General features: G+C 32.9%; 2 protein-coding genes and 2 long non-coding RNA genes across 6 annotated transcripts; 2 read left to right on the top strand and 2 right to left on the bottom strand.

Moving 5' to 3' along the window:
* Positions 1-397: 397 nt before the first annotated feature.
* Positions 398-4,031, bottom strand: LOC146958276 (uncharacterized). Its single transcript, XM_085751891.1, has 4 exons — positions 3,894-4,031; positions 1,503-1,733; positions 701-1,426; positions 398-517 (listed from the first exon to the last, which is right to left on the bottom strand). The coding sequence occupies exons 1-4, from the start codon at positions 4,029-4,031 to the stop codon at positions 398-400; spliced, it is 1,215 nt and encodes a 404-aa protein (XP_085608017.1).
* A 9,113-nt stretch (positions 4,032-13,144) lies between these two features.
* On the bottom strand, positions 13,145-13,727 carry LOC146958275 (uncharacterized). The gene is made up of 2 exons (XR_015024596.1): positions 13,542-13,727; positions 13,145-13,262 (listed from the first exon to the last, which is right to left on the bottom strand). It is a non-coding gene; the product is annotated as an uncharacterized LOC146958275 (long non-coding RNA).
* An 11,170-nt stretch (positions 13,728-24,897) lies between these two features.
* TLP5 (tubby like protein 5) lies at positions 24,898-28,823 on the top strand. Of its 3 annotated transcripts, none has more exons than XM_085741368.1 (6): positions 24,898-25,019; positions 25,440-25,511; positions 25,989-26,441; positions 26,739-26,826; positions 27,257-27,389; positions 27,799-28,823. In XM_085741368.1, the coding sequence occupies exons 3-6, from the start codon at positions 26,094-26,096 to the stop codon at positions 28,523-28,525; spliced, it is 1,296 nt and encodes a 431-aa protein (XP_085597494.1). In that variant the 5' UTR covers positions 24,898-25,019; positions 25,440-25,511; positions 25,989-26,093; the 3' UTR covers positions 28,526-28,823. The 3 variants fall into 3 exon arrangements, with proteins under 3 accessions (XP_085597494.1, XP_085597496.1, XP_085597495.1); XM_085741370.1 differs by having other exon boundaries at positions 25,365-25,511; XM_085741369.1 differs by having other exon boundaries at positions 24,898-25,317.
* A 13,610-nt stretch (positions 28,824-42,433) lies between these two features.
* LOC146958273 (uncharacterized) lies at positions 42,434-52,375 on the top strand. Its single transcript, XR_015025011.1, has 2 exons — positions 42,434-42,624; positions 44,768-52,375. It is a non-coding gene; the product is annotated as an uncharacterized LOC146958273 (long non-coding RNA).
* Positions 52,376-60,948: the final 8,573 nt, after the last annotated feature.

Here is a 60,948-nt window from a genome sequence, read left to right as displayed (position 1 = left end):
ACAGTTATTCTGATGGCCAATGGTTACTTAACTTTGTAATCTGAGGGAAGTTTTAAAAGGTTTTCTTTTAAAAGGATTAATCTGTGTTAAAAGGTTATTTATTTGTTTTATTTCTTTTCAACTTCCTAGACAAGTTTAACTTGTTGGGTTAAACAAAAAAGTTACTTTTTTGTTTCCTCATCATTAAAATGTCTTGGAAATTGTTCCAATCTTATTTGGATTTAAATAAAATTTGAATTCGATATAAGAAAATAAGAAAGGAATTTCGATGATTGAAAAGAAATTGTCATTCGAAACAGAAAATGGTCCATAGAATTGTTATAAAGACATTACAGACCAAGATATTCGATAAGGCTGAAATAAAATAAAAGTCTTAGAGAATAAAATAGAAACAGAACTAAATCTCAAATGATGAGATGAGTTTCTCGATTTGGCTCTTGTATTCAGCCAGTTGAGTATCGAGAGCATGGTTGTCACTTGCAAGTTGAGCAATGGTAGACTCTAGTTCCTTGGAGAGCTTGAATTTGTTAACAGCTTCATTGGCTTCTTGATTTCTGGCTTCATCCTTAGCCAAAATTTCAGCTTTCTGAGCTTCCAGCTCTTTAATCTTGGCATCGATGTCAACCACTTGCTGCTTCGCATTGTTTCTTTCTTGCTGAAGAGTTTTAAATTTTTCTTGGAAGAATGACAGTTCGATCACAATTTGATCATGATACGCTTTCTTCTCTTCCATTTGAGCTTGATCAGTTTTCCTCTTCTGGAAGTTTTGATTAGCACTCTCCAACATTGGTTCAAGATAGTTAAACAGGTTTCGAAATTTCCAACCAGTTGGGAGAGCACCAAGCTTTTCAAATAAACTCCTGATTTCAGCAAGAGCTCCAGCATCCTTTTCAATCAACTCTAGCAAGTTGGCTTCGATGATCTTCTTTTGAAATTCTGCTAGCAGGTTGTTCTTTGAAGTCTCAGAGGGATTTCCCTTGGATGAATCAGAAGTTTGGCCAGTGCTAGTTGAGAAAAGAGTATTACTCTTAGCTATCAAGGCAAAAGCGTTGAAAGGATCATCTTTGGCCAATCGATCGATTTCTTCCAGATCGATCATAGGAGTATCTTGTTGAGCAATCATCTCTGCATCACCAGGAGCATCTTGTCGAGTAGTGATTTTTGTATCTCCAGTAGCAAAGTTTGATACATTATCTCCAAGGGTGGGTGCAGAATAAGATTGATCATTGTTGAGTGATTCATCATTTACCAAGTCATCAGTGGGTGTTTCTGTTTGTTGTTGTTGAGAAAGATTCACTTTAAGACCTTCTGGACTGCTAGCATCATCATGCTCATCTTCTTTGTCTTCAGCAATTGGTGAAGTGGTCTTCGAAGAAGGAAGGTCTTGCCCATGTTGTGATGGATTAGCTTGTTCTTGTTCGATACCCTAAAAAGAATAAGATAAATGCTTAAAACAAGGCACTTAGAAATATTTCGTATAAAATATGGTTTTGATAAAATACCTTCGAACCATTATCACCAACATGTGAATGAGCACTAGAGTGAGAATTCTTTCGAAGACGTTTGAATGGTTTAGATGGTGAGATGGTGGGAGAACCTTCAGAAGCTTCCACTTCGACTTCCTTTTCTTGGACAAGTGATATTTGTTCTTGTTTTCTTTTCCTTCTTCCTTCAGTATTGACTTTGGGAAGTGTTACTTTGGAAGCTTCGATCTGTTCTTTAGTTATCTCCACCTCGTCATCATCATCAGAGAGATCGACAGTTGCTTGTTCTTTTTTGTTCTTCGATCTAGAAGGTCTTTTCGATGAAGTTGTTTTCACTTTGGGTTCCTTTGATTTAGGAGGTTCCTTCGATGCAGCCTAAGATTTCTTCGATTCAACTTCTTTAGTTTGGGAAGCTTTCTTTTTCTTCTTGTCAGACTTGCTTTTTGAGGTGTTTTGGGTGCTGGCATCATCGAGCTTTGTTTCTCCTGGAGTTAAAGGCAAAGCTGAAATATGTGATTATACAGATAAGTACTATTTTTTCTAAAAATAGTATTAATATATTTTAGTAAAGGAAAAAATCATACCCATGATACTGGGAGTTTCGATTCGAACTTGGGATAATTCATAGCCAAGTTCACCACTATATTGATATAAATTGCATTTAGCATAGGTTACTAAATTATTCTGTGGGATTTTGAAATTATAAAGTAACCATTTTGGGTATGGTGGCCTAAAGGCCAAAGCAAGATTACAAGATGGAAATTTTGCTAGTCTCATTTTCTTTTCTAAAACATAAAGATATTTATTGGGTGTTCCAGGGGGAAAAATTGTTTCTGGAATTTTTTCTCGAATTTTGTCTCTCAAGGTCTGAGCAGCATAATATACTGTCCTCCTTGGATGTAAAGGGTTATATGCTGTTTGATAATATCTTTGAAATTGCAGAATTTCTTTAATGTGCGTACCTCTAGTCTTCTTGTCTTTGTTCTGCAAAGTGTGAAAAGTACTGGTCAGTTGAGGCAGCAATTCATCAGGATTCCCTCGATTGGATTGGCGTATGTAATAATTTCGCCACCATCGAAAGAATGTTTCAGAGCATGCAAATGATGTTGAGAAATATGTAGGCTCGAACACAGTTGTTCTCTTGGCTTGAATTATGGATTTCCACACAGGTTCGATCAGAGGAATTTTCCATTCACTTATACTTTTGAACAAAGAGCTAGGTTTCGATTGAACCATACCAAACTGTCTAGCTACATGGTTAGGTTGGTAACCATATACTCCATAAGGGCTACCAGGTGTAAGTCTGCTAGATAGATAGGTAGGGGTCAAATAAGCTTCCCATATAGCATTGATTTCTGTTTTGTTGGCTGTTTTCGAAGTAGTGGGAAAATCCTCTTTGAACCAGTTAGGTCCATATTTCCTAGTGGTAAATGGTGCCATTATAGGGGTGAAAATGGGACAATCAAGCAAGGTTTTGTAAGCATTCTCAAAAAGTTGTTGCGAAGATTTGTTCCCATCAGGGTGAAACATAGCTAAGCCTATACCTTCAGTGGTCCTTTCTGAGTATGCTGATGTGTAAGAGGAAGGTAGGATCGAAGCAAGTTTTGATCCAAAAATGGCTAAAAGCCATAGTTGGAACAACCATATGGGTCCTGATACAACTAAATTCCCACCAGTTCGGGGATAATCTCTAAGATTATTAGTTATATGGTTAAGGGTTTCATACAAAGAACCTAGAATCAGTTTGCTTAAACAGATATATGTTCCTTCATGTAACTGATTAGCTAGACACATGAATTTCTTAGGGACTTGTACTGACCTTGAGCAAAAAACATGCATAGATAACCAGTAGGTCAAGAAAGCTACATGTTCATCTGCAGATACTTCAGCACATTTGGTATCATGGTTGTTAGCTATAAACAAACCATAGGCAGGGCTATCGAAATTTACTGAGTATTGAGAGGTGGTAACATCTGGATTAAAGGTGTATCCAGTTGGTTTTAAGCTAGTAAGGCCGACCACATCTAAAAGGGTAGGAGTGAGCATTCCACATTTCAAGTGAAGGCTGTTGTTCGATGGGTTCCAAAAATGTAAAGCAGCAAATATCAATTCATTATGGTATTTTGGACCATATCGAGATATTTGGATGAGATCAAAAATCCCTTTCTCCTTCCAGAATTGTCCCTTTTGTTTTTGAACTTTGTCTAACCAAGCAATGTATTCTGGAGAAGGTTTTGGTTCAGTCCTAATTTTGGATTTTACAAAACTTAGGTCAAAAGGACCTTTTGTGAAAATTAAAGGAGGTTGAGTTTCAATACATGGAAAAAGAGAGTTAATTTCTGGAGTTTCAGGTTCTAGAGAAATGGGGCCTAAGAATGCATGTGGAGTATCAGTACAAGGGATGATTACCTGGGTTTTCCAGATAGCTTTTTCAGCTTCATTGATCTCTGGTTCGTTCACAAAAGCAGGAGCAGCATTGGCGATTTCTTTAGTGAAATCAATGGGTTCTTCGCGATTCACATGAGAAGTTCCTGCTGCGTTTGTCATTGTTTCAATGTTTTTGTGAGAAGTTGATGAATAGTGAAGATTTCGTGTTTAAAGATAGGAGTTGCAGAAAATTCGAAGTTTTTTCTTTGAGAGAATTTTGGCGGAGAAGAGGAACAGTGAAAGTGAAAATGAAATGGTGAAAAGTGAGAAGAGTAAAGGTGAGTTTGTTTCTATATGGACCTTTGATCATGACACATGTCAAGATCTTATTTTGACAGTTTTACCATTAAAAATGGCGTCTTTTCCAATATTAGAGAACGTGGCCCACTAACTAAGATTGTGGGGTCAGTATTTAAAGGAAATTTGAATTAGTTTTGAATTAAATACTGACATCATTCATTTCGATGGAGAATGTTAGTTATTTTTTCAAAAACGTCTTTTTCTTCTTCGGTGAAATCGAAAATGGCGTTTCTGGGGGGCAATTTGTTAGCCAATATATTTTACTAGCTGTAATAAATGTGGTCAAAGTATAGTTGACCTAGATTTAAAGAAGATTCGAACAGAGTGTTGTATTGAAAGCAAATTTAGGTTCGAAGATGGTAGAAGACTTCGACAGAGCAGTTTTCGAAGGTGGTTATCAACAGTTATTCTTTAAGTCAGTTTGTATTTTAAGTTTGTTTTCAAATAAGCAAAACTGTCGACTTGTGGCAGTTGTAGTTTGAATTTCAAAGAAGTGTAGTTATTTCTAGACTTAGTATAAATAGTAGTTTTTCATAGGAAAAACGGGTCACAATTCCATCATACAAACTTACACTCAAAGTATCCGTATGGAAGCGAGAAACGAGTCACAAGTTGCAATGTATGAATCTGTGTACCAACTTTTGTTTAATCAATACAATTTACCTTTTTTTCTTTAAGTGTTCTTGCACTTTACTTTATTAAGTTCGATTGAGTTCAAGTGGATTGAATTCGATTGTTTTTATCATATTTCTTATATTTTCGACACCAGAGACACAGAATTTCTAACAACAAGAACAAACACAATATGTCCTAAGATTTACTGGTTGATCTTGCAAGTTACCATTTGTAAACCAGCGGTTGTTTACGAAAATCCAACGTAAACAAATTTGTTAGCCAATATATTTTACTAGCTGTAATAAATGTGGTCAAAGTATAGTTGACCTAGATTTAAAGAAGATTCGAACAGAGTGTTGTATTGAAAGCAAATTTAGGTTCGAAGATGGTAGAAGACTTCGACAGAGCAGTTTTCGAAGGTGGTTATCAACAGTTATTCTTTAAGTCAGTTTGTATTTTAAGTTTGTTTTCAAATAAGCAAAACTGTCGACTTGTGGCAGTTGTAGTTTGAATTTCAAAGAAGTGTAGTTATTTCTAGACTTAGTATAAATAGTAGTTTTTCATAGGAAAAACGGGTCACAATTCCATCATACAAACTTACACTCAAAGTATCCGTATGGAAGCGAGAAACGAGTCACAAGTTGCAATGTATGAATCTGTGTACCAACTTTTGTTTAATCAATACAATTTACCTTTTTTTCTTTAAGTGTTCTTGCACTTTACTTTATTAAGTTCGATTGAGTTCAAGTGGATTGAATTCGATTGTTTTTATCATATTTCTTATATTTTCGACACCAGAGACACAGAATTTCTAACAACAAGAACAAACACAATATGTCCTAAGATTTACTGGTTGATCTTGCAAGTTACCATTTGTAAACCAGCGGTTGTTTACGAAAATCCAACGTAAACAATGACGTCAAAGTCATTGGTTGGATCTGCACTGGATCGAAGCTGATCTGACAATCTGAATCGAATAAACACCTGAACAAGAGGAAAAGACAAACAACGTCGCACAAAGACGACAAACAAAACAGCGTCGCACTAAGGCGACGAAATCACAAAAGGAAAACCTAATTCGATGTGAAAATCACTTATTTAAATAGAAGGGGAGGAGAAAAACAATTTATAAGGGTGGTTTGGGGTCAAAAATTGACCCTAAACCACCCCTCTTTGGTGGATAAAGGAGAAGAAATTAGGGTTTCAGTCTCACAGCCGACGGCTCACGATGGGGAGAGGGAGTTAGAACCAGAAATCATATGATGCATGTTTTTGCGAGGTTGTAACGTAGCTACGGAGCTATAGAAAAACTCTATTACTACTGAGGATGGTGATTGAAACATTTTCTTTTGTTTGGCTTATCATAATGTGTGAATTTAATCTGCAAAGGATTGCTCCCGATAATAACCTATGCCTGAACTATAGGGATTGACCCTTGCTTTTTTGTTAAGATGAATTCACTTTATTATTGAAAAAACTCATTAGAATTCAATTCATTACAAAAAATAAATAACTTAATGAATGGAACTTATATGAAGGACAAAATGGATCAAGATATAATGCAAAAAAAGTGGGACCCAAATAATTCATTTCACGACTATTTTGTTATGTTTCTTTACTTTTAATAATGTTTCTTAAGTAATTGATATCAAGCCATGCATAATAAATAATTTTAAAATGGAAAGCTAAAGCAAAGGATAAGCTCGAGAAGAGTATATTTGTTCTTAATGCTGCAGAGTTAGGAGGTGTAGGAGAACAAGTAAGGTAGGTAAACATCTTACGAATGATTCATATCGACACCGTGTTAAAATTATGGAAGAGATTGAATAAGTACACGACTCCTTTAAAATGAACAACTCTCGCGTTAGAGTGTAAATTGAGCAACAACAATTATTAATTAGTGAATTAAAGTTAGATATTGTAGGTACATGACAAACTATAAATTTGCTCTGATAACAAATTTTAATTTTTTTTCACTTTACATTTTAATACTTTAGATAATACTTATTCATTACATAATATAAGAATTTAGCATTGAAAAGCAATTTGGTAGTTTATTCGGCTGATTCTATTTTTTTATAAGTTATAAATTTATTTAGGTAAAAACAAAAAATTGGAGGACAAAAACATAATCAGTAAAAAAAACTCATCATATTACATAAGGTTTATATTACATATATTTTCGAGTATAGTCATTCGTTGTCACTATATTACGCCAAGAGCCAAGAATAACATGTTAAAATATACATTACCATGTTGATCCTCTATTTGTTTTCTGACATGATTTTCCATCAAATTTGTAGCGTGTAGCTATACTGGATTATTGGATGGGGAGGTGTGGTACAATATTGGATGTGTCGATAGTAGCGATAATGGGTTGGACCTGTTTGGTAAAGTAAGATTTAAAGTTGATCATATATGCATACGTATGTATGTATGTGTGTGTGTGTCTATATATATATATAGGGTTTTGCTAGAAGTCATCCATGAAAGTGTCTTTTAGCAATCCACACATCAAGGTGTGATTTCCACCTTTTAGTTATAACTTTGCTAAAAGACACCTTTATAAAAAGAGCAATGATATTCTAACAACCAAAAATCAACAACTTTTGTGACAACCACCAATTTTCAAAGGAAAAGTAGATAGTGACACGGAAACCAAAGCAATAGAGAGAGAAAGTAAAAAGATAATGTGAGTATGAGAGATAAAGTTGTCACATAGGTTGTCACAAAATGGTTGTTAGAATATCATTTCTCTTATAAAAATTAGTTGGTGTCTTTTAACAAATGCTCATAGAATAACTTGCTAAAAAACACCTTCATAAAAGGTGTCTTCTAGTATAAATCAAGGTGTTTAATTTCGTTGTCGCACATCTTTCGCCGAGCGAATGGTTGTTCACTGGATGAACAACAGATTATGCTCCAATGAAAATCTGCCACGTGGGGTAAGTGGGACTTTTTAGATCGCTCTTACTCGTTAAGCGAGAAATTGTCCCATCTGTCGTGGTTAACTACTTCTTGGAGTGTTTGGTTAATATTAAAAAAGTGAAAAGGAGTACAGAGAGAATAATGAAGTATAAGCTTCTTGGTAGCTTATTCCTCAAGTAATTTCTCTTCTTCTTCCATTCTCAACAGTTAATGAGTAATGACAATATTTTTTTCAATGGGAATGTGGGAAATGTGACGGACATTATGTTTGATAAAACAAAACGTTTGTCATAATCTTGATTCATTTGTAGGGAAGGTAAAGACAAATTTTTTGTTTTTATCCAATTGGTGGAATAGTTCAATGTCATATTTCAAAGTGTATGAGATTCTCTTTGTAATGGGTTTTGACTTTATAGTACCCCATATATTCACTTTAATACATTTTCTTATAAAAAAAAAAAGTTAATTCATAATTTGGTGTATTATTCTCTTCTCAATACTTTGAAGATGGTGGAAACACAAGAAAGTGGAGTTTGAATTGTTTTGAGCATTTTATAATTTCTTCCTCTTACTTAGCAAAAACAATAAAGTCTTTTTGCAAAAGATAATGTTAACATGATTTAACAGCTTAAATAGTTATTTGTCAAAATCATTTAACAACATTTAAAAATGATTGAAAACATGAAGTTAAATCATAAAGAACTTGTTACAAATAAATGAAGAGAGAAAACACAATATATTTAACAGCCACATAAACATTTTTGTAACGAAGTTCATTCGAAGAGTAACAATGCAAACATTTAAAGAGTTAAAGTACCCATATGATAAAAAATAACTTAAAAACCAATGTATTACTAACCTAAAACTTTAAGACTCGTGATGTAATTTGGCATATATAATATAGTGCTAATGGTCGGCGTCGGTTATCTTTCCGTGAAAGAAAACCTTTGATTGTGACCCATCATTATCAACGAAGGATTGCATGAACAAATGTACGTATATAAATATATTACAAAGATGAAAGCCTCATACGGTGCACATGTGTGTGTAGATGTTAGCTTCTTTGTAATTTTCACCAACGTACAAGTCCTACATCATTTGTTTGAATACTTTCAATAGCACGCTTATGCGGACGAAAATTAATTACACGTACAAATGGCTAAGGCATTTGATTATGCTACTTGAGATAGCATTACTTTTCTAGCTAGTGTCATTTACATAATTTAAGGACCTATAATGTATATTGCTATTTTCTTCTTCCATCCACATAAATTGTACTAATATATGAAGTCACATTCTATTTACTACTAGCTAATAAATTTGGATGTTTGTGTGGTAGATCAAGGGCAGTGTCAATATGTGGTGGTATAATTGAAAGCTTGAAGGGACCATGTAAGTATGGTTTGTTTACTATTTGAAGCTAAACAATGGGTGGGTAACATGGCCAGCTAGGACCCATTTACATGATGAAACTATGGTATATAATTGTGGTGATGATGTGTGTCTTGAGCAGTTACTAATATATATGTAGTGGAATTTTATGCCAACTTGAGCAAGTAGTTTTAATTCAACTAACTTGGTTAATTAGTAGGGGCTGTACTTCAAACACATCTCATTCATGCATTCCCTCACAGAGATACGGTGTTTAATGTTTCAATTTACGTGTAGCTTTATAATATGGAAGAGAAAAGGACCCTTTCTATCTTCACCCATATGAAGTATAAATGCATGTACCATTAGCCGTTTTGCTCATATAGTGTTTGTATATGTGATTTATTTAATTTATAATTTTTATTTCCAAAAATGCTTGTGGTGAAACTCATAAATTCGAAGTACTAGTGTTTGTATAAATGATTTGAATTTTACTTACTTTATTTATTATTTATAAGGTTTAATTGAAATTTTGGTCACTCAATTATCATCATTTTGCAGATTTTGTTCCCATATTTTAAAATTTGACAACTTTGGCTCCTGTCATATTTTGAACTAAAAATTATTGGTGATCCGATGTTTTAAATAAGAGAAATGATATTTGTACAACCATTTTGTGACAATTTTTGTGACAATTTTATCTATCATACTTACATTCTGTTTATACTTTCTCTATTGTTTTGGTTTACGTGTCAATACCTATTTTTCTCTGTAATGATGGTTGTTCAAATAACATATCTCTATAAATAATGTGGTATATAATATGATGATGGAAAAAAATCAACATCAATGAAATTATAAGAAAAATTTCTTAAAGCCTTCAATGAAAACCTGAAATATTATAGACCAACTATTTAATTGAGTGACCAAACATGTCAAATTTTAAAACAGAGGAATCAATTACGCAAAATAACGAAAATGGGAGGATCAAAACTGCAACTAAACATATTTATAATTTGTTTTTATATCTTATACAAATTTGAATAAATGAACTTAATCTCCTAAAAATGTTATTGATGAATAAAATTTTATTCAAATGTTATTTGAAGTAATATATGATCTTTCTTAACAAAAGTTATTCGTGCTATTTTGATCGATACATGAATAAAATTCTCCCAAAAAAATGGAATGCTATATCTTAAAATCTTTAGTTGTTGAAGTTTTTTTCATCCAATTATGTAGTTTTTTACTAATTTATGTTTTCCATGAAATCAAAGCCCGTCAAAATTGGCAAAGAAGATAATCAAACTAAAATCTTAAGAAAGTAACACATTTCAAAGTCCCAAACCATGAGACCAATCCAAAACTAATTCATTATAACAAAGATTTAGATTATCCGTGTCTATGTTTCCAAAATAATCACAAAATGATTCGCAAGTGTATTTTTTTTTTTTTTGTCAAGTAGTTTAGTGGAGTTGACACATTTTAAATATGGAGAAGTGAGGAGTCTAGAACTTAAACCCCGACCTATACATGTATTATGCATTGTCCCTACCGACTGGATTAAGATTACGAGGACAATGTACTTCCGTTTAACACACAGTATAGTTAAGAACACAGGGAAAATACTGCGTTTTTGTTAGGAGATATAATTTTGGAGGAAAAAAAAAAAACTGTTTTGTTTAGCATACTTCCGAAGTACTGGGAAAAAAATCAATTAAAATTATGCTGAAGAGTAGAATAAGTTTTATTTATATTGACAGCGGATGAGATCAAGGGAAAAGGCATAGTTTTGCATAAATGGGTAGCTCGGAGTGAGAGTTATGTGTTCTGGGCTCTTTCAAAGATGGTTGTTGTTGAGCATCTAGCAGCTTACCTTTACTTAAAACAAACACTTTGACTAATGTTTAAATTATTTTTTAAAACAGTTAAATCACTTTTAAATTGTTTAAACAATTCAAAAAGTACTTAAACGATAATTAACTATCGGTGGAGATGTTTTAGATATATTTGAGTAATGAGAAATGCTAGCAACACTTTCTTTTGAGCACTCTCTCTAGCACTCACTCTTTTATTGGATAAAATCAATGTAGGACCTACACTTTGGAAATGGAACCCACATAAAGTGGTGGGACATACATTAATTTCACCCAATAAAAGAGTGAGTGCTAGAGAGAGTGCTCAAAAGAGAGTGTTGCTAGCATTCCTCTTTGAGTAATTGTTAGGTATCTAAAGAACAATCTCTTTCTAAAACAGTGTAAAGATGGACTTAATCTCCAAAAAGCCCATACAATATCTTAATCTTTTGAAAACTGATGTTCCCATTCAGTTTTTGCTTCAAAACACGTGGGATTTACACTTTAAACCCCAACGGTAGCTACCGTTCGACTTCTTTTCTTTATTTCCGAACGATAGTTAGCTACTGTTGGGGTTAATTGTGTAATTTTTATGTGTTTTTAAGCAATGAAGTGGGGATAGCAATGATCTACTACCTCCGTTCCTTTTTAAGTGTCACTTTTTAACATTTTACACAAACCAAGACACTCAATAAATGTTACTTTTTCTTATACAATAATCTACACTTTTACTATAATAGCCTTAGTCATTTAATATCTTATTTCATATATTTCTCTCTCCACAATAAATAACTAAGGGTAATGTTGGTAAAACAACATTTATTGTTGCATTGGACTTTGAAAGTGACAGTTAAATAGGAACAAAAAATTTCTCCAAAAGTGACACTTAAAAAGGAACGGAGGGAGTAATATTTTAGAGTTGAAGCTAAGTGAACTAGTCCTTGCACCCGTGCTGCCGCACGGGTCATACAAATTGCATATGTGTCAATCCTAAAAGCAAATTTTAATAGTAAGTATCAAACCTTGAAAGTACATCTTAGTGATCACACCTCTTTCTGTTGTTATGGATAAAATATGAAAATAAAACTGTATTAGTCTAAGAAAATAATGTGTTCTCAATGTAAAATCTTATATGCTATATGTGTGGGATATATGAACTTCTTTTTGAGAAAAATTATCCACCAATTTACGGACCTTCCTTTAAAAATAAACCAATTTATGGACCGAAAATGTATACCTAAACACAAAAAATAAGGAAAGGAAAGTAAAAGGAGAACCACATCACCTTAACAAAGCAGAAAAGCATAAATGATCATGGTAGTAGAGTTGGGCAATCATGCATATATAAGATAAGTTGGGGCAAGATTTTATTGAAAAAATTAAAACGTTCATTTTTAGAGTTTCCAATCTAATGAATGGAACTTTTTTTTGGATATCATAATCATTTTAATCTTCTTATCATGTTAAAACTGACTTTTCCTAAATTTTCTGACAATTTGATTAGTGTATACGTTTTTTTATTTATTTTATGTGGACATATGGATTTAATTATTTAATAATTGTAGCATACATATTTTTCTTTGAGGTATATAGTACTAACTGTCAAGTAAGTCTTTGTTTTCTCCTTTCATTTTGTGCGACATGCTCTTTGTTTTCTCCTTTCATTTTGTGTGACGTGCAGAATGGGAAGTTCCTTTTTTTTTTTTCAATAGTGGAGGAAACTATTCAATTTGATAATTAATTAATTCTTTAATTCTTCAAAGATAATTGGAAAGTCAAGTTGTTAATTAATAGTGTAAATTTTTTTTAGATGTACAAATTCAAAGATATATAAATATATAGAAGATAGAGAGATAGATGTGTAACTTGGATCATATCCTTTAACCTTCTCTATATATTGTTTTTAGAGGCACTATTCTTTATTCATCTCAATTTTATCTATCTTTATCTTAATTACACATACACAATGTTTATCTCTATCATTATACTTGGAGTAATATGTTTATTATTATTTTTATACGAAAAAATGGTAGACACTTGTCTTCACCTTTATAAAAAAACAGTATTATTTATAAATATACCCCTTATTAATATTGCCAATTTGTATTAATTAATAGCTACAAAATAAAGAGTAAAAAAGAGAAGAAAAACTATAACACCAAATTGAAGAGGAATCATCCAATAGTTTCATGGAGAAAGTGACGATAAACAACCATTTTTAATAAGCTTCTTCCTCACCATCAATGATGCAACAAAATAAAAAATAGAAGCATCATTTATCCTAATTCACAAAAAAAATCAAAAATCCACATACACATCAAGGAATAAAAAAATATATAAAAGAAAGTTCGAAAAATAGACTAATAAACATTTGAAGCTTAACTATTTGATCAATCTAAGAGTAACTTGACTCCCTATCAATTATCATATCATAGAAACCAGTTAATAATCAAGAGATAAGAGAAAAATTGTACCTACACTAATGAATAAATCGTCATATAATTAATACCAAGAAATATTGAAAAATGGATTCAAATCCAAATCCAACACCAAAACTCACTGGTTTCTAGCTTTCATCTTTTGCAGCGAATCAAGACTACTACAACCACATAGTATTATTAAAATTGTGAATATTGTTATTTCCTTTCATATTTGAAGCTCTATGTCTCCTCATGTAGCCACCTAAAGCTTGTCCTATTGCAAACTCCAATCCACAAATAGAACACTCTTGTTTTAGACTTTGATAATCAAAGAGAAATGATATTTTGACAACCATTCTTTGACAATTTTTGGACAACTTTCTCTCTCATACTCACATGATATTGTTATTTTCTCTCTTCCTTTTTTTCTCTCCATTGTTTTTGACCAATAAGAAGTGAGGAAAACAAGGTTGTCAACAAAGTTGTCATCAAATGGATGTCAAAATATCATTACCCATAATCAAAAGATGAAGAGTAAAAATGAGTGGAAAAACAACAATACAAAATTGAAGATAAACTATCCAATTGTTACTTGAAAGTGATGATGAACAAAACCCAAAATATGATGCACAAAATCACATATGTATACACAATGTTTTCAATGTAGAAACTAAAAATATTGAGATCATATTAGTGGTTGTATATATAATGAGTGAGTGTATGGTCATAATTAAAAAATGAGTTACAGAATTAAAAAAAAAAAAAAATACAGTTCAAAGGTTGTGATAGAAACGAATCCATCCATCCATAATCCATAATAAACATGTAAAGAATGTATGAAGGAGGTATAACGTAAAATGAAACAAAAAGCATAACGTCAATTTAAAAGTTAATTGTGCCTTGTATTACTTGACCTTGTGTATTCTTTTTAATTGTTGATATCAACTGCTGTATTAATTCATTGTTGGTTTGTTCATGATATGCTATTCATTCATTTCAATCATAATGTATTAGTGGAAGCGATATTATAACACTAAAACAACTACTGGTCTAGTGGTTAAAGTGCTTGGATGGAGGCTATGGGTTGCGAGTTCTAAACCTCTCAAAAAAGGCAGGATTAGGTTTAGGTTTAGGGTCTCACAATGAGCATGCATTGTGAACCTTAGTATTATATATTAAGATTAAGATGATTGGACTCCCAAAATAAGAGAAGAATATATTAAGATTAAGATGATTGGACTCCCAAAATAAGAGAAGAAGAAAAATTGCACTAGTAACTAGGATACTGGTTGTCCATACTCATAACCCCATAATTTATTTATATGTAGATCATGTGGTAAGTATTATTTGAAATTCACATATACAATTATGAGGTCTTGATTTTAAGTTCGGATAAAATTATCGAACTTAGTGATACTGGTAAGACTTCATAGTTTCACCCCTAAAACACAGTGGAATTTGAGTCTCCATTTGGGAACTGGAAAATTAAAAATTGTAAACTAGAAATTCAAGTTTTTTTTTTTTAGACTCAGTAAAGTGAGATTTGAATTGCAGAGAACACATGAAAACAAATTATTAGGATGAAGGGTGATTTAGATACTTTAAATCACTTCTGAGATAGAAGTATAATTTAAGGGTATCAAGTAAATTTTTCCAAAATGTGGGACAACATGTAACAGATTGTATTACAAAACTTGAATTTGATTTGACACTGTTCGATTTTAGTGATTAATCTATATGGTTGCATGGATATGGTATCTATTAAAAGAAGAATTCTGCTCTTCTCCCAGCAAGTTTTGCTCGCGTCCAGCTGAAATACCCAAACTACCCCTGCTTTAGTTAACTAACACAAGTCTAAAAATGTGCGCAAGTTAAGTAACGCAGTGTGAGTTAAGTCACGCAGAGTGACTTAACTCACTTTTTTTTAATTTATTTACTATATTCAAATTATTTTATTTACTTTATTCTAATTTATTTTATTCACTTTATTCTAAATTATTTATTTTCTAAATTATTTGTTCACTTTATTCTAATTTATTTATTTACTTTATTCAAATTACGTTATTTACGTTATTCTAAATTATTTATTTTCTTTATTCTAATTTATTTATGTACTTAAAATAAATATTTATTCGAATTTATTCATTAAATAAATACAAATATAAATAAAAAGAAATGAACTAAATTAATATTTATTCGGATTTATTCATTAAATACAAAATCAGAAGAAAAAAAAGGCAAATATAAATAAAATGAAATGAACAAAATTAATACATAAAACAACATCTCATTATATTAATAGAATTCATACAATACAATAATTGATACAATAATTTATTCAAATTCACTAAATCTACTTATTTTCTTTTTACCCTCTTGGGGTAAAAAGTGACCAGCCTTCTTGGGGAAAATACATCATCAATCCTTGGATTAAATTTAAATCTGGTTCTTTTTATGCTCCAAGAGGATTCTTTTTACCCACGGTAAAAAGTTTATGGGGTAAAAAAAAATAGCAAATTTAAACTTATCCCAAGGGTTGATCACTTCCCCAAGTCGGCTACTCACTATTTTGCCCCAAAGAAGTCTGATCCCTTTTGCCCCCAAAGAGACTATTGAAAAAAAAAGAAAGAAAGAAGAGAAATAGAGAGAGAGAGTGAGGAGGGAGGGAAAGTGATATGGTCTGAGGAAATAGGGAAGTATGGAGGGATATTTATAGGTGGGAACCATATAGGTTATAAATACCATTAATGTGGTCAAAAAAACGTGTAAATTTGGTAAAAAAAACGTGTAAATTGAATGTTGAAAAACTGACCAAAGACCAAAAATTTTGTTCTTCAGCTCTGACCACCGGCCAACGTGCGTGAGTTAACTCGCGCACAGACCAGTGGTGCGTGACTTAAGTCACGCAGAGATTATGAGGTGCGTGAGTTAAGTCACGCAGCGTGACTTAACTCACGCAGGGGTATAATTGTCCAAACAGCTGGGCGAGAGCGAAAAGTGCAGGGAGAATAGCAGAATTCTTAAAAGAAAAGTTAAATTTGAAGTGGATTTTAGAATGGTCACCGGATGAGTTATGGGCTCGAATTGAAGTATTGGCCCATCTATATCAACGGAAAAGGTTATTGTGATCTCCCCGTTTCAAGGCTGTATTAATTTTGACACCTCCATTTGCTTAGTTAAAACTACTCCTTTGTATACCCTTTATCTCCCCCACCTCCTTCCTCACCTTTCACTATTACTTTTCACACTATTACTATGTAGTCTATGGGCATTCAAATTCAAATCAAAATCTTAAATTGATTTAAAAAATCAGAATGTTTAATAATCTCATTTTGCGAAAATTGCTCCGATCTAATCATCGATTCTTCTTTTTTTTTTTTAAATTGAATCAAACTGCATATCATTCATTAATCTATTATTTGAAATATTATATTAATTTATTATTTGAGATATCACATTATTATTTCATGTGTTTTAATCGTATGATCATAAAATCAATTCTACAACCTCTAGAATCACTTTTGGTCTTCTAGAATTGAAACCAAACACTTGCTAAGTATGACAAGTGACGATGATGATTCTCTCAAGGAGTTGGATGTTTAGTCATGTGCAACAGGAGAGAATGTTGGCATTTAGTCATGTACGTACATGATACATTTATGAGTAACTGAGGTGATTTTGTTGTGTAATGGTTTTTAGATGATATTTATAAAGTGTGTGGCAAATTAATATAATGTCAACACAATAATTAATAGGAAAGTTTACACTTGTTTGCAACTGGATTTTTTCCAGGGAACTCATTCTTCGTGAATCAACATTTCAGAGGCTTCAATTCATGAACAAGAATGTCCTCTTTGGTTGCAAACTTTAGTGTGGATGCATCTATTCTATAGCCTTAGAAAGAGACGGTGCCCCTTTCAGTTAGTCCAGGATTACTCAACCAGCTTAGAGAGCATGATTTCGGCTCAATTAGGTTCTTCCCAAATCGTTGAAGAAAATTTAGACCAGGATAGTGAAAATTTTCATTGATCCACGGTGAACGTTGAAATTGAATTTGAGAGATTTTTATCCAAGTAAAAAGTTAAGGAAAATAGTCTCAAGACGACGTTACTGTTTTGAATAGAACTCACAATTTATACGAATAGGATAAAGGCACTCGCAATACGACATGCGCCCGCAGAAAGTGCTACGAGGATAAAACATGCCACTTTGTGATAGCACCTGTGTTGGTAAGTAGAAACCAGAAAGAACGAAACCAAGTTTGATACGTTCTTCTTCTCCTAAGTGGAAAATTGAAGTATAATCGTGAAACACCCCATGCCTTCATTCAACCCAATTTAATGGTTTGATGGGTTTATCCAAACATTTTAACTATAATAATAATATTATAAAAATAAAATAATGTTTGAATGACGACGGTGTATATAAATAAAAATCTTGTCATCTTTTAATTAACAAAAACATTTATAAAGTCACGGCTGCATTGCTTAACATTTTCCTCTTTTCGTTTGAATCACGACAAGTTGTCTTATTCCATTCCGTTATTGAGTCCCCTTTCAAGGTTTTATAATTTCAAATTGTGCAATATGCAATATGAAATAAAAAGATCACTTTCATCTACAATGAGTTGGAAGATTAATCAATAATAATATGCATTATAAATTGTAGGAATTTGACGCGTATACCTTTGACTTTCATCTACAAAAATGGATTGAAACAAACAATTAACGGGTATGTGATCATATTATTAATCATCATGTGATCTCATTATATATACAAGTTGCTGTGATTTCTTGTCTATTTTTTTTCCTCCCAGTTCCCTCTTACTAGATCTCCTCACCAACTCAAATTTCCTCATAATTTTCTCACTCTTCAAAGTTCCTCACTTCTTCTTCTTCTAACTCACATATTTGATGGTGTAGATGGTAGGCCGAGTTTAACTAAAACCCATCATTTAGTAAGATTAATATTTCTAAATGTATTCAATTAAATTATGCTATAATGTCACTTATTATTAGTATTATTTTATGAAGAAAAAAAAATTAGCAAATTGTTTTCGGGGGTAACCACACACTTATTTCTTTAAAAAAAGTGAAATGCTAACTTGAGACACAAGTTAATGAGTCAAAAATAAAAAAAAAATTGTAATTAATACATTTGAATTTAATTTTCTTACCTTTAATTAATTAAATGCACAAAATTTTAAAAAAATATATATATTTTTGGATTGCTTAACATGTGCCCTAAGAACATAAATTAGCATCACCCAAAAAAAAAAAAAATACGTACCACTCACTTGTAGATTACCTACTAACCAGACTTTTACATTAAAATCGAGAGTTAAAATTATGATCTTTCGAGAAATGAGTCAAGATCCTAAAAACTAGACCACTCTTGTTTGGGAATCCAAAAAACAATAACTATTTGACAACCAATATAAAAATACACAATCTATAACTAATAATTTGATTATAAGAGAGAAAAATAACTGATTAAAAAAACGAATTCATATTTATACAACATAAATGTACGGTGTTGTGTGTTGGAACAAAATGTGTTTAACAATGAACCTTAAAGAGTTTTGATGATAACAAGGTATTAAAAAATTGTAAATTGGACTAGCTAATTTTTGTTCAAGTGTACAGAACCATAGTTAAAAATTTACATCATATAGAGGTTATGAAGAACAAAAAGAGAGCTAAGGAATCAAGAAAAGGAAGCTTGAAAGCATCTGAAGAAAAGTGCATCTGAACCGAAAAGTGCATCTGAAGACAAAAGTGCTCCTGAAGAATGATGACGTCATCAGAAGCTGAAAGTTATCAGAAGCTGAAAGTCATCAGAAGCGGATAGTTCAGAAGCAACTTCATCAGAAGCTGATTATCACCACAAGCTGAAGATTCAAGGATCAACACTTCAAAAGCTATCTATTGGATTCGAAAACACTGCAGAAGACTAGTGGATGGTTGCAACGGTCATTTTGGTGAAGATTTAAAGGGATTGGAACCTTATCTTCAATAAGCGTTGACATTGTACTTTGTACAAACTGTACAACCACCTTCTCCACTACTCTGTTTTGTGTCCACGCTACAATACAAGAAAACAGCTCCAGAATAACAGCTAAGCTTGCAAAGATGTTCCTTCACAATGGGAATGGATTTCAAATTGGTTCTTCATAGGACAACAACCAAATCAGGCAAAAGATCATTGGTGAAAGATCAAGCTTCAACAACGACTCTTTGATGTGCTGGCAATTTCACAACGTCTCTTTCACACCTCTATATAAAGGAGTGAAGACTTAGAGATTTGGTAATGCTGAACGAAAGACTCTCAATATTTTTACAAGTGTCAAACCTCTGCTGAAATTGTTCTGCATTCACTTAGAATTTCTGTTTCTCAAGTTCTTATCTTAGAAATTCTTAAGTCTTAGAGTCTATATCAGTTTTGTATTGTGAGCACCTCTGATTGTATATCAAGTGTTCAACCTTAAACAATTTTCTGTGTAATTTTGTTTAGAAGTCTCTTGCAGTTGTGCTTGAGCATAGAAGTCTCTTGATTGTGTTCTTGAGCATAGGAAGACTCTTGCAAAGTGTGCTTGAGCAAATGAAGTCTCTTGCTGTGTGCTTGAGCAATTGTAATCTGATATTACATTTAGTGAAATCTCCTTGGAAGTGCAAGGGGGACTGGACTACTTTCGGATTGTGGAAGGAACCAGTATAATTGCTTTGTGTCTTTCTTCTTCTCTCTCTCTGTTTTATTCTGCTGCGTTCAGATTCTGATTATCACTTCAGAAGCTGTTTCACTTAGCTTCTGATCAGTGTGTTCAGTTTTTAGGAGAAACGAAGAATTTTCCAAAACACAATTCAACCCCCTTCTTGTGTTTTTCTCACCTTCATTGTGTTGGACAACTAAAAGATTGTCAAGATAACACTTATCTTATTATGTTAGTTTTGAAAAAAATTCTAATTATATACGTACTTAATTATCATTTATTACATACCTAGGAAAAAAAATACTTTACACTATTTAATATATACAAAATACAGAAACAACATCAACCAAAACATGCAACAAAAATTATGTATTTATTTATTTATTTTATCTTTTATTACGTACTTAGGAGTTATAAAAATATACAACCGTGATAATTGGTCACAAAAAAAAAAAACAACTCAATGCAGACACCGTATGTTTATACAGTATTTTTCCATTTTTCTTTTTCTTTTTCTTTCTTTCTTCTCTTCCATTGCTACCGTATCTTCTCTCTGACCGCCTCCATTTTCGTTCCTTTCTCATAGCTCACACCACCACTCTTAGACACTCTCCCCCTATATAAGTCTCTGGCCATCAGTGACCACCGTCGTTCTTTTCTCCGATCTATTTTCTCTGCAAAGACGAACCCAAAAAACACATATCTGAAACCAAATAAGCACAACAACACAACGGCCAGAGAGAGAGAGAGAGAGAGGCGACCACCGGTGAGAGAGAGACAACGTAGGTTGTGCTCGGTGAGGGAGAAGAAGAGGTCGCGATGGATCGAGGTCGAATCTGGAAGGATGTCGGTGCTGAGGATGATGGTTGTGAGTAATGACGGGATGGTGGTTGTGGTGTTGATTGCACCTTTTCGTCGAAGTTCTTTATGGCTTAATCTCTCTCATCGGCAGTGGTGATGGATGAGCTGGAGAAGATGGGTTGAGATGAGGACAACCAACTGTTAGGACAACGGGGTGGTAACCGATGAGGACGACCAAACGGTGGTGGTGGTGGTTTGGTCTGAACTGCGTTTAGAGAGAGTGAGGGAGAAAGAAAGAAGGGGACAATGAGAGAAAGAGAGAAAGAAGTTGCAGCCAAAAACCCAAGTATACCCCTGTATTTTAGTGGGAATTACGAGATTGTCCCGATGTTGTATTTGTGTAAAAAAATACATGGTTAGATATCATTTCTCAAAAACATATGTTAGTATTTTTGAAAAATGATATTTATACAACTTTTTTTAAGAGAGATATTTATACAACTATTTTGTGACAATTTTTTCTTCTGTATTTACATTATATTCATACTCTCTCTTCCTCTTTATATATTGTTTTTGATACATAAAAAAAGGAAAAAATATTGTCACAAACTAATTGTACAAATATTATTCTCATTAAAATATCAATCAATTATGATCGTTCAAGCATTAAAAAATAATTTTCCTATTAATAACAAATTTAAAAACCATATAAACATTACCGTGTGATTTTTTTTTTGTTGTGGTGGCCGTGATTTGAACCTCAGACCTTACATATATTATGCATTGTCCATACCAACTGAGTTAAGCTCGCAAGGACACTGCGTGATTGATATATGGTGTAAAATTTTGACATCAACAATGAATCAAAATATTTTTCTAAAATAATGTTAACAACATACGTTTTACCATTTTTTTTTGCTCAAAAAAATACACAGGGACGGAGCCAGGAAAATTTATCGAGGGGGGCGGAAATATAAGACACAATAAATAAGATAAACTATCAAACATCTACCATTAAATAATTGTATAAATTTAGTCTAATGACAAATAAAAAACATATATCTTGCCAAAAAAAAATACATACCAAAATGTAGCCATCAAGATCAAGTTTTTCTTTCCTCTAAAAAAAAAAGATCATGTTTTTCTTCAACCTTTTAGTAGACAAAACTCTTACATGATTTATTCAGTAGTGAATGTGGCGGTGCTGGAAATTTTGAGAAATTGAAGTTTTAGAGTGTAATTGTTCTTGAATGAATAATTTAGGGTATCTCTATCGCTCCTAATTTCCCAAACATTGCTGGCTTATACCTGAGAATAGGAATAGAACTTAATAAATTGATTAAATTAGCATGCTATATTTATTTATTATTATAAAAAGATATAAGTGGCCGGTCAAAAAAAGAGAATATGGATGGACCTTTAATTAAAAAAATAAAAACTAGTCTAAGTGAACCAAATGGATAATGAAAGAATCACTGGGGGGCGAACTGTTTATCTATGTGGGGTGGTGAGCAGTTATAACACATGGATGCTATAGGGGTAATGTATATTACATGGGTGGTGGCTGCCCCATTTCTATAGTGAAAATCAGGGGCGGAGCTACGTTGCCAGCTCTGTAGGCACGTGCCCCCACTATTTTCTCTGTACTACATATATATGGTATATGTAAGCATGACATGCTATGCTAATATTTTTTTGGTAGAGACATGCTATGCTAATATACACATATATAATATTACAACTTATATTATAATATAACAACATATATTACCCATTAGTTACTTTCACTGAAAAATTAATCCATTCATTTCTTCCCTTGATTTTTGTTTTATTTTACTTTTAGTGAAAACATGTCATAAATAATATGTTTTTATACCAAGACCATAAATAATATATGTTTTCCTCCCTTAAAAAAAATATATGTTTTCCTAGTTAATAAAAATTATAGGCAACGTTCTTTAAAAAAAAAAAATCCAGGTAATGTATGTTTTGAAACACTTACTATATTTTCTTAATTTAGGGGCATCTAATAATAAAAAATACCCAAAAATAATTATAACATTTACATATTACATTTTAAACATTATAAATATATATGTAAATATTGCCCCCACTTCTCAAACTTTCTGGCTCCGCCACTGGTGAAAATACATATTCTTTTTGACACTCACTTCTTTATAGAATAAAATATGTGTGGATCTCATCATTTTAAAAATGACTCTAATATAAATGATGAAATCCATGTGTATTGAATCTAATAAAAGAGTCGATATTAAAAAAAAAAAAAACATCGCTAGCTTTATTCATCCTTTTATCAAGTTTGGTTGAAGAATGAGTGATTACCCCCGTACACCAAACCGAAACTGTCGCGCTGTGTCCCTATCCTTAACTACTGTGCACCTGTCCGCACCCTATCTACCTCTCACAGACAAGGCGTGAATGGTGAACGCATACACACACCCACTCCCACACATTTGTTGGTCGGTAACAGCACAACTCTTGTAACAGGTCAACCGTCAAGGTTAATTCCGTAATCTTATCCACTCCAAAGTGGACAAAAGCTGTTTTCTTCATTTCATTTCAATTCTAGTGGATATAGGAGTAGATTATTTTATTCGAATGAGATTTAACAATAAAATTCATGACTAAACCTCCTTACAAAAAAACCATGAAAAGACCATCAAATTTGTCCACAATTTCATAGGAAGCCATCAACTACATGTCTCTGAAATTATGGATATTTTTAGGGTTAATTATGTTTCTAGTCCCTATAAAATAGTGACCTTGTAAGTTTAGTCCTTACTTAATTTTAATAGCATTTTTAGTCCCTAATTTTGTTTTTTTGCCCTGAGTATTAATCCCTACTCAATTCAAATTTGTTTAATTTATGCTTAAACTCTTAAATTTTTGAACAATTTTTTGCAGACATGTTTAGAACATTACTAAAAGTTCCTCCGCAAAAAATTATCGCAAAATTTGATTTCTACATCTAGATTTTATTACTTTTTATCTTTAACTTTTGTCGTTTTAAAAAATTCATATTTAATTCATTTCATGTCTGAAAATTCTAAATTTTAGTAAACGAACCTTTCATAGTGTTCTAATCTTGTCTCAAAAAAATCGTTCAAAAATTTAAGAGTTTAAGGATAATTAATCAAACTTTGTTTTAGCAAGGACTAAAATTATAAGTAATTTTTTTTATAGGGACTAAAAATGCTATTAAAATTAAGTAAGGACTAAACTTACTAGGTCGCTATTTTATAGGGACTAGAAACATAATTAACCCATATTTTTAAATAGTTATAAATTTATAATCCGATAAAATTATTGAGAGCATTCTACAAAGTCTAATTTTTCGGTTTGTTCAAAATTCTTTTTAACAAATACTAAAAATATTATTTAATTAATTTTAAAATTTAATTTGTATACAACAACCTTAAAAAGTGACATTTTTTCTATAATTAAATGTTACTCCTTTAAACTCATTGGGAGGGAGAAATGTGATTAAACTTGAGACAACTTCTTAAACCCCTTTAAACTTCTAAGTTTTAACTCATTGCATAAAAAAAAAACATCTCTTAATTCATCAATCAAGTTAATTACGGATGTCTGTGTAAGATTTGATTGGATGAGTGTGCAAACTATGAAGTACAAACACTCTTTAAATTAGACGTGTTTCAGTGTCAGACAAGTGTCGTGTTCAACATTAACACGACACCGACATATATAATTATATAGATGATTTTTTCTAATTATTAACGATATCAACGTGTAAGTGTTCGTGTTATATTTGATGTCCATGTCTGTATCAATGATTCATAGAACAAACAAAGCTTTACATTGTGGATTCATGGAACTTAATTTATTTAATTTAATTTGATTTGATTTGATGTGGTAATTAGTTAACTAATTAATTAATGAGCCTTATTACCTTGTTTCATTTGTTGGATTTAACGAAGTCTTCGAGTCCGTGTTTCATTTCATTTGTTTGTGAGAGAGAGAAAGAGAAGTAGAGAGAGAAAGTTGGTGTCTTGTCTTGTTTGTTTTAGCAAAGAGAGGATCTAGAGAGAGCGTGTTTTGTTCTTTGATAAGACTTTCAAACATCATGGTCAGCACCTAACTCCTGTTCCTCTTTCTCTTCATCTAATCTAATCTTAATCTTTGATAATTGATACTCACTACCTACCTCTTGTTTCTTTCTTTTTTAATTTTTCTTAGATTCTCATGTTCAAAACCGAAACTTCCAGACCCAGATTTTTTTTCTTCTGATTTTTTATTTTTTGCTTTTTAAAGTTTCAATTTTTATAATCAGTGAATCATGATTTTGTGAAATTTATATTTGGGTATTCTCAGTTTTTTTACAGTTTTTTTGGTCTAATTTTCTGTATTTGCTAAAACATAAAAAGGTAACTGTTTTTTTTTAGATAAAAAGGTTTCTGTTTTGTTGATGTAGGAATCTTCTAGGTTCTTCTTATATTTGTGTTGTAGTGGAGAATACTGATCTACTTCTGTGCTCTTGATTTCACAGATCTCTTATGTTCTTTGATCTCATCGTTTTAGAGTGAAGAACCTTATTTATCATTGAAGTTTGGTGTTTGAGGTTTGTTATCTTACACTCTCTACTTTAAGGTCTTCTTATGTTCTTATTATATGTTCTTGTGAATGTTTCTCATAAGGGTGTGTGAGGTATTTGATTTGATTCCTGTTCTCATAAGGGAAGAGGAAAAGATAAACTGAAAATAGAGATGATAGATTCTTTTCTATAAAGTTAACACAAGAAGAACCTTTGATAAGTTGTTTAATTTTGATTTGATTGTTCCTATGAGAAGTTAGATTGACTATTGAGAAGGTTTGATTTCAGATTTGAAACCATCTTAAAATTGTTTCTGACAAAAGTATGGTATTTTAAACTGCTTTAGCTTTTAGGTCCATGTGGGGCTTTGTTTGATGAGAATCTATTTGTTTTGCTTTTTTTACACTTTGTGCTTTTCTCTAGATGTGTTCATTCTCTTTTATTTCTTGATCATTAAGTATTGAAGATGGAATTTAAATTAAAGTTTTGTTTATCTATTTGCAGCTGTTCACTGTTATAAGTTGTGACTTGTAACTAGAGTGGAATATTTATTCCTTGAGTGTCTTTTGTGACAAATTAAGTTCCGAAACTGTCAGTGTATTGGAAAAAATGTCATTTCGTAGTATTGTTCGTGATGTGAGGGATGGATTTGGAAGCTTATCGAGGCGGAGTTTTGAGGTAAGGCTTCCTGGACATCAAAGGGGCAAGTCGCGTAGTTCGGTCCATGAGTTGCATGATCAACCTCCAGTTATACAGAACAGCCCATGGGCTAGCCTTCCACCGGAGCTTCTTCGTGATGTTATTAAGAGATTGGAAGCAACTGAGAGTACTTGGCCTGGTCGTAAGCATGTGGTTGCTTGTGCTGCGGTCTGCAAGTCGTGGAGAGAAATGTGCAAAGAAATTGTCAACACTCTTGAATACTGTGGGAAGATTACTTTCCCTGTTTCTCTGAAGCAGGTGAGATATCACTCTTCTATCTTCTGTTTAAAAGATGTTAAAAAACAAGTGGTTAATGAGTTTCAGTTAAGGTTGAATCGATCGAGAGTATCCGACTTTGAACCCTAACTGTAACAATCATTGGCCAAACTTCTACTAATCTCCTGACCGATTACCAGGGGCCTTTCCCCTGGGAACGACAGGGTTAAGACAAAAGGAATATGTTCAAAATAATTGCTCCGTTGCACACTAAATATTATAAAATTTAGAGCCTGGCCTAATTTTTCATTTATGTGCTTTGTTGATTTTGTTTTACAGCCGGGGTATAGGGATGGACCCATCCAGTGTTTCATCAAAAGAGACAAATCTAAGCTGACATACCACCTCTTCCTTTGCCTCAGTCCTGGTAAGCTTTACTTTGTTGATACCTAATACACTATTTGATTTGATCATCTTGTCTTGTGATTTATTTGATCTATTCTACAACATGATTTATTAACTTATGAGTTATCGCATTTCGTGGTATGTATTTACTTCTTCCCTTTGTCAATCCAAGCAATTCATCTTTCTCTTTTAACTTTCTTTGATTTCTGCTGAACTGCATATGGACTCTATTTGTTTTAGGCAACGTTAAAAGTCCAATATTTCTTGTTGTCCATGCCATATGAAAATGAAAAGTTTCTATCCTACTTTGCGTGTTGGTTCAATTTTTTGCTATGCTGGCATAAGTAGTTACTTATTTTGAGCTGTCAACTTGCTAGCCCTCATAAATATGAATTTAACAAATTTTTAGATCTGGTTTGTCGGTCTCTAAACTCTTCATTGTGTTCCTGCAGCATTGCTTGTTGAAAATGGAAAGTTTCTTCTCTCTGCAAAACGTACCAGAAGAACGACTTGCACAGAGTATGTTATATCAATGGATGCAGATAACATATCAAGATCCAGTAACACTTACATCGGAAAGCTTAGGTATGGATTTTTTGAGCATTTTGTTTTCGATCTGTTTGGCATTCATGTTGATGCCATAGACAGAGTATCTCATAACTTTCTGCTTTGATTGTCTTGTAAAAAGTTGATGGCTATGAATAAATTTTTGAATTTAATTTGTATGCATTGGCAGTGTAAAATAGTTGTGCACATGCATCAAATCACATTTCACCAATTAGATATTTGTGCATGTGTAGGGAAAAAACACTCGAGAATTTTAAATAGTGAGATCTAATTGGGCGTCTGTGTAAAATTGGTTTACATTGGCAGTGCATACAAATTAAACTCTTCCTTTTTTGCCATCACCCAATAATTACTTTACGAAAAATCATTATTTATGTTTTTTTCTATCATTATGTACTTCAACTGTATTAACTTTCTCCTCTTTCAGGTCTAATTTTCTTGGAACCAAGTTCATAATTTATGATACACAGCCTCCCTATAACAATGCTCAGCTGGCTCCTCCTGGACGCAGCCGTAGATTCAACTCGAAAAAAGTTTCACCAAAGGTCCCTAGTGGCAGTTACAACATCGCCCAGGTCACCTATGAGTTGAATGTCCTTGGTACTAGAGGCCCACGAAGGATGAATTGCACTATGCACTCAATCCCCGCTTCATCCCTCGAGCCTGGTGGTGTTGTCCCAGGCCAGCCAGAGCTCATTCCCCGCAATCTTGAGGATTCTTTCCGTAGTTTATCCTTTGCACGATCGATCGATAACTCAACTGAGTTTAGCAGCTGTAGGTTCTCAGATATAATGGGAGCTGGCAATGAAGACGAGGAGGAGGGGAAGGAGAGACCTCTAGTTCTTAAGAACAAGTCTCCTAGATGGCATGAACAACTGCAATGTTGGTGCCTTAACTTTAGGGGACGTGTGACTGTTGCGTCTGTTAAGAACTTTCAGCTGATCGCTGCAGCACAGCCTGCACCTGTCGCTCCTCATGCCGCAACAGGACCTGCACCGTCGCAGCCAGCACAGTCAGACCATGACAAGATTATTCTTCAGTTCGGTAAAGTCGGCAAGGATATGTTTACGATGGACTATCGATACCCTCTCTCGGCCTTTCAGGCTTTTGCGATATGTTTGACTAGCTTTGACACAAAACTTGCATGTGAATAGTGACAAGAGATACATGTGGCAAGACAATTAGAGTGTAATCTCCATTTTAGGAATTCATAGGATGGTGAAGCTGAACTAAGTCATTGTATGCCTCATAGTTAAATTGTAAAGTACAAAACCAAAACAATCTCTTCCCAATGTCCTTTTTTATCTTGTCATTGCCCTTTTTCTTTTGAACATGGCCCCCTTTATGTAAGTTATGATTTAAAGTTTAAACTATCTTTATCATACTTTGTTGATGTAGACTTACATACTTTTCATGTTGAAGATGTAACGAAAAATTTAGTAGCATTCAATATCTGTTTGGTCTAATGTCTATGAATTAATCTTAACTAAACTCAATTCTATGACTTTATTTTAAATACTAAAAAAGTTTTAATATTGATATTGTTGTAAGTAATCATTATAAAGATGTTCTTCCTTCTTTTTTCTTGTGAAACTAATCTTATGGATAGCTTTTTGATCATCAAGTTCACACTTAAGTAATTCGGGATAAAGTTTTTCATTATACGAGTTTCAAGGGTCATATCATCAACCTCAGCTCATTGTTGTGGCTATCTAAACTACTTCATTGATGTTTCTTTGTACTTTATCATTAGAATTTTCTTATCTTTTTGTGAAATTGACTATGGTCTATAGTCATGTTTATGGATTTGGTTATTGTTTTTAATTGAATGTGTGATATGTAGGGGTGTGCATATCAACCAGTTTTAGGCCCAAACTCATAACCATATCCAGTCCACTTTAAAATATTTGGATTTTTTGTAAATGGGTTACCAACCAACCCATTTTAAACGGGTTGGATATCCAAACCGGCTAAAATTCGGATCCAGATTTTAACCATTTCAGATTTCCATTTTCTTTCTCTTTTCCAATTCCCAAATCTCAAAATTCTAATAATCAGAGCAACGGAAACTTGTTCAACGGAAATCAACACTCCGCCGGAAACTTGTTCAACGGCAATCGTAGTCACAATCATTCTCATCACCGTTCTCTGCATTCGCCGGAACAGAACCTCAAAGAAGAGCAGAATGCGGCGAGTGAAGCATAGTTCAGGAACTATTCCACTCGTTTCTAAGGAGATCGTGGAGGTGATCAAAATCGAACAAGTTGACGGTGATGAATCGTCAAGGATGAAGAGTGAGATCGAAGAGAGTAGTAGTGTGTCGGTGGAGTCACCGTCGCCGTCTGCGAACACAGGGTGGGGTCGATGGTATAGTTTGAAGGAATTGGAGAATGCGACGGATGGATTTGCGAAAGGGAACCTGATCGGAGAAGGAGGATATGGAATTGTATACAGAGGAATTCTTCAAGATGGTTCTATTGTTACTGTCAAAAATCTTCTCAACAATAAGTATGTTGTTGCTAATTAATTCACATTTTCCATTTTCATTGTTATAGAGTACAGTAAATTGTTTTATCTATAGTAAAAATTTAATTTCACGCAGCCCAATTTAGTTCTAGTTCTAGATAACAAAAAACTGGTTTAGTTCAAAAAACTGGTTTTTCTGACAAACCGGTTTCAAACCGGTTCTGAACCATATCCAAACTGGTTGTACTTAAAAACCGGTTTTTAGTGAAGTGGTTTCAGGAACAAAACCAAAACCAATATTTGGTTTTGGTTTTGGTTTGGTTTTAACTTTGCACACCCCTAGTGATATGTATGTGACAAAACCATTATCAGGATTATGGTGGGATTTTATGGATTAGTGGATTCATTTTCCCAATTGTTATTATTCTACTAGTATATAGATCGTTGCTACGCATCAGTAAGATTTGGGTGGTGGGATCTGACGTTTGACAAAAAATAAACAATGATATATTCTAAAGAGTCGTGTTAACTTGTGCCTTTAGAGTATACGTAAAGAATTTCATAAATGATAAATATTTATTACAAAATATTAATTTTTAATCATTAAAAAAATAAATTGGCACAATTTCTTAGACAAAATTCCTTAACATGTGCCCTAAGACAATCTTCAATGGGAGAGTCTTAACCATTTAAGATTCGGTACCTATTATATATTCTCGTTGGGGAGAATCTTTTTCGAGGTCTTATAAGATCACCCCCAATATTAAGTGAGACCCCCACTCTTTTAATATTAAAAAATTGAAATGTATTGATGTAAAGTTATTGATGGTTGATTAGTGGGTCCCATTTAAGAAATTTGTGTGAGATACTGAGTTGGAGGGATTGAGTTATTATTAGGTACTATTATTAAAAATTTGGGTCTTGCTAACCAGTGCCCTTAGGGCAATGGTTAAAGATTTTACATATAGAAATTTTATCTTGAAAATATAAGATGTTACTTTTGATCAAGTAATGATTACGTAACTTTTTCATAAAAACTTGCTTATTTTGGATGCTTAACAAATGCGGCACTGGTTAACATTCTCCTAAAAAATTATAATTATAAATAAGTGATGTGTACACGTGGACTCATTTAAGTATCAAAAATGGACACAAGTTGGTATTTCTGTATTTTAAATAGGAAGGTATAATAATTAGTCTTATAAAAACATCGTCATTATTTATAGGAACGGAAGCTTGACCTTAAACTTCACAAAATATGCCAATCAAACACACTTTCATATCAAACCAGGTTGTATATATCCTGCAATAAATATTCAATCTTTTTTTCTTCCGAATATATATTCTCTCCGTCCCATTACAAGTGAGTCTTTTGCTCATTTCACACATATTAAGAAAAAATGTACTCCCTCTGTCCCTATATCTAAGCACCCATTTGATTTTATTTTTGTCTCTAAATGTAAACCCCTTTTCAAATTATTAGATGCATTTATTATTATTTTTCTTAAACATATCCCTAATTAATACTACTATCTTGTCTTGAAATATGAAAAGTCAAATTTAATACACATACAAACAAATGACAATTTCGTAATATAAAACACAAAACAGACACATTAATTACACTCACAACTTTTCTTAAGAAATGTGAAAAAAGAAATGGGTGGCTAAGGGACGGAGGGAGTAGAAGTGAAAAAGGGAGAAAAATGATTTTGAGTGTCCTTGTTATGTATTGGTGCATTCCTATTTATCATCTATACTATATATAAAGAAAACTACCCCTTTCAGCACTTTTGGGTTGGAATTTTCATTCCAAAAATACCCTTAATTTTTAATACAAATAACACATGTAACAAATAGATAAGAATAAATTTAAATATAAAAAAAATGTAACAAACACGATATGACTGTTCTTTTTTTTTTCTTTATCATTTAAAAAGTGTAACGAACTAAAAGAGTATATTTATACTTAATTTTTTATTATACAAATTATACCCTTAAACAATTTTTTCCATAAAAAAATTGTTGTTGGTGTTATTGAAATAGATAATCATGTTTAATTTGATTTGTTATAACTAGAAAGCAACAAACATTTATATTTTTAGTTTTAATCAAAATCAAAATTTCATAAAAAAAACATAGTTCATAATTTACAAATTTTAGCGCAGTAAAAAGAGCGGAAAGACGGGCACGTGAGTGCCCGTCTTTTCGCTAGTAATTATAGTTATAATTGGAAAATAGTAATTAATATTGTATTGAAAAATGAAATGAATCAATTTTTTTAAGACAATATTTTGTTGTTGCAAATAGCTCACTTATTATGGGATGGAGGGAGTATAAGTTGGAGGGAGTATGAGTTAAGATATGTGTTTACATAATTATGATAATACAACAAATAATAGTGTAATAATATGGACAAACATATAATAAATAATTATTTGATTGATTAACTTATGTATCTGACACACACCAGATATGTCAGTAGTTAATCAGTTCTCTCGAAACAAAAATAAAAAAGTAGTTAATCAGTAAACTTAAAAAATGATTTTTTTTCCTTTCTTATAAAAATTTATGATAATACAACAAATAATAGTGTAATAATATGGACAAACATATAATAAATAATTATTTGATTGATTAACTTATGTATCTGACACACACCAGATATGTCAGTAGTTAATCAGTTCTCTCGAAACAAAAATAAAAAAGTAGTTAATCAGTAAACTTAAAAAATGATTTTTTTTCCTTTCTTATAAAAATGATCGAATAGAGTAATTGGTTGTTATACCCTAATTTTGGACCTAAAAATACTTGTTCAATTCTTCCTTTCTTGCATTATAAGTCATTTGATATGTCTCTGATTAATTGCATCGTTCTCTGCATTTTATTTCAATGTTGTTTGCAAAATTCACATAAAAGGGTATTTTAGTCATTTCCTGCATTCAACTCATTTTAATCCTCGAAAATTGTTTGAGTCTTTTGAATTGGTTTGTATAAGTCCTTGTTTCAATCTCATGTCAAAATTCATTTCAGAAAATATCAGTTGAGTCATCTTTTAGTCAGTTTAGCCCCTAGGGGCATTTTAGTCATTTCCTGTGTTATAATTTCTTTCAATCTTTTAAAAATTTGTTTAAGTCCTTTCAAATAGTGTGAATAAGTCTTCATTTCAATTCTATGTCAAAATCCATTTTAAAATTGCATTTGAAGTCATTTTTGAGTCAGTTTTGCCCCTAGGGGCATTTTGGTCTTTTCATGTGTCAAAACCCCGTTTAAATCCTAAAAATTGTCTCTGAGTCTTGTATAAGTTCTTGCTTTAATCCCCTGTCAAAAATTCATTTTAAAATTTCATCTGAGTCATTTTTAGTCGTTTTAAGCCCCTAGGGGCATTTTGGTCATTTCACATAATATTTCTGATTCGTTTTAATCTGCTTTGTTGTTTTTAATCGTCTCGTTTTACGTTAATTTTCATTTTACTTTTTCAATTCAATTTTTGTTTTAATTTTCATTTTAGTCCGCGCACTTTTGTTATTTACATTTTTATCCTTTTTAAGTTTGTTAGAGTCCAAGTGCCATGTGTCCAAATGCTATTGGTCCACAAAAGTTTGTTACAAGTCCAATGCCACATGTCCCACTCCAATTGGTCCAAGGCTTACCACATCACCTATATAAGTCAAAGGTCCAAGTCAAAGTCTCACACATTCATTCATTCACCAAAAATCATAAAAAAAAAATCAAGTTTTCTTTCCTTTTTTTCTTTTCCCACGTGACCACCCTAAACCTCCATAACCAACTTTCTTCCCCCACCTCTAACTAACTCCACCACCATAACAAACCACCATCTCCATCAATCTTCATCTTCAACCACCCTAACCACTTCTAACCACCTCCATCTTCATCTTCAACCTCCATCACCACCACCAAACCTCCATAATCACCACCATCTTCATCCCTAACAACACAAAACCTCAACCAATTCACACACCAATCTTCAATCAATCCTCAAATCATTCAACCACCAATCTCAGCCACAGATTCAAGCCCACATTCAATTCATTCAAACATCACAAATTCGGATTAAAAACACACGCAAGCTAGTTCCACGCACAAGGCCAAGAAACAGAACGAAAGCCACTTGAAGGTACTGGATTCACGCAACAAGCTCACGCAAGAACAGCAACGTGAAAGAGGGAAGAACGTGTGAACAGAGAAGAGTGAACAAACGGAATCGAATCCGAAACCGAGTTGAATCTTGATCGGAGAAGAAACGGCGAAGCTGCGGGCAATGGAATCGATCGGATTGAAGAAGGACGGAATCGAAGAAGGAACCGGAATTGGCCAAGACTGAATCGAAATCAAAGGTAATTCCTTCATCACGTGTTCATCTTTATGGTAGTGTTAGAAGGATATTTGTGAAGAATTTTGTTGATGGATTTTTTAGATCAAGATCATATGTCTTCTTCTTCTTTATTTTTTTGAATCGAAAAAGCAAACATAGAAGGGGAAAGGGGCGTTGAACTGTTTTGAAACAAGGAAGGGGAGAATTTTGTTTTGTTTGAGAGAGGAAGAGAAGGAATAGGGCGATGGAGAAGAAGAAGAAAGCTTCACACGTTTTTTAACTTGTGGTGGACCCATAAACCGCTCCATTGATCCATACCCATAATCTTGACCCGGTTTTGTCCCTTGGATATGGGCTTGGGCCCTTGTATGTTACTGATTTCAGTTTTGGTGAATGTTCCTGCTATTCGTACACTACAAAATGATTTTTACACCCCTGCGCATTCAAAAATGTTTTAAAAAATTCCTAAAAAAATTCCTATAATTTTCTTTGTACTTTTTGATCAATTTTGACATATTACATGTCAAGATTGATCAAGAAATACTGGAGAATTATTTGTACTTTGGTTTATTGTTTTTTCTTTAATTTTTGTTGAAAATCTTGATAAAAAACTTGTAAAAAATCTTGTGCTTTCTTTTACATTTGTTTTGAGTGATTAAGACTTGTTTCTTGTGACCTTTTGCATGTTGAAAATTGTTAGAGAAAGTGCATGTGAAATTGTGAATGATTTGTGTTGTTTTTCATCATATTTTGTGAAGCTTTTTTGCACATTTTAGCTCCAACATTTTGGCTCATGATAATTGGTACTTGATGGATGATCTTAGAGTGTTATTTGTTGCATAATGTGTAGTGTTTGGTGCTGTTTTGAATGGGTGATAATTGGTTGCTTAGTTAGCAAGTTATTTGTCATTTTAATATGTGAATTGGTGCAAAAATAGGCCTAATTTCATATCATGATTCCTTGGCCTATAATTTTCTTGTAACTCTCATATTAGGGCTGACCCCAAAACCCCCTTGAAAAGTGTCATAATATGAGGGTTATGAGTCTTTTGTGTGCTTGGGATTTTGGTATTTCGTTAGGTGTATTTCGTCACTTTTTCTTGCCATTTTTGTTATGTCATCATGCCTTATTTCTTTGCCAATTTTCTACTATCCTACGCCTTATATTACTAACCATTTTGTTCCATGTTTCATGAGCATCTTTCATCATCTTCATCTCATTCTCCATTCTATATCCTTGGTTTTTATTTTTTTCTTACACTTTAAAATTCCATGCAAAGATTAGTATGTAATAATTAGGAGTTTTGTAATATTTTCCTTTATGCACTTTTAATTTCTTGGCAAAGAGGCCATAGAATGTATCTAGGGTATGATGTAAAGGACAATGGACTCTAATGATGTACACCGACACAAGCACCGACACACGCACACACATCACTATATAGTTAGATTATGCATGTTTAGATGTATGTTTAGGATTGTATGTTTAGATGTATGCCTAGGGTTTATACTTAGAGAAAAATCAATTTTCCAAAAATATGAACAAACTTCACTCAAACCATTTTCCAAATAAACCTTGGGGTCCAAAACCCCATTGAATTTTCCTTTATTTTCTTAATCAAAATCTTAATGAATCTTAATAATACTTAGACCCCATTTTGCAAATGACTAATTCCACCTCACCTTTTCATAAAGCTCATGCCCTTGAGGCCTCTTTCTATTCTTCAAACTCCAATTTTCAAACTTAAAATCAACCAACAAAAACAAAAACATTTTTTGAAAGAGAACTACGGTGGATTTGATCCCTTAATCGGGTACGTAGGCAAGGAACAAAATTCCTTCAATTCAACTAAAATAAAAATCCAAAAACATTCTTCTCCCTCCAATTCTTCATTTAGTAACTTTTAGGTGTAAATAACATTTTCAAATAGCATTTAAAAATAAAGCGCGCGCGTAGAAATTAAAGACGGTTCCTATAGGTTACTATAGTCGTTATGGGTGCCTAACACCTTCCCGTAGCGAAAACAACTCCCGGACCTCGATTCTCAAGGGTTTTGCTTACTTTTTCCCTTCCCAAGAAAAAATAAGATATCACCGGTTTAAAAGGTTCAAACGTAATCAATGTTTGACACCCGAAAACCAAGATAAAACATTGGTAAAGTTGGATTTCCTCAATAAAATAATTAAGTTGAATTTTTATTAGCTGTCAAGGCTTGATTGGTTGTACCCAAGGGTGTGTTTGGATCAGAAGAGAAAGTGAAAGGAAAGAAAGTAATAGGAAAGAATGTAAAAGGAATGAAAGTGGATAGAAAGTGGGTAGAATGAAAGGAAAGAAAGTAATAGGAAAGAACGTAAAAGGAATGAAAGTGGATAGAAAGTGGGTAGAAAGTGAGATGATTTGTGCAGTTGTTTGGTTTGAGTGATAGTGAGAAGAAAGTGAAAGGAAAGATAGTTATATAGTTAATAAATTGACATAAATATCCCTACATAATAAATATAATATTTAAAGTATTTATAAATATATATATATATATATATATATATATATATATATATATATATATATATATATATATATATATAACTACCATCTTAAATTTAAAACAAGTAATTTCTAAGTATATATTTTTTTTGTTGGAATTAATTTATAAGTATATTATATTATATTATAATAATTTAAACAAAAGCATATTAATTAAAGAAAAAAAATAACGTTGATAATAAAATGTTTCAATGCAATGGTTCTTTGGTAATTTATGCATTCCCTCATGTTTCTGCACTTTGTGGGGTGGAAAAGTTTCAGACCATGGGTCCCACAAAAAACACACTTTCTTTCTTTTCTGACATTGAACCAAACCATGGAAACACTATGGATACACGTTTATCTAGAAACTTTCTATCCCTTGTGTTTTCTTTCCCTAACCTATCTGCTGATCCAAACACACCCTAAATCTTAGATGTTGGGTCTATGCCCATAAATGTCCCCAAGAACACCCTATAATTTTCTTTTTTATTTTTTATCTGAGGTGTGTATAAGTACCTCGTCTGAAAGTTGTTAGACAATAAATTATTTGATGCCTACCACATGAAAAATTGGTTCAAAATTTGACAAACAATTAATGTGGATCATAATTACTTCATTGAACGAACTAAAGGCTTTGAAAATTCACCAACCTCATAAATAACAAGAGTTCGTCTAAGCATATGTTCTGAAACTGATGACTAGGAAAAGTGGTGTACAAGGTACCCCTCTCTGCTACATTCATTTGAGACATATAAACTAGAATGGTCCCATTTCTTTGTAGAAAATAAAATTACATAGTCATATATAATGTCGGTTTTTGAACATGTTCTCTGCAGCTTTGATAGAAGAGAATTCCAATTTTTTACTCCCTCCGTCCCGTTTTATCTGAGTCAGTTTGGTTTTTCACACAAATTAAGAAAAATGTATAAATAAAGGGGAAAGTGAAATATATTGTATTGAGAATGATGAAAGTAGTATTAGAGTTATATTGTATTGTGAATGATGAAAGTTGTATTGAAAATTGAAATGACTCAGTTATTTTGGGACACTTTTTTTTAGAAAATGGGTAAGATATTCTGGGACGGAGGGAGTAGAGGACACCCACCCTTTATAATCCTATGGTAAAAGATCATTTGATGTTTGAAAAATGAAAACCGTTCTTTGTAGTTTTGCAAAATCATTAAGGTTCAGAACGATCATGTCAAACTCACGTAAATCTAAAAAAACAAAATGTGTTTTTATGTTTCTTTTTTTTTTTATACTACCATGTTTCTTTTTTTTTTTTTTTTTATACTACCATGTTTCTTTTTAAGTGTTCACTATTTGACCATTTTTTTGGTTGTGGCTGAGGTTCGAACCCCGGACCTTGCATATTTTATGCATTGTCCATACCAACTGAGTTAAGCTCACGAGGACCACTACTATTTGACCATCTAATCATATAATTTACTTCATCATTTTTTTATTAATAATATAAAAAAATATTAATATATAAGATATCATTCAATTTTTCAATGAATATTTTCAAAATATCAATTTTTTTATAACTTTTTGTGATAGACAATTATAAATATTAGTTGTCAAAATTATATGTTGATTTGTCAAAAAAAAAAAAAAAAAAAAATTATATGTTGATCCTTCTATCCTAAATTATAAATCCTTTTATAATAATGATGAAAAGTTAATGTTGCCTTTTCTATTATACATTTTGTTATTAACTACTACAACACTTCATATTATTTCAGTTCTTTAATTTATCTTTTTCATACCATTAATGAGGACAATTTTATAAAATAACTTATTATTTCTTTTTTCATACAAAATTAATTAACTTCTTAATCTGTGTAAAAGGACTAAAACAACTTACACCCTCCGGTCACTATTATAAGCAAAATTTTATTTTTTAGATTCATTCAATAAATGATGTATGTGGTCTATTTAATGGACCACATACATTATTTATTGAATGAATCTAAAAAGTAGATTTTTGCTTATAATAATGACCGGATGGTGTATCATTTAAAACAGATCGAGAAACATAAATAAAATGGTCAACAACGGCACTTTAAAAAAACGTAGTAGTAGTTAATAGATGTGCCCTTTTAAACACACAAAAGCAACCCTTAGCTTATTAAGAAGTTCAAAGAAACATTATTTTCCTATAATCGAATCATTAAATTGAAGGTCAAATAATTGAACCAGTTAGTAAAGGATTCAAGCAGTGCATTCAACTTGTCTTTCTAGCATTCAACTTGTACGATAGCGGTTATAAATAGTAAATACACGTTTTTTTGTTACTTCTTCATATTTAAATGTGTGAATGTTAGTGTCGGTTATTTGATAAAAAAAGACCAACATAAGTTTTTTTTTTTTTTTGACAAGAGTTGAAGTATCTTTCTCTCGCACTAGACTAGATTACCCAAATATCAAACGATTTATATCGAATTAGACCGGCTGCAGCGGCAAAGAATGAGAGTTACGTAGTCGAGTGCTATACGTGAAGTTTTATTTAATTTGCATCTTGGTAAGAGTTTAGTAAAAGTAGAGTCCAGAAGGTATTATTCCTATAATTAAATAAAAGAGCTAAGATCAAAGCATGCTCAAAATATGTTCAAGCATAAACACATCATTATATATTTCTAGATGCAACAGATTGACGCATATAAAAATGTCATAGCTATTGGAAGAACAATATACTACTCTTAAAAAAAAACGTTATATATTTCTTGGCCATTACAGATATCAAATTAGTAACATGATATATATATATATATATCCCATTGGGTTGAATCCCCTGACAGAGTTTCGAGAAGTGAGCACATGATAATTTTCGACCATTAGTAGTAGTAGTAAATAGTAATGCTACATGAATCTTTCAAAAAAAAAAAAAAGTAATGCTACATGAAATTCTTACCCCTGAAGAAAGAAAGAACTACTACTAGTACTAGCTAATGCATGATTATATGATGGTGTGCTCTTGACCTGATTGATATCATGGAGGCTGGAATGCATCTTTTCTTCTCCATTGAGTAGTTGTTTTGGATTTGAATGGTCTTCTCTCTCTCTTCAAACAAATTTGAAATCAGAAACTAATCAAGAGCTGTCAAAACTTAATTAGTGATTTACATGGTTGTTGGAGTTAAAAGGTAAGAGGGAGGGAGAAATTATTATGACCAATTTCTCATTTCCTTTCCCCCTCCCTCCCCCCAAAGTGGATGCCAAAGTACATCTTTTATATACTGTTAGGTCACATGGTTGAAATCTGTATACTATATGACTTAAATGGGGTTGGTCTCTCTATTTACTCAACACTTCCAATAAGAGAGGGAAAAACACGTGTTTTACTGTTTTTTACAGTGAAATGTCTAATAAATGGAGTAGAATTACAGATAGATTTTTTTGTTTATTTTTTAAGATCCATTTATAGGCTTTTTTTAGAGAGAAAATTTTTAGATCGAGGGGATTAGGGTAGAAAAGACCTTCGGTTTATGGGATACCTATAAAAAAAATTAACATTTATCTCCAAAAAAATGATATAATACATACAATTTTTCTCTAAGAACATTTACAATGAGATATATTTTTAAATGAATGCTTAAGTAGGGTTTACATGGATTTCAACGTGGTTAAAATGTGATTTTGGTCTCTGTAAATATGACGAGTTTGAGTGTTGGTTCCTGCAAATTTTTTAAAAAATGTCCTTGCAAATTTTTGTGTCTTTTAAAAAAGTTCTTGGACCCATTTTCTTGATGATTTGGCGCATTTTGTCCTACGTGGCATATGATGACGGTGTACTAATTAGTTGCATTGCATTTGTGACTCATTTCTATGATTAAAAAACAAAAAAATTACATTAAATTACATTAAAAAAATTACATAAAAATTTTCGTCTTCTTCTTTAAAACACATGAACTCTGTCTCTCTCCCCCTTTCCTTTCACGTTCGTCGATCCCCAACATTTAAGAACACAACAAGTCAACAACCAACACCTTCCTCTTTCTCCATCGCCCCTCTCTTAATAATTTTCACTCCATCGCCCCTCCGTCGGTCACATGATTTTAGACATAATTTTTGAGTGCACACTTCAAAATGAAAAAAAAGGTAGAAAAAGTATTGAATTAAATAACGTATATTTTTCAAATAGTTAAATGTAATTTTGTGTGTGTTTATGCTCAAAATCTTATGTCTATCTAAGTATTTTCCAAGGCTAAATTTTTTGTTCAACTTCAAAACAACAAAAAGGATATCTTTAAGGCCATATTTTAGTGGATTGTCCAATATTTCGTGGCCCCAAATGAGTATCATGCGCACGCAAAAGCATATCTGAAGGAAGCACTTTTTTAGATGTTATGGTCTTTAATTGGTTGTTTGGAGCACTAAATGTTGAGCAAGATTTTATATCAAATGATGATGATTTCACGTGCATGTTTTGATGTTAATACATGGAGTGGGGGTTGAACCGAGTTCAACACACCAAAAACTGCATTGGATTTGGACTCAGACAGTGATCTATAGTCACTTTCATTCTGTAGTGCCGGCCGGGTAAACGTTTTGGAAGATAGTGCTATCCTTTAGAATTTGAAAATTGATCTTTTAAACTTATCAAAATTATTTATTTTAATCATTCCTATCTCATCTAAAATGAACTAAAGACTTCGATGACACCAAAGACCAATGACATCCAAGCATTTTCCCAATCATAGTTAATTGTCGCTCTCTCTTAAGCCAATGAAAGTTAAGTGCCATTGAAGATGTTGAAGGTAATTTTAGACGTGTGAGTAGGGCTGGAAATGAGTCGAATCGAACTCATCTGAGCTCGACTCGACTCGATAAGGTTTAGTTCAGCTCGAAACTCGACTCGAGTTCAACACGAACCTTTTTTTTAGCTCGAGTTCGACTCGTTTAAAGTTCGCGAGCAACTCAGTTCGGTTCATTAGGTTCATCTCCACACTAAATCAGTGGCATGCACTTGAATATAACTGCTGGACTCAAATCATATAAATTCAAAAACAACAGTTATTTTCAAATTTTTAACTAATAGCCACTCACTACACAACATTGGAAATGCAACTCGATTGGTGAGTAGTAGGCATTTCTTTACCTCCCTCCTAGGCTTCTGCTTTTATAGATGAACTCCTTCTCTATTGTTTACAAACAACCGATGTGGGACATAATGTGCTATTATGCGTTGTGCTATTATGCGTTTTGCTTCCTTTGCTGTTAGGTATTCTATCCTTCAACTAGAGCACACAAGTGTTGATGCTATTTTTATTGATTTTTTACTTGTTTAATTGTTCGTTTTAAATAATTGTTAAATATAGTTGTACCAAAAACATGTTAAATAGTTAATTAAATTAATACTAGCAATCCCTTTAAAATCAACATACATCAATACTAGAATTCTAGAATTTAAATATATTAAGTCAATTATATAAATTTCAAAAATGAAAAAATTAAGTATTATATATAAAGCTAATCGAGTCAACTCATGAACCAAACGAGTCGAACTATATATAGCTCAAGTTCAGCTCATTTAGTTAACGAACTTAATTTTCAGTTCAAGTTCAGCTCATTTGGTTCATGAACCAAGTTCAACGGGTCAATTATCGAATCGAATCTCGAACTTTTTTCGAGTTGGTTCGGTTCATTGCCAGCCCTACGTGTGAGAGAGCTTTTTTTTAACTGTATACTTGTTGCTTGAAAAGTAATAGTGAAAAATATGAAGTGCACCATGTTAAATAAATAAAAAAAAAAAAAACTTATCGCAACATTTCAAGAGAAGCAATTATGCAGAAAAAAAAAAAACTTATCGCAACATTTCAAGAGAAGCAATTATGCAGGTGCGAATATTAGCAACGAAAAGGTTAGCTGCAGTAGTACGAACGGCCCAAAGTTAAAGCCCACACAACAATCGACGAAACCCTTGCGTTGCGTATACTCTTCTCCTGCATTCACTCATTTCTGTGTTTTTTGTTTTGATGTAAATCTGTTGTTTGTTCTCACTTCTCAGGATTAGATAGATAGATTACGTATTATTTTAATCATGCCTATATTTGTGTGCAATCATATTTTTTTATTAATCACTCAATTTCCCTATGTTTTATTTCATCAACAAATTTACTTACCATTAAAAATCTTCTTTATCATGAAATCGATTACTTCTTATCATTTATTGTGGATTTGTTTTTCAATTGATCACTGCCTAAACCTACACCCACTGGTTTGGTGTGACCGTCTTGGCTTGAGACCTCCGAGTGTGTCTCAGATTCTCGGATTTACCAATTTTGGTGGGCTAGTTTAGCTTCTTACTAAAAAAAAATATATGATCACTGCCCAATGATGAATGCTTGTTTAGATATGGTACTCTCAATAATATTCAAAGCCTTTCCATCCCATCTGCCTTTCACCACACACTGCCATCACTATGCTCTTCTCTTCTTCTTCTTCTTCTTCTTCTTCTTCTTCTTCTTCTTCTTCTTCTTCTTCTTCCACTTGTTGTCGCCGCATCATCATCATCATCACCATCACCACCAACATTATTATTATTATTAATTAATTAATATTATTCATAGTGACAGTGGGTGAGACGGTGGAGGTTGTGCTGTATGTGCATTGCCTTGTTGGATGTTGAGAGGCTTTGAAAAAGTACCAATCTAATAATATCTGAGGGCGGAATTGCTTTCTTATGTTTGGATCATTTTGTTAGTTCGATCTTTTCTTCACTTAATTTATATATGTTATCTTAAGAACTCTAGCTGCTTGAAAGTTTAAGTGCTCTTTTCTGTATACCAATCTCTCTAATTTGCTTTCTCCGTTTTTTGCAAGTTGATGTGTCATAATTTAGAACATTTTGGCATAATTTGATCCATGTAGCCAACCTCACTTAGTGGGAAAAGGCTTGGCTGTTGTTGTTGTGCCATATTTGGATTTCATTTACCTATTTTGACTCTTAAAGGAACTGTAGTTAATGTCCAGAACAAATATGCAAGTACTTTTGCGTTTCATATCTTCTTAATGAGTCGATGTTATGTTATGTTATGTTTAACACCTTCATTTCAATTAAACTTGGATGGGATATAGTTTCACTTTGAATTTAGAGTTTCATATTAATTTATTTTTCTGTTTCCTATCTATTGTTTGGGTATTCTTTTCGTTTTCTCTTGATTTTAAATTGCACAAGTTTAAATGGATGACATGGATGTGAAAACATATTTTTACTCAAACCACTTGGGTTGGCCTAGTGGTGTTGGTATGGAACCTTGAAGTGTGCTCCTCTCAAGGTCTCAAGTTCAGTTCTCCCCTTCGGCGGGTTAGTTTGGCTTGTTTGAAAAAGAAAAAAAAAAAAATTACTCTGAATTAAATAGTGAAAATGAAGCAACCTTTCATCGATGCAGCCCAATGATGCAAAAATAGAATATTGAGCGGCTCCATGGTTTTGTTCATAACTCCACTTGCACCATTCCCTTTTTCTCTCTCACTCACTCTATGTGTGTGTCTGTCTCTGTATGTATGTATGTATATCCCTCTCTCCCTCTCTCTCTCTCTCTCACTGGCTATCTATATCAGTCTAACTATTTATGGTGCAAGAAGGTTGTGAATGAAGCCATTGCAAATGCCGTAGATGATTTTGATATCTGAGGGCTTTGTTTTTCCTTTTTTCTGTCAATGTATAATTTATAACAAAAGGGGTTTCTGCTATGCTTAAGAAATCCATACTATATAAAAATAATATGTGGTTGCAGAAACTTCAAATCTATAGTACATTAGCCTATAGAGTGCTCTGAAGTACAATAAGTTGCATTTTGTGTAAATTTCGTCTTATGAGGATTCCAAAATGATTATCTGCAAAATCTTCTTTTAGCTGAAGAGTTGTCAAACTGTCTTGGGTATTGGCTCTCTGTTATCAACTATTTGAAGCTTATTTCTATCATTCCTTCCCTCAAAGAAAAGACCGAAATATACTCTATGAATGTGATATTTGCTATCAACAACAAAGTTATGATATTGCATTTTTATATCTGAGGCAGAATCACAGCTTTTTATTTATTATTTTATATTGTCAATCTACAGTTCTGAGGGGGAGCCTTGGCGCAACGGTAAAGTTGTGGTCATGTGACTGAAAGGTCACGGGTTATAGTCCTGGTTGTGTAAAAGACATGGTAAGGCTGCGTAAAATACACCAAATGGTTGGACCCCTTCCCGGATCCTACGTATGCGGGAGCTTTGTGCACCGGGACGCCCCCTTTTTTAATCGTCAATCTACAGTTATGTTTAGGCTTAATTGATTTTAATTGGCAGGCTAAATCAGGTATCATTTTAATTATGGTTGTATTTTGGCAATCATATTTTTCAATTACTTGATTTTTCAATGTATTGCTTTTATCGGCATATTTACCCTTCTATTTCCATTATCTTGAAATTTTAAGTACTTCTTTAAGTTGTTCGTTGCTACTTTGAGCTTTTCATTTGATGATTGCCTATTATACTTGCTCAAGTCCCTTTGGAAAAACTCTCTATTGTGTCTTCTCGATATGCCCAATGATGAATGCTTGTTAAGATATGGTACTCTAAATAATGAAAGCCTTTCCGTCCCTTCTGCTTCTCTTCATACTGCCGTCACTGTTGTCTTCTTCTACTTGTCGTCGCCATCATCATCAACAACGGCGTTATTACTACTACTATTATTATTATTATTATTATTATTATTATTATTATTATTATTATTATTATTATTATTATTATTATTATTATTATTATTATTATTATTCATAGAGACAGTTGGTCGAGATGGCGGAGGTTGTGCCTGTGTGCACTGCCTTGATGGATGTTGAGAGGCTTTATGGATGTTGTAAAAGTACAAATCTAACGCATCTGAGGGAGGAGTTGCTATCTTGTGTTTGGATAATCTTGTCAGTCTGTTCTTTTGTTCATTTATTTTATATGTTATTTTAAGGACTTTAGCTGTCCTTTCTATGCCCTGTTGAGGAGAGGTGGTGAAGGAAAATACTTGTGTGGACCAGGGACCAAACCCCATTGTGTGGTCACAATCAAAGAAATGGGAGAGAAGAGAGAGAAGAGAGAAGAGAGAGAAAATGAAAAAAGTAAAGAAAGAAAGAAAAAACTATGTGTGTGACCAAACCCAATTGTGTGGTCCTGGTCCACACAAGTCTTTCTCGTTGAAAAGCATAGGTGCTCTTTCCTGTCTACTAATTTCTCTAATTTACTTTGTCCTCCGTTTTTCTAGGTTGGGGGTCATAATTGGCTATGATTCACCTATTTTCACTTGTAACTGAACTATAGTTAATGTCCCGAACAAATATGGATGCACTTTCGTATCTTAAACAGCTCTGAAACTTTCAATGTTGACATATGTTTATTGTTTAGGGAGTCGATGTGATGTTTAACTGTTGGTTTCAGTTAAATATGGATGGGATACAGTTTTTCTTTGAAGTTAGTGTTTCATATTCATCTGTGGCTCCTTCTAGTTATCTATGGTAGGGTGGCAGCTTTATATTTCTTATTTTTTGTTGTCAATCTACAGTTCACTTTTATGCTTAGTAGATTTTTCTTGACAGGTAAAGTTTAAATATCATATCACTTATGGTTGTATTTTGGCTCATGTATTTTAATAATTACTTGGTTTACAATGTATTATTTTCATGATCAAATTTTACCTTCTTTCATTTATCTTAAACTAATGAATAGTTCTTTAAGTTGTTCACCGAGTAAGGATCCTCTCCATTTATAAAAATAAATGGAGGATGCCATTTAGGAGGAGATACACACAAAAAAAGATTGTGGGTCCTACCATTAAATGGATCCCACCATTAATTATTTTTTACTTTTTTTCAAAATTGTGTTTTTATCTCTTCAAATGGAAGAAATTGAGAAGGTCACAAATGGAGAAGATTTGCTTAATTCTCACTTCTTGTTCACCGCTACTTCTTAATTCTCACTTCGTGTAGATTTGCTTTATCATCAAAGATAACTAGTTTTCTTGGATAAATTTGCAAATAATTTCTTGTGGATATGCCCAATGATGAATTTTCACTGCTAGATATGTTACTCTGAATATCATTCACAGCTTTTCCATCCATTCTGCCTTTCTCCCCACTGTCATTACTACTTACTATACTGCTGCTGCTGCTATTGTTGTTGTTGTTGTTCTACTTCTTTTTCTTCTTCGTCTTCTCGTTATAATTATTGTTATTGCTACTACTGACGGTGGGTAGAGATGGTAGAGGTGTGTGGTTCTCTCTTTTGTGCCCTGCCTTGATGGATGGCGAGAGGCTTTTATGGATGTTGAAAAAGTACTAACCTAATAATATCTGAGGGCACAGTTGCTATCTTATGTTTAAATAATTTTTTCAATGATTTCTTTTTGAATTTTTTGTTTGATATGTTAATTTCATGAATCATGATTAACATATTTCCTGTTCTATCTGGCAAGTATTTGTTTGTCTTGGTAATTCTAGGTGTATGTATTTGCTGCCCAAGTTGGAGAGAAAGGTGGTAACAAGTTTATGTGGATAATGCACATGCAAAAGTTAGCAGTAATCATTATATGATTCATTTAGATTTGATTAAGATCTGAATTATTTGATTCAGATGTGATTTGAATTTCTGTTTTATCTTATCATCCTTTTTTATGATTTTTTTTTCCTTCTGTAGATACGATGATGAGTTACCAATTTTTTTTGTATACCAAGTTTATCGATGTCCAACAAGTAGTGTACATCAACTGTTTTAGTAGTTTTTTTTCTTCCCTTCTGTCTATTATTAGGGGATTCTTTGTGTTTTCCCTTTTGATATAAATTCCAAATGTTTTAAATAGATAATCCAGAGCCAAAAATAAAAAATTACACTTTTAGTTGAAATAGTGAAAATACAGCGAGTGGTTTTTTCTGCTGCCCTATGATGTAAAAATAGACTATTGAGCCGTGACATGGTTTTGTTCGTAACTGGACCTGCACCGTTATCTCTCTCTCTCTGAATCATCTATTTATCAGATGCTGCAAGAAGTTTGTGAATGAAGATAGTGTCGAAAGCCACAAATGATTTCCATTTAGCTATGAGATCTGAGGCATTTATTTTTCTGGCAATTTTTTGGCACTTTTTTGTGACTGATTTTTGCTATATCTTCTATGAATATTCATGCCCTTAGCTATGAGCGCAACATGTTTAAGTGTTTTCTTGCACTATTTTATAGAAATGCACACCCTAAGCTTCACACGATTTAGGGTTATCAGTAATAGCTCACACATATGTACATGAGATTTTGACATTGTTGAATATTGATGTTGCTTGCTCTTTTTTTTTTTTTTTTTTTGAAGTGAAACCATTAAAATAGATTTTGTCATGTTTGCATTTGGACGATTATTGGATTATATTGTTTTCATTCTGTTTTCTGGATTTTCATAGAACCTTTAGCATCAAGTTTGGCTTTTAATCTCACCATGTTAATTTTTTTTATTACTTTTACACATTTTAAGTTTATTTTCAGTAGCTAATATCTGCAGAGACACTGAGACAGCATGTAAATCTCTTAGATGATAAAATCAGTGTGTTATTATATCTTTGTGAAAAAAAGTAGTTTTATATCAACTTCATTTATTTGTGTTTTCTCCACTTGATTTAAAATTGCAGAAGTTTAAATGGAGGACAAGGAGATCAAAACATATTTTTACTCTTTGAATTAATTAGTGATATTGTAGCAAGTTATCTACTATGCTATATTGCCCAATGATGTGAAAACAGACTATTGAGCAGCTACATGGTTTTGTTCGTAACTCCACTTGCACCATTATCTGAATCTCTCTCTCTCTCTCTCTCTCTCTCTCTCTCTCTCTCAATGTGTTGTGTGTGTGTGTGTGTGTATATATATATATGATCATATGATCTCTTTCTCTCTCTCTCTGGATATCTCTATCCATCCATCAATCTATTAATGATGCAAGAAAGTTGTGAATGAAGCCATTGTAAATGCCGTAGATGATTTTGTTTAGGTATAAAAACTGAGGGCTTTCTGTTTTTATATTCTTCTGTCAATTGAGCTAGGTGATAGTTATTGCAAAAGTGATTTCTTGGTTTCTGCTATTCTTAAGAATTTATAGCTATAATATGCTGTTGCTGAAACTCAAAATCTATAGTAGTTTGGCCCAAAGACAGTTTGAAAGTATACTAAGTTGCATTTAGCGTCAATGGTCTGATATTACATCATAATAGATTTAGTGGAACTAGCTCAAGCAAAAGCCTGGGCTTTTGCTTGAAGTAGTTCTTACTGGGCTTGTTCAGCCTGTGCTTTGCCTTGAGCTAATTCCACTGAAGTATATTAAATTGGTTATCTGCAAACTCTACTTTTTGCTGCAGCTTTTGCTGAATTTTCACACAGTCTTAGGTTATGTATTGGCTCTTTGCTATCAAATATTTGAAGCTTAAATCCATCGTTCCCTTTTCTCCACAGAAGGGCTGAAATATACTCTATAAGTGTGCTATTTGCTATTAACAACAATGGTCTGATATTGTACTTTTAGTTCTAAGGTAGAATCTTAACTTTTCATTTCTTATTCTCAATCTATAGTTCTGGTTATGCTTAATAGATTTTACTTGGCAGGCTAAGTTAGGCATCCTTTTAATTATGGTCGTATTTAGGCAACCATATCTTATTAATTACTTGATTTTCCACTGTACTATTTCCATCAACATGTATACTCTTCTACTTCCTTTATCTTGAAATTTTGAGTACTTCTTTATGTTGTTTATTGCTACTTTTGACTTTTCATTTGATGACTGCCTATTATGCTTACTCAAGTCCCTCCGGAAAAAATTCCTATTCTGTCTTCTCAATGTGCCCAATGATGAATGCTTGTAAAGAATTAAGATATGGTACTCTGAATAATATTTAAGCCTCTCCGTCCTATCTGCCTCTCTTCAAACTGCCATCACCATGGTCTTCTTCTTAATCTTCTTCTACTTGTCGCCATCATCATCATCTTCATCATCAACATTATTATTATTATTATTATTATTATTATTATTATTATTATTATTATTATTATTATTATTATTATTATTATTATTATTATTATCATCATCATCATCATCATCATGAATTATTATTATTATTATTCATAGTGACAGTGGGTCGAGATGGTGGAGGTTGTGCCGTGTGTGCACTGCCTTCTTGGATGTTGAGGGGCTTTTAGGGATGTTGAAAAAGTACCAATCTAACGTGAAAAAGTACCAATTTAACGATATCTGAGGGCTGAATTGCTATCTTGTGTTTGGATAATCTTGTGTTTTGCCACTTGCGTTTTAATGATTACTTTGTATTTCTCTGTTATATTGTCATCATCAAATTGACCATTTTTCCTTTATCTTAAACTATTGAATAGTTCTCGATTTTCACTTAGTGTAGGTTTGTTTTGCAATCAAAGAGAAGTAATTTTACTTGTTCAATTTCGCTGGGGTAAATTTGCAAATAATTTCTTCCTGATACGCCCGATGATGAATTTTTACTGTTAGATATGTTACTCTGAATATCATTCACAGCTTTTCCATCCATTCTGCCTTGCTCCCCACTGTCATTACTACTAACTATGCTGCTGCTGCTGTTGTTGATGCTATTTTTCTACTTTTTCTTCTTCGTCTTCTTATTATCATTGTTGCTGTTGTTACTGCTACTGACAGCGGGCAGAGACGGTAGAGGTTGTGGTTTTTCCTTTTCTGCACTGCCTTAATGAATGGCGAGAGGCTTTTATGGATGTTGAAAACATACTAACCTACTACTATCTGAGGGCACGGTTGCTATCTTGTGTTTAAATAATTTTTTCAATGATTTCTTTATGTATTTGGTCCATGTCATAGAGATTCGACAAAGTTTTACGTTGGTTGTCGAGGCCTAACACAACCCTCTCCATTCGAGAAACCATTAGAAAAGATTTAGATGTCAATGAGTTGGATCCAAATATGGTTTTTGATAGAACACTATGGCGTCATTTGATCCATGTAGCCGACCCCACTTAGTGGGATAAGGCTTGGTTGTTGTTGTTGTTGTTGTTGTTGTTGTTGTAATGATTTCTTTTTGTATTTTTTGTTTGGTATGTTAATTTAATTAATGAATTATTACTATCATGCTTCCTATTTTATCTGGTCAGTACTGTTTTGATAATTCTAGGTGAGGAGTTAATGTGTAGTGCACATGTGAAAGTTTGTTGTATTGATTTTAGAATTATGCTAGCAACACAGTTTCTAACACATTATTTCCAACACTATCTCTCTAATTGGTTGGGTTTTAAATGGGTCCCACTAAATTTATATTTTGCTTCTATGATTTAGTGGGATCCATTTGAATTTCAACCGGTTAGAGTGTGTTGCTTCCACTCCTCTTGATTTTATGATTCATTTAGATTTGATTATGAATAAAAGAAACAACTGTCATCCCCTCTCCTAAAGTTACATGCTACCAGTTTTTTTTCTTCTGAATAGCCAAAAAGACGAATTACGCTTTTAGCATAAACAGTGAAAATGTAGCTAGTTGTTTTTATGCTGCCCTATGATGTAAAAACAGACTATTGAGCTGTGGCATGGTTTTGTTCATAACTTGACCTGCACCAGTATCTCTCTCTCTCTCCCTCTCTCTATGTATATATATGTGTTTGTTGTGTTTGGTTCTGTCTGTCTCTCCCTTTCTCTCTCTCAATGTCATCAATCTATTAGCTGGTGCAAGAAGGTTGTGAATGAAGATAGTGTCGAAAGCCGCAAATGATTTCCATTTAGCTATGAGATCTGAGGGCTCTGCATTTAGCAATAGGATGCATGTCATGTTGCAGTTTTGATTTACTTCTGTTCAAAATTACCTCTGAGAAAAATGAGAATGGTCCCAAAAAATTAATTTTTTGCATTGAATGTTGACAAGTTGTTGTTTTCCTGCCTTGCTGAATTGCTGTGTTTGATAGCACAATTTACTCAAATATCTTTATTTCTAGAATGATCTTATGGACTGTTAGGGTACCTTATGCTTTACTAGTGAACGACGAAGGAGCTTGTCTCATGTTTGTAAGGTCTTCATCGCATGCCTTATATTTCTGTAACAAAATCACAAGTCCATTACTGTAAAATGTCTACATTAATTTTCCTGTGCATCCCACGTCTACACACTAGGGCTTTTGTAAAATACTAAACGTATGTTTCAAACCTTGGTGATGACTCTGCTGGATTAGTCCCAAGGTACTCTGCATTTCTGAGGTAATTCTGCCTCAAGGTGAAATAATGAATAGAATGTGGTAACACGGAGCAGTGCTGGAGCTGAATACAAAGCAACGGCTTAGAAGGTGTGAAATACTGTAACAAAGGGAATCTGGAAGAATATCATATGAACTTACTAATGTTGCAATGACCCATACGTGGTTTCCTGATCAAACGAAGTGTGTGGAAATCTTTAGACATTTTATAAAATAGAAGTCAGCTGAAGGTTATTTGGATGTCTTTTGTAAGTAAGTTGGAGTTTATTTTCACTTTGAATCTTTTGGAAATATGTTGACAATGAATTGGTGAATATCTATATACTGACTTGGGGAAGTTCTATCGATAAGACTGATATGAGTAATTGTTTGGATTAGTTTGTATTTGAATCGGATTCAGATCTATTGAAATTTCTGTTGTCTCCTTTTCTTTTTCTTTCCTATGTTGTGGCAGATTGGTAAATTTTTCCTACCCAGCACTGGCATTCTTTTTAATCGTTGTTTCTCTTTGAAATGAATATGAGAAGCATTTATGTTCTCTTCTCCTAAAGTTACGGTACATTCTGTTATTGCAGATAGTTTATCTTTTATAATACTTCAGCTAAGGCAATCGATGGTTTTGATTGATTTACCCTGTATAAATTTATTGCCCTTCACGTGAATACAGAAAATATCATTGGAGAGTTTGTCTTGTTTCACCTTGTAAAGTTTCACCTTGTAATGTTCTTAATTGAATCATTTGCTGTATGTAATTTTATTTTGCACATTCTATTGACGATAACATGGTATAGTTGTGCTTTCAGGATACGTGTTAATTTACTACAATTATGATCAAGAAAAAAGCTAAGAACACTCTCTTACACTCTCTTCAACTCTCACTCTTTTACTTCTTCAAATAAAGAACCCACCCTTTTTATTAGATGAAATCCATGTGAGTTTCACCACTTTTTGTGAAATCTTTTTCCAAAATGTGAGACCTACATGAGTTTTATCCAATAAGAGAGTGAATGTTAGAAAGAGTGTTATAGCACTCCTCTTGTGATCAAATCTGCCAAATAAAATATGAACGTGTTAATACCTTGATTTATGCTATTAAAGAAAATTTTATAATGGTGTAGTTAGGATACTTGTTCCGGTAATAAATTGAGAAATTTTGTCTTGAAAAATGACGATGTCTAAGTTCAACTAAAATCAACTTTTTGAATGTCCAAAATTTGTTATTTTTAATGTAAAATTTTCATTTCTTAATTTTTGAGAATGCTTCAATTTTAGAATCTTCCATAAGTCAAGGATATGCTTACCAACAAAGAACTGAAAGAGATCACGTGGTGGTATTGGTTTTCTGCTGGGTACAATCAATAGAAAAGCTATTAAATAGCTAAATCATAGGATAGATAATAGTATGATTTATGTCTAAGTTTGTAGTCTAATCCTTTTATGTTTTACATATATTGTCATTGTAACCCTTATTTTCATAATTTTTCTGATCATATTATCTAAACACTAATCTTTTTCTTCTTCTTCTTCTTCTATTTTTTTATATCTAAAATTAACAGAGTCGTGGTTCCAACCGAGTCATGTGCACGCAAACAATTAAGGAAGATTTTTTTAATTGTTACGGCCAATACCTCAATTTTGTCTAGATAAATTGAAAATATTCTCAAAATAAGTGACAATAATTTTAATTTATTACATTTACCATCTTTATTTTTAATTTTCTAGTAGAATATAAATAAATCCAAAATATGTCTTTATTTATTCATCTTCTTTAATTAAAAATTAAAAAAATTAAAATACTAAAAGAAACATGACAACAGTAGCAAATGGTGGTATAGCCTTTTTCACCAATTTCACTTTTTTTTTTTTTTTTTTAAAGAAAACAGTGGGTCTAATACTATCAGTATCACCCTTCAACGGCTCATTCTATTTTCAAAATCATCTCAAACTCGCTTTATTGGTTGTTTTTTATTGCCTCCATTTTGAGCTTTCATACCTTACCATTTTGTTACATGTACAAGAACCAGTACGATTTTCATAAAACCCACCAGCAAAATTTGGCACCATCCTCATACCTTAACCTAATTTTTTTTTTTTTATTATTATAAGTATGTGTTTGGTATAGCGGTGGAGAGAATTGATTTTGATAGAATTGAGTTTGCAAGAATTGATTTTGTTTAAAAGTGAGTTTGATGTGAATTGATTATGTTTGGATACACTCACTTAAAAGTGATTCTTACGAGTTGATGTTGTTTGGATAGTTTGAATCAAAAATGATTTTGAATGTATAATGACCTAATTACCCTTGTAATTGATTTTTTTTAGAGAATCCTTTTAATTGTCATAAATGGATTATTATTGTTTCAAAAATTCAATTTTATCATTTTAGGTAACAATTTAAAATTAATTTTAAAATATTACTAAAATAGGATGTAATTATTATTATAACTAATAAATTCCCTAAGAAAACTCATAAATAAGTTTCAACTCTTTTGTTTTAAAATTGGCATTTTTATGAAAAAGTAAATAAAAAAGATTGGGTCTTTATCCATTACCCCACTATCCTTTGTCTTCTCAAACCAAATAAAAGAATCAAACTCCATAAAAGCACTGAGTAAGAAAAATGAGAGGTTCAAGAATGTTGAGCAACTAAATAAAATTCATTGGTCTGAAATGGAGGAAAAAAATCTTTATAAATCATCACTGTAATGAAACAAAAATCTTCTCTGTCCTTACGATTGAGAAGCAGAGAAATTGAAAAATTAAACAATATCAGTGTGGCTTGTGCTGTTGAAAGGGAGGAACCTGGTAATAGAAAACAAGTCATGGGCAATTAGGGAATTTCCAATTTGTTACCATAAATTAAATTCCAAACTGGCGTTGAGTTACCGCAAAAGCTTCATTTTCTAGCTTTTCAGAAACCGGCGTTGGGGGCTAGAACCACGTTTGGTAGAATCCCGTTTGCAGTTATCCAAACACTTAAGAAAATGTTAAAACCACGTTTGAGCCGAAAAAGCTATGCCAAACAGGTACTAAATAAGGACACAAAATCAGTACAAATGGGAGGCTGGAAAGGGGTGAACCAGAAAAGAGAGAGAGCAGAGTAAGGTAAACTTTCTAGATTTTTCTTTTCTGCAAGTGCTTTGTGTTGTCTTACACTTGTATCAATTATTTTCAAATACGATCTCATCACGTTTCTCGTTTGTTTTGATATATTATTATCCTAACCCAAAAAGAAAGAGAAAGCCTGGCACAAACATCTTCTTTTTTTGCCATTTTGCTTTCTCTTTACTTTGTCACTTTTTGACGGAAGTGCAATGCACCCCCTAAAATGCGATTCGACGATTTAGGGTTTTCAGTATTACTTTTACTCTGAGTCGGTTAAATATTGAATATGTAGGAATCTGTCGTCTATATTTGCCCAATGATGATCCATCGGCTACATGGTTTTGTTCATAACCCTAACTTGCACTATTCTCTCAGTGTGTGTGTGTGTGTGTGTGTGTGTCCATAAACCCATTCTCTCTCTCTCTCTCTCTCTCTCTCTCTCTCTCTCTCTCTCTCTCTCACTGGATATCTATATCTATTATGATGCAATAAAGCTGTGAATGAAGTCATTGTAAATCCCCTAGATGATTTAGTTTAGCTATCAAATCTGAGGGTTTTGTGTTTTCTTTTTTCAATTGAGCTAAGTGATAGTTATTGCATAAGGGGTTTCTGCTCTGTTTAAGAAATTCATACTATATAACAATAATATGCTATTGCAGAAACTCAAAATAGTACATTAGCCTAATGATGATAGCTGTTAAGTATAATAAGTTGCATTGTGTTAATGCGTCTCACGAGGATTCCAACTGGTTATGTGCAAAATCTTCTTTTAGCGGTGCCTTTGCCGAATTTCCTCGTGGTCTTAGGTTAGGTTTTGGACCTCTTTATCCACTATTTGAAACAGAGAATTCTAGAAAAGGACTGAAATGAACTCTAAGTGTGCTATTTGCTATTAACATTAGTGGTCTGATATTGCATTTTTATTTCTGAGCTAGAATCACAATTTTTTATTTCTTATTCTCAATCTACAGTTCTGTTTATGCTAACAGATTTTACTTGGCAGGTTAAATTAGGTATCATTTTAATTATGGTTGTAATTTGGCAATTATATTTTAGTAATTACTCGTATTTTCAATGTATTATTTTTAGGAGCATAATTTTTTTTTGAATGGCAAATAAATATATTATATATAAGAAATTGAGAATGGATATACATGGTTTGAGAGGAACATTAAAGGTGTGCCCAAAAAGCTCCACTAGGAAACTAAAACAGAAACCTTATATGTCCTTTATCTTGAAAATTTGAGTACTTGCTTCAGTTGTTTATTGCTACTTTTTACTTATCATTTCTTGTGAATTTCTTTTTCAATTGATGACTTCCTATTATGCTTACTCATTTCCCTCGGGATAAACTCCCTATTGTGTTTTCTTGATACGCCCAATGATGAATGCTTGTTTAGATATGGTACTCTGAATAATAATCAAAGCCTTTCCGTCCCTTCTGCCTTTCGTCGCACTGCCATCACTATGGTCTTCTCTTTCTTCTTCTTCTTCTACATTGTCGTCGCCATCATCACCATCATCATCATCATCATTATTATTATTGATTATTATTATTATTATTATTATTATTATTATTCATACTGACAGTGGGTCGAGATGGTGGAGGTTGTGCCTTGTGTGCACTGCCTTGATGGACGTTGAGAGGCTTTTATGGATGTTGAAAAAATACAAATCTAACGATATCTGAGGGCTGAATTGCTATCTTGTGTTTGAATAATTGTGTCAGTCGTCTCTTTTGTTATCTTCAGGACTCTAGCTGCCTGTTTATGCCCTAGTTGACAAGAAGCGGTGAGAAGTTTAGGTGCTCTTTTCTGTCTAAATTCAATGTTGACATATTTATTGTTTAGGCAGTCTATTTTATGTTTAATATGTTGGTTTCAGTTAAACATGGATGGGGATGGGATATAGTTTGCTTTGAATTCAGGCTTTCAAATTCATCTCTGGCTCTCTTTGGTTATCTATGGTAGGGTGGTGGCTTTATATTTCTTATTTTTTGGTTGTCAATCTACAGTTCTCATTTTTTCTTAATAGATTTTTCTGGCAGGTTGAGTTTAGATATCATATTACTTGGTTGTATTTTGCAATTTGTGTTTTAATAATTACTTGTTTTTTTCACTGTTTTATTATCATCATCAAATATTGACCATTTTCCGTTTATCTTAAACTATTGAATGGTTCTCAATTTTCATTTAGTGTAGATTTCTTTTGCCATCAAAGAGAACTAAGTTTACTTGTTCCATTTCCCTGGGATAAATTTGCGTATAATTTTGTTCCAGATATGCCCGATGACGAATTTTCACTGCTAGATATGTTACTCTGAATATCATTCACACTCACAGCTTTTCCATCCATTCTGCCTTTCTCCCTACTGTCATCACTACTCACTATGCTGCTGCTGCTGCTGCTGCTGCTGCTTTTGTTGTTGTTGTTGCTTTTCTTGTCCTTCTTTTTCTTCTCATTATCATTGTTGCTGTTATTACTGCTACCGACAGTGGGTTGACCGTAGAGGTTGTGTGATTTTTTCTTTTCTGCACTGCCTCGATGGATGGCGAGAGGTTTTTATGGATGTTGAAAACGGACTAAACTACTAATATCTGAGGGCACAATTGCTATCTTGTGTTTGAATAAATTTTTCAATTATTTCTTTTTATGTTTTTTGTTTGATATGTTAATTTAATGAATTATTACTATCATCCTTCTTGTTTTCTTCTATGCTGCCCAATGATGTAAAAATAGAATTTTGAGCGGCTATACGGTTTTGTTCATAACTCTACTTGCACCATTCTCTCTCACTCACTCTGTGTGTGTGTGCGTGTGTGTATGTATATCTTTCTTTCTCATTCTCTCTCTCTCTCTCTCTCTCTCTCTCTCTCTCTCTCTCACTGGATATCTATATCTATCTATCTATCTATCAATCTATTATGATGCAAGAAAGTTGTGAATGAAGCCATTTAAAATGCCGTAGATGATTTTGTTTAGCTCTAATAACTGAGGGCTTTGTGTTTTTTTTTTTTTTTTTTGTCGATTGAGCTAAGTGATAGCTATTGCAAAAAGGGTTTCACCTATGCTTAAAATCTCCATACTTTATTGAGAAAATAGGATACACGCTGACAATGTAAAATAATTTTACACTGTCATTCAATAGCAACTGTCTGCAAACAGCCTCTTGCGTAAAAACAGGGTAAGGCTGCGTACAATACACCAAATGATGGGATGGGACCCCTTTCCCGGACCCTGCGTATGCGGGAGCTTTAGTGCACCGGGTTGCCCTTTATTCAATAGCAACTGTGTATTCCCCCCTAATCACCCCATTTTAATGGTATGACCTCTTGTCAAAAAAAAGTGGTATGACCTGTTGAAATAGTTGATTCCTATTGGATGTCAGTGTAAATGAGCATATGCATTAAAATCGTAAAAAATCGCATGCTATCATTGCAAGAGGGTTTTTTGCTATGCTTAAGAAACTCAAAATTTATAGTACAGTTGGCCTGAGAAGCTCTAAAGTATATAAGTTGCATTTGGTGTCGATGCATTCCGTAAGGATTAAGTGGTTATCTGCAAATGTCGTGAGGAGAGGTGGTGAGAAGTTTAGGTGCTCTTTTCTGTCTACTAATTTCTCTAAGTTATCTGCAAATGGCTATCATTCACCTATTTTCACTTTTATAGGAACCATAGTTAATATCCAGAACAAATGTGCAAGCACTTTCACTTTTCATATTTATTGTTTAGGGAATTGATATTATGCTTAACAATTGATTTCACTTAAACTTTGATGTGATGTAGTTTCACTTTGAATGTAGTGTTTCATATTCATTCGTGTCTCCCTCTAGTTATTTATGGTAGGATGGCAGTTTTATATCATATTTTTGGTTGACAATCTGCAATTCTCGTTTATGCTAATGGTTGTATTGGCACTTGCGTTTTAATGATTACTCTGTTTTTCACTGTTTTATTGTCATCATCAAATTCAACATTCTTTCCTTTATCTTAAACTATTGAATAGTTCTCAAAGTTTATTTCGTGTTGATTTGCTTTACCATCAAAGAGTTAGAGAACTATTCTTACCTGTTCAATTTTCTTGGGATAAATTTGCATATTATTTTTTCCGAATATGCCCGATGACGAACTATTACTGCTAGATATGTTACTCTGAATAGCATTCACAGCTTTTCCATCCATTCTGCCTTTCTCCCCACTGTCATCACTACTAACTATGCTGCTGCTGCTGCTGCTGCTCTTGTTGTTATTGCTATTCTTGTCCTTCTTTTTTCTTCTTCGTCTTCTCATTATCATTGTTGCTGCTATTACTACTACTACTGACAGTGGGTAGAGACAGTAGAGGTTGTGTGGTTTTTTCTTTTCTGCACTGCCTTGATGGATGGCGAGAGGCTTTTATGGATGTTGAAAACATACTAACCACCTACTAGTATCTGAGGGCACAGTTGCTATCTTGTGTTTGAATAATTTTGTTAGTGATTTTTTTTTAATTTGTATGTGTGATATGTTATTTCAAGAACCATGACTATCAACCACCTTGTCGCTATATCTTCGATGAATATTTATGCCCTTGGCAATGAGCGCAACAGGTTACCGTTTTCCTGCACTCTTTATTGAAATGCAAACCTTAAACGCTTCGCACGAGGCCACGTTTTAGGGTTTTGTTTTGTATATATAATAATACTCTGGGTGACCATTTTTTGGTTTTGATTACCTGATTTATCTATCTTAAAAAGTAGTATTATTATGTTTGCTAAAAAAGCTTAGTAGTGTTATATTATAAATCAAATTAATTAATTTGTTTTTCTGTTTCCTATTGTAATGGGATTCTTTTCGTTTTCCCTCAATTTAAAATTGCAGAAGTTTAAATTGATGACACGGAAATGAAAACAAATTTTTACCCTTTGAATTAATTAGTGAAAAATAAAATGCAGCAAATTTTTTCTGTACTGCCCAATGATGTAAAAGTAGAATTTTGAGTGGCTTGGCATCTTTCGTATGCATGTTAATCATGATTTGATGAATATATATGTAGGGAGTGCTATGATATATTGTTAGTAATAATTCTTAGAGTTTGTTTATATTTGATTCAGATTCAAATCTGATTGAAATCTGATTGTATATCTGTTTTAATTTTGAACTTCCTGTCTTTACTTTTACATGGAGGTTCTTTTGTGTGTCTTAACTTTTACCTTGATTTATGCTGTCAAATTCAAAACTCTGCAATTGGGAATGCTTCAAAATTGGAATTCTTCAAAGGTCAAGGTCAAGGATATGCTTCTAACAAACAAACAACAACAACAACAACGCCTTATCCCACTAAGTGGGGTCGGCTACATGGATCAAATGCCGCCATAATGTTCTATCAAAGACCATATTTGGATCCAACTCATTGACCTCTAAATCTTTTCTAATGGTTTCTCTAATAGTTTTCTTAGGTCTTCCTCTACCTCTTTTAACCTGACTCTCCGCCATTTGATCTACTCTTCTTACCACGGCGTCTACGGGCCTTCTCTCTACATGTCCAAACCATCTAAGCCTATTTTCTACCAACTTTTCTACTATAGGTGCTACCCCCACTCTCTCTCTAATGATGTCATTCCTAATCCTATCATGTCTAGTCTTACCACTCATCCAACGCAACATCCTCATCTCCGCTACGCTTACTTTACTCTCGTGTTGGCTCTTAATCGCCCAACACTCCGTACCATACAACATTGCCGGTCTGACTGCTGTCCGATAGAACTTTCCTTTCAGCTTAAGTGGTACTTTCTTATCGCACAAAACACCTGAGGCTCTTCTCCATTTCAACCACCCAGCTTGAATACGATGATGTACATCAGCTTCTATTTCTCCGTCATTTTGTACTATGGACCCAAGATATCTAAACCGTGTAACTTGGGG

The sequence above is a fragment of the Medicago sativa genome, chromosome 1, assembly GCF_051527215.1.
Source record: "Medicago sativa cultivar Bolivia chromosome 1, Bolivia_mono, whole genome shotgun sequence".
Taxonomy (NCBI): Eukaryota; Viridiplantae; Streptophyta; class Magnoliopsida; order Fabales; family Fabaceae; genus Medicago; species Medicago sativa.
This window is presented reverse-complemented; position numbering and strand designations above follow the sequence as displayed.

Coding starts and splice junctions, on each gene's coding strand:
- LOC146958276 (XM_085751891.1), bottom strand. CDS start 4,031: ATGACAAACGCAGCAGGAACTTCTCATGTGAATCGCGAAGAACCCATT. Junction 1,734..3,893: donor AAGCTATCTGGAAAACCCAG/GTAATCATCCCT, acceptor GATGATGACGAG/GTGGAGATAACTAAAGAACA. Junction 1,427..1,502: donor TTGGTGATAATGGTTCGAAG/GTATTTTATCAA, acceptor TATTCTTTTTAG/GGTATCGAACAAGAACAAGC.
- TLP5 (XM_085741368.1), top strand. CDS start 26,094: ATGTCATTTCGTAGTATTGTTCGTGATGTGAGGGATGGATTTGGAAGC. Junction 26,827..27,256: donor CTTCCTTTGCCTCAGTCCTG/GTAAGCTTTACT, acceptor GTGTTCCTGCAG/CATTGCTTGTTGAAAATGGA. Junction 27,390..27,798: donor ACTTACATCGGAAAGCTTAG/GTATGGATTTTT, acceptor CTCCTCTTTCAG/GTCTAATTTTCTTGGAACCA.